A 72,089-nucleotide genomic window follows, 5' to 3' on the forward strand; every position below is an offset into this window, starting at 1 on the left:
ATACGAAGATTAAATATTTCGCCAGTCTTAAATTTTCTCTATTACTATGGTCTCATTAAAAAAAGGGCTTTTCAGTATTTAAATTGACCTTGGATAAATCACGTAAAGCCCTGGTTTCTTAGAAACGAAATCACCGAGCTTTGGCGTCGCTACTCGGTGACGCTGAAATCAAAGTCATGTGATTCCGGCGTGGCCACTCCGACGTCGATCTCGCTCGGGCGCGCATGCGCAGAAGAATCAACTTTTCCTCTCGGTGATAAGCGACGCCGAAGGTCAGCGATTCGCTCCTAGGAAACCAATGCTTAAGTGGAGGACGGCGGCAGATTTCAAATCTGCCTAGCGGCGGCATGAAGCTAAATTCGGCACTGATCAGAAGAACGAAAAAAGGCATGAAAATCCCTAAAACTTCTAGGAAATCTGAAGGAATTGCAATGCATTAAGCACAAAGAATTATGAATGAATATGTATTTTTAAGTGGTTATTTCAATTAGTTCTTTATTAAGTCCGGTTCTTCGATATATCAGACAGATTGAAATCTGAATATCGTTACCGCGGTAATAAATATGTATCGATATATTACAATGTATCGGAATATCGCCCAGCCCAAATCAATACACCCTATTTTCGGTGCCAGTAATTGATGTTTTTAAGCATTACCTCTTTGACATTGCGTGTATTTGTGAACATTCGCTCGATTTGCGACCGATATTTCTTCACAATATTGCTTTCTTTCTCTCTTTTCCATCAACTCCAATGGTCATTGTTTCATGAACATGGTCAATTTTTCGTTTTTAGTACACTCACTATAAAGTATTGCGTTTATCCCATACAAAACGAAACTGAGTGATTTTTTAGATTAATTATTGTTATTTATATGTTTGGGTGATTCATTTGTCTTCGCAATAGCTTTCAAGAGTTGATTTCATCTCCAGTACATTGTTTCTTTTTTTCTTTATATTCATATTTCCTTTCAACAGATGACGCTACCTTGCACTTCATGTTCGTCCAACGGATTCTTTGTTTTAAATATTCAAAACTAATGTTTCATTTCTCAGTGATGCATATGAATAAATACCTCTTTAGAATGGCTTTCAAGAGTTGCTGACTTTTCCCAATTTATTATGCACTAGCAGCACCCGCACAGCGATGCCCGTGCTAAAAATGTAATGGAAGTCCGTTGAATAAAAAAAATTGACGCCCCTTCCCCCTCTGATGTGAAATGATCATTTTTCTTTGTACAAAATGTGTACACACCTTTTCAAAAAATAAATAAATGAAACGATTAAAGTTCCTTTGGAATTTAAAACTTTTCGTCAAATCATTAAATTAGATTTACAGTTGCTTTAAAGCTCTATTTAGCGAGTGAAGAGGTTTTTACTTCAATTTAAAATATTTCGTCAAATAAACAAAAAAAAAAAAAGACATCGAATAATATCTTTCAAATGTAAAAATAGTTCCGCAACTCTATTGTTTTCGCCAAACTCACCCAGCAACCACGCTATTATAATCTATCCGTCTAACGAAAAAAAAAAAAAAAAAAAAAAAAAAAAAACAATCAGTGGAACATTCAAAAATCATCGTCAGAAAAAAAGAAGAAAATGAATGTCGTACATTTCACTCGGATGTAAAACGAATCAAAAGTTTCTTTTCTTTCAAAACAAATCGCTGAAACAATGAATTACATTTACGGTTGCTTTAAAACAAGAATCCTTGACTTAACTGCTCAGCGCCTAACTCTCCAAGCGACCACGCTACCGGAACCCAGCCCTTTTGCGAGTAAAGCGGATGTTTTTTCTTTGGCTATAATAAATGTTTCACCAAACAAACAAAAAAGAAAAAAATCTCATCAACAGTTACTTTCAAATATTTATATATCAAGAGTTGCGATGCCCGGCTTCGCCCGGCCTAACTTGCGAATAAAAATTGTGTCAAGTGACATACATTCAACAATCAGGCTTAAATAAAAGAAAAAAAAAAAAAAAACACCACGCAAAATTACCCTTCCAAACAATGACGACAGCTTTAAAATACTTTTAAGAAATTAAAATGCGAAAAATGGATTTTAAAAGCGTAACCATGGAAACACGAAATAAAATAAGTTTAAGAAATTAAATGCAAAATAAGGAAAGAAACAATGGATTCAAAAAGCGTAACCGTGGAAACGCGAAAATAAAATGGTTGACAACCTGAATCAAAATGACATTTTTCGAATTTGACTTAAAAACGCTTGTAAATTTTTTTCCTTTGAAGAAAGAAGCTACATTTTTCGACCACAGGTCGAGAGAGATCTGGAGTAAAAAAATATCAGTTTTTCCTATGGTGTCAAAAAGAAAACTGTGGGACAATTCCTTCACTTTTTATTCATAGATATAATGAAGAAAGTAGTGCCTAAATTTCATTTAAGCTTACAAAAAGTCCGAGCTAAAAACGCAAATTACTTCCGCCGTAACTAAGTTAGAGCATTGAAAGAACTTGTTTAGAACGCGAAAAATTCTAAACTTTTTAACGATACATAATATTACTATGTGCAAGTAATTTTTCACTCCCATATTCGGGAATTTATGTGAAATTTGGGCCTAAATTGGTATAAAAAAAGAACTATTTATCGGATTTTTTTTCGAATTATAGCCCATGTTACTCAGTAAGAAAGCACCTTTCATATAGTGGAGGGAATTTTTCAAATAGGTGCAGTGTTTCCGGAGATTACCTCAAACGTATAAACGCACAAAAATCCGCCAATTTTAATTCTACTCTTTTGACTTAAAAACGTACTATCTGCAGCGCCATCTTTTGAAAAAAATTTGAACTAAAATTTGGAACCCGGAGGAGGGGGGATTAAGGTTCCCCCCCCCTCATATGAATTTTCTGCAAGAATTTGTTTTTAATCATTAACAGCTTTCCTGTTGCAAATTTTTGAAAACAGTCGGTCTATTTCAGGACATCCTGTAGATTTAGTATCACAAAACAGAAATTTTTAGTTTATCTTGTTCTTTTAGGATAAATGAAATAATTATTGATGTTTATTTCTGGTTTTTCGCTTGCTTAATAAAGTATTCCGCTCCATAAATTCCGGTAAAAAAAATTCTGCAAGTGGGCTTTTGCTTTGGAAAATTAAGCAAAAGTTTTGGGGCCACCCCGGAGAATTCGCAGTCCGGAATAACCGATTCCGGTTGATCGCGAGTCTACTGTGCAATTCGAATTCCTCGAAAAATGCAGGTGACAAAATTCAAGACTGGATGGAAAACACACATGGAGACGCCCCAACTATGTGACTAGTGGTGAGCATGTCTTTTGGGGAACTCGTAAAGGAACTAATTTTTAATTTCTAAAAAAAAATTATAAAGGTTATTTTTCAAAAAGATATATAGGATTCTTCCATACGACTGGAGCAACGGTTTGTCAAGCTTTTTTTGGATCCCGAACCGGTAACGTAAAGTAAAAACATTTAAAAAACCGCTGTTTTTTTTAAACTTTTTTTTTATATTTCTAATATTAAAAGAAAAATTTAAAAAAAGAAGAAGAAAAAAAAGACACCGAGGGAGTTAGCAGCAACGTTTGTCTATTCATTAATTTAAAAGTGCAATTATTTCTCTTTTTATCTATAAGTGAATAAACTTTTGAAAAAGAAATCACGGAATTGAACAATTACATCAAATAGACAAGCAAACTAGACAAGTTATTAAAAAAATGTGATAGGTGTGATACTTCAATGTTGTGAAACTTAAAATGCAAATTTATGGATTTCAGATCCAAAAGTATCGTATTAACGTCATGCAATTTCCTGTAGAAATTAAAAAAATTTATTTTTTCCTAAATCAAAAAATTATTTTTGAGCAGGCAGGTAAAATTCTAAGCATCGGTCTAAGTCTTCGTAGATCGGTGATCAGTTGTCGACAATCTTTTCAAAAAAGGGGGGGGAGGGCGGGGGTTGTGATCATAGAAGAATTTTTACGGGTGCTTTTTCTTTCAACTATGTACTGGGATTATTTATGATTTCATTTTTGGTTACTATGTTCAGTTTAGATTTACAAAAAACCAACTTATTTGGCGATACCAAACGCATTTAGGCCTTTTAAAGGAGTTTCTTTTATCATCAAAAGAGCAATAATGTTCCATTTCAATAAAAAATATAGTCAGCCAGCAAAGAAAAAAAAGGAACAAAATTTAAAAAAAAAATACATATATAAATGCTCTATTAATCCTCATATATATAACAGCCGATGATCGAGTAACGCGCGTGTTTCAACAATGAAACTCGCGCCACGGCAATTTAATTTGATAATATGTTTTGGCAATGTTTAACATGGAGGGAAATGCTTTATCGTGACAAGGCTTAACTCAATCCGGCAACTTGCCAGTTTTACTGTGTCATTTCAGGGGAATGAAGAAAGAATAAAAGGTCGACAATGAACTCTATTTACTGCAGTTTAGGGTTATTCCACCGGAGTTAGGGATACCATTTCAACTCTCAAAATTATCACCAAACATTTCCAACGATTCTTACCCAAATCCTTGCGGCAGGGTGTGCTAACAAGTATTTGAAGATTTGTCTTAGACACTCCATCGCGTGAACTTTATAAATATATTTAGTACCAGTAGTAAAAACATCTGGTGGAATCAAAACATGTTATAACAGCCTAACTTTATTTATTTTTTTTTTTTAACAATAATATAATTCCAAATAATTCCTCAAGTACCATATGATGCACGATTCTGTCATTGAAAATTTAAATATAGGATTCCAGAAGTAACAGTAATTCAACGTTGAAAGTTACAGGGTGTCCAGCAAAGGACTCCGTGGTTTCAAAATTAAATGTCTAGAAAACAAAGGACGATATTGGAATAAAATAAACGGTATGTTTATTGTGAAACCCATAAAAATCATATACAGGAACTTGCAAATTAGTTTTAAAAATTTCCAACAGGTGGCGCTGCACGCTGTAATTACAATAAAAGTCGCCATGAATGCTGCTGCGAAGAGGTTGGACGATAATTTGCAGCGTATATGTAAGCATATCTGAGAGACTAAACTGCTGCTGAAACAACTAACCTTCCTGCGAACAACCAGAATATCATGTCTCTTTCTCCCAGTGATCATTGATTTTGTGCATCGTAATATTATTTTATGTTGAAAAATAAAGATTTCTTAAAATACAGTAAAAGTTCAATTCTGTATGTAAGGAATGGTAATATATAGTTAAGAAATGGTTTGAAACCGATTGATAGGTGTTTACAAATACCAAAAATAACGAGATATGTTTACGAAAATTTCGTATACACACCCCTTTTCCACAACGCGGAATTTCGACTTACGCGAGGGGTCTTGGAACGGATCCCTCGCGTAAGTCGAGACTCGACTGTATCTAAACAATGAATACATATACTAAAAATTACTGCTTGTGCTAAATAATGTTTCATCAAAAGATATACAATGTAAAAAAAATAATTATGAAGTGAAACTTTTGACATTTTTGCTTTTTTAAAATAATTTCTAGTTTTAGTTTCTAAAAAAAAAAAAAAAAAAAACATCCCCCCCCCCCTCATCCCTGAATCGCCGCCACTGCTGGCAGGTGGCGGCTCTCGCAATACGAATACAATTTTGCACCTGTAATGACGAGGAATATCTTCATAAAAGAAAAAGGAGAAAAATTAACAGATATCATTAAATCTCGTTTTTCCCATCAATTAGTGCTTAGAAAAAGGGGGGGGGGGGTGGCTGTCATTGGCATTTGAACAGTATTACATTCAAAGATATTTTCCAGCTCGACATTGAATTCAGTTTTCCATTTCAGATAATACGCAACTGTTCAACCAGTTATTTTACACCTTAAACATAGTATAATAAGAATTTCATTTAAATCGATTCGTATACTTGGAATATAAGGCATTAACCTCGTGTCACCCAACTTCCTGCGGCTGAGGAGGTTGTGATAGCTGAATTTTGCTTAATTATTTTCTCATGTTTCTGCTTAAGAGGACTCAACGTACATTCTCCCGTTATTGTGCGGGAAGTACCGTAGTAATCGAGGGAGTTGCGAGAAAAAATAAAATTAAATAATTTTCACTGAACAAAGTGCCGATGGTAGTGTAACCCGTTCGCTCACTTACACTCAACAAGAGTTGTTAGGGTTAAATCTGTTTCCCATAAATAATTGTTCAAAAGAATAACTGCATGAAAATGCCTATGAAAACGCAATTTTTTATTCTATGTATGCACATTTTGACACATAATTGAGTTAGATACATATCAATTATGGGCATTGATTAATAATGAAGCATGTTTTACTTACTCAGTTTAAAATCAACAGCGTGAAATTAAAAATATATATATATATGTATATTAATTTGAATTTTTGGCATCTTGAATTCAAATTATGTTTTTCGCAACCACGAGCGTGTGTGTGTATGTAGGCGCATGTGTGTGGGTGTGTGTATGATGTATGTATGCATGTGTGTGATGTTGTGTATGCAGTGCTGTGCGTGTAGGAGTTTGTGTGTGTGTGTGTGTAGGCGTTTGTGTGTGTGTGTATGTAGGCATATGTGTTTGTGTCTCTGTGCAGGCATGAGTGTGTGTATGTGTGTAGGAGTGTGTGTATGTGTGTAGGAGTGTGTGTATGTGTAGGTGTGTGTGTGGTGGTGTGTGTGTGTGTGTGTAGGTGTGTGTATGTATGCGTGTGTGTGTAGGGGTAGGGGTGTGTGTGTATTTGTAGGTGTGTGCGTGTGTAGGTGTGTATGTGTATGCGTGTGTGTGTAGGATATGGATGCAACCTGGACACGGTTTTCGCAAGATGAGCAGCATCGTGAGGCGGCCGGTCGACGGTGATGCTGCAGAGGGTGTTGGCGGGAAAATAAAATCAGCGTAACGCCAAAAACAGTCAAATGAGAACAATAAGCAATTGTGATTGCTCAAAAAAAAGAATGTGTTTACTTCTGATTTGAGTTCGTCTTTGTTTTGGCGGATGGTTTAGTGATCCGACATGGATGCGAGAAGAAAACGCTTCACGCAAATATTAATATATGCCTGATTAACGCATGTCAATATTTGTTCATCTTAAGCAACTAGTCCCGTCATTTCTAGTTCTTAGGGGAGGGGATGGGGGCAAAGAGTACATGTGTCAGTGCGTATTATTTCTAAAACAACAAAAACCCCGCGCATATAAATGTTAATAATTTCTGAGAGATAGGAGGGTAGAGGTCCTCCCCCTTCCTTAAATTCCCGACCTGGGTATAACGTTGAAGCCTTGTCCATACTTGGAAAATACTGTTTGACCACGGATTGTATGTAATTTGGCAATCTGCCAAGTAAAGATGATTCCATCTGAATGAATCTAGCAGGGGAGAAGGGAAAATAACGATGGGATTTTGATGCATTTCATATTGCCACTAGTGCCTTAGTCATTTATTGCATTCTCAAAAATAAAATAAGGAGAAACAAAAATAGTTACCATGGAAACAACAAAAAGAAAAGAAAATATTTTCATTTCGTTCAGCAACGTAAAAGCAAAATCGTAAGCTCAAAAACTTTGTTGTGAATAAACAAATCAATTAGTTTTTACCGTGAGAATACAGATCGAATATGCTTTAGATTTAAAAAATGTTGCTGTGAGCAAATTTTCATGTTTACAAATCTAAGGCTAAATAATACAAAGGCAAAACTTAACATCAGAAACAAACCAACTAACATCCCTATAAACTAATAGATACGTCCATTTCCACCTATAAACCGGATATTAGCCTTTCCATGTAATCGATGGTCAGACAGTATCGCTATTTTGTAGTAAGTTACCGCCCTAAAGCCAGAGCAAAGGCAGAAATACTTAAAATACACCGTCAGCTCAGTTATTCCATCCGAGGATTGCAGTTTCGTGCTTTTTAGCACTCATCAGCCCGGAATTGGAATCACATGAGCTAGAGGCAAAAAAATCTCTTAAGGGAGCCAAGAGAGCACCATTGCTGCGGTCGCTCATCTGGTTTGCTAATTCTGCTTTAGCTCCCAGTTTGTTTGGCTCATGGTTTGGTAATTAGTATAGTTTGGTAATTCAGAAAGAAAAGAATATTGATAATAATAATAAACAAATAAGTTTTTCTCTCTCAGAAAAAATCGCTGTTTTAATTAGTGAATTTTTACTACGAAAATTGTATAAGAATGCAAACTCAATTTTTATTTAACACCCCCGCTAGTTAAAGTGCTACAAAAATGAGAAGAATACACGGCTAATTTAGATTTTATGGATATCTTGCTCAACCTCTTATATTTAAATTTAATTTATTTTTCATTGTTTATTTAATTACACTGACTCACGTAAACGATTACGAAACTCAACTTAGAACGAAAATAAGGCTTGTTTTCGTTTAATTTCACTTGTATACTACATTTTTGCATGAATCCTTGCATTACTTCTTGAGATATAGAGGTCACATAAAACGATAAAAATTATTCGGTGATTCATCCTTTTGGGATGATTGAAGCCAAAAATAAATGAGCAACTCGCCCTTTAAGATATACCTGTAGATCAAATTTTGTCTTAACCCTTGTACAGTAGACCCTCGTTTTACGCGGGGGTTATGTTCCACGGAAATGCTGCGTAAATCGAAACCGCGTAAATTGAGGCCTAATATTAGTGTCAAAATAGGGGTTAGGTTCCGTAGATAAAAAGATACTTCATTCTAGTGATGACTAATTGTATAATAAGTTTAATGTGTACTTATATCGATTTTTATGCATAATATGCATAAAGAAAACAAACTAACTTCGTGTTCTGTTTATGAAGAAGAGCTGGCTATGATAGTCTTTTGGTAGTCATTAAGAATTTTTCTCTAATTCTTTGCGGAGCATTAACTCATCCATGATCACTTGCGTCATTTCCTTGATAGAATCTTCCTTCACTAACAAATCAGAAAGATCATTTCTATTGTCTACGAATGGTTCAAAATTTTTAATGTGAGCGTTTTTGGTTGTGTGTCACCGGAGTCGGTATCCTCGTTGGTTTTGACCTCCTTTGTCACTCCTAAAAGCTCTTCTTCCAGTGAGTTCTGAACTGTGTGAGTTTAATCACTTTAGTTCTGGAAAAAGCTCTGGAACCAATCGCGTAAACTGTCTCCAAGGACCCAAGTTCGGTTATTAGCGCGCTAAAAGGCAGTTAGTTACGTGTAATCTGCAATCTTTAGGAGCATGGGTTTTGAAAGAGAGGAAAATGTTACCTGTTTGCATTGCCGCATCTGCGTAAAACCGAAGCTCATCCGCGTAAATTAAAATAAAGGTGTCAAATCTTCAACCACGTATAATCTAAACCGCGTAAAATAAACCCGCTTAAAACGAGAGTCTACTGTATTACTTTTTGAGATATGTCAGTCACAGATAATAAAAAAGAAAGGAAAAAAAAAACATTCGATTGCTCCACCGTCTGGTGTTATTGGCCCCAAATCTGTCCCCCTGCTGCTTCCTAACATTTTATTTGATTCCGTTCATCATTTTTTGAGCAATGACAGTCACGCATATCGATGAAAACGTTCAGTTACTCCACTATCTTGAACGAATTGACGGAAAAAAACACTCAGACCTAAATCATATATGGGTACTTGCGGGTATCTTTCGAATTCTTACGTAGGTTTTGACGTAGAATGGCCCCAAAAAATTGGTCACATACAAACGCACACTATTCTTGAAGAAAAGTTTAAATAATTTAGCGAACGTCAGAACTGAACGCTGTCAAACGCTTTACAGTTAGTAGATAGCGAGTCACAAGAAATAAGATAACGTAACGCTTGTATTCTATTTGTTTGATGAAAAACAGCCGAGAGTTGCGAATCAAAACGAAATAATTTTTTTAGAATTTATCAAGAAACTTAATTATTCCAGTCCCATTTTTAACGGAGACATTCATTAAAGGCAGTGATCATTTATTCGCAAATTTGGTGTTAAACAGAATTTTTGTACATTTGCACTTTTCTTACCAACTGATTGAGCGAATTTTGGATCTACGACATTTTGGACCGGCGACATTTTGGACCGGCGACATTTTGGACCGGCGACATTTTGGACAGGCGACATTTTGGCCAGGCGACATTTTGGACAGGCGACATTTTGGCCCGGCGACATTTTGGACAGGCGACATTTTGGACCGGCGACATTTCGGTGGCGACATTTTGACCCCAAACCCTTCACGTTGTATCAAGTTTCACAAACATGAGCGTTTACACGCATTACTTTAAGTGATCAATTAGAGTAAGGGTGCAGGTTTTTAGTATTTTAAGTCTCCTGTCAGAAGAATGCTTGAGTGCGTTGGCCATCATTTACGCTTTCGTTTGCTGAATATGTACTAAGAAATAAAACTTATTGAGTTAGGTGAAGGGTTGTATACTCAAAGCTTAATAATGTTCGTAATCAAAACATACAGGGCGTTCAGGAAAGGACTCCCTGATTTCAAAATTAAATATCTCGAAAACAAAGGCTGATATTGGAATAAAATAAACGGTTTTATTGTGAACCCATAAAAATGATGTTCAGAAACTTAGAAACTAACAACAAAAATAGGCAACAGGCGGCGCTGCACGCTGTAACTGCAATAGAAGTCCTCATAAATAGTGCTGCGAAGGGGTTAGGCGCTTCAGCAGTAGTTTTGCCTCTCAGAGATACTTACATGTATGCTAGAAATTATCGTCCAACTCTTCGCAGCACTATTTATGGGGACTTCTACTGCAATTACAGCAAGCAGCGTCCCACCCCCAAATACCGCAATATTCTCGCCAGAAGAGTGAGAACCCCTCAAAAAGAGAAAAATACTCCTGAGAACACGCCATCCTGTAAAAATTTCAATGGTTCAGTCTTCGGCATGCCCCCCCCCCTTTGTATGGGCACCCCTGAGAGTGTCCCAGTTTTTGAGATCAATTAATCAGTAATTTTAAAAAGCAATAAAATAGCCGAATTATTTTTAACATAACTTCAGGGGCGCCACCCCCTAACCTCCCATTTTTCATTCGACTCTCCCCCTTTTTTTGCTCTCCTCATCTCGTGACCGCCTCTGATACACACCAATAATCAGGGAGGCATACAGGGGGGAGGGTTATTACGCAAGTTGCGCCATCAAGATTGCGGGCGGGGGGGGGGGGGATTTTTAATTTTTTTATTTACACATTTATTTAAATTTATTAATTGCTAATTTTTTAATTTAAAGTATTTTATTTCATTTTATTTTAATTTCATTTATTAAATTATTTTGTGTGCATGTGTGTGTGTTTGCTATTGGTGTAGAACAGTTTTCTAACAAAAATAATAATAATTATTATTATAAATAAATAAATTAATTAATTAATTATTCAAAAACATTTTTTAAATGAATAAAATATAAAATAAGTTTAAAAATAAAAAGAAAGAAAATGGCAAACGGGTTGAGATTTTTTGGGGGGAGGGGGAATTGCTGTATGGGCCCTTGGGAAGGTGGGGGATGAGCGCCCCTGCCAATGGTAAAATTTTCAATCTTGAAAGAAATGCTTTACAAAATTATTACCAATGTTTAGCATAAAACCATAAAATACGCGTATATTGTACAGTAATCTTTTTTTGTTGGATTTTTTTTCTATCATCTACTCTCACTTTTTAGGTCTTCAAAAAAAAAAAAGATAGATGGATAGGGGGTGTTCATCCCCGCCCCCACTGAAAGTAAAAGAGGTCCCTTAAAACACACCCTATAACATTTTATGACCCAGTGCGTGTCATTAACCTCCCCCCCCCCATGAGGCGGCTCGTATGGGGGGACTCACTTTTCAAAATTAATGATTGATTGGAAAACAAAATGATTTCTTACACGGCGGATTAAATTTTTTTCAGATTAAAAATGCGAAAGAAAACAATTTTTTAAATCATTTCATAAAATGAAACTTTGAATTGTGAGGGAGTCCAGAGAGATGTCGCACCCCTCCCACTCCCACCCAAACAGCACGATAACTTCCCCCGAAGAATAAGAGCCCCCTAAAAAGGAGAAAAAACTGCTGAAAATAACCCCCTAAATATTTAAATGATGCAGTCTGCACCCCCTCCCGCCTCCGCCGTCGGGCTACTCGGCAACCCTGAGAGTGTCTACGGTCAGCATGCACCCCAATTTTTGAGGTAAATTAATCAGTACTGTAAAAGTCTTTACTAATAATAAAGCTGAAAGTATCTCTGTCTGGATCTGTGTGACGCACATAGCGCCTAGACCATTTGACTGATTTTCATGAAATTTGGCACAAAGTTAGTTTGTAGCATGAGGGTGTGCACCTCGAAGCGATTTTTCGAAAATTCGATTTTGTTCTTCTTCTATTCCAATTTTAAGAACATTTTCCCGAGCAAAATTATCATAAGATGGACGAGTAAATTACCAAGTTATCATAACGTGGAACCGTAACATGGAAAAGCCAATCGGCAAGAAATTCACCATACATTATTTGTAAATATACAGGCGAACCAAAAGATATTTTAATTTTTTACTAAGCTGTGCGGGTACCGCTAGTACAATAACATAGCACATATGTTTTTTAAAATAACCATTTCACATTGCCCCACATTCCCCTATTAAAATTTTCATTTTATTTTATAACAAAATGATGTTTGTTGTCGTCTAGTTTTGTTTCGTGATATAGCAAAATTTACATTTCATTTAATATATTTACAGTGGGTGACTTACCCTGAAGATGAAAATCACAGTCCGGGTCCAATACAGGCTGATTTTGCTACCGTTTTTCGATACTTTCACAAAAATCTTGTTTTAAAATCGGTACTTTATCGGTAATAAAATCAGTAGTTTCACAAAAAAATCGAAAATTTAACAAAAATTCGCATTTTAAAACATAAAATTTATTTCTCTATTTAAAACAAAATATACTCATAAAATAAAATTATAAGCAGATTTATATGAACAATCGCTTAAGTAGAAACCTTTTTGTGGTATTTTAAATAATTTTTAGCTGTTTCTCACCAAAGTGTATTTATGCAATATTATCGCAATTTTTAAACATCTGTTTTGAGGAACCGTTTTTCTCATAATTTCCTATATTGTACACAGTACATAGAGCATTAAGCTGAAATTACGATGTCATTCTTCGTACTTCTTGGGTTTTCAGCTCCCCCCCCCCCAAGAAAAAACGAAACCTGTTGAAAATAATACTATATGACACTTTTCAAACTAAAATTTCACAAAAACAATGCTGATAAAAAAAACTTTCACAAAAATAGAATGATGCAATACTTTCACAAAAATAGGTAGCGAGAAAAAATCCTGGATTGGCCCCTGATAGTGTTTCAGGATATTGTGACGTACAATTGTTATAAATTTTGGTGCCGGCGGGGGGGGGGGGGGGAATAGAGACACTACACGAAAATATCTTGACTTGCCATTCGTTACCTTGTGTTTGTCCGAAGCTGGAGACAATGAAAAAAAGCAGTGTTTACGAAAATGCGATATGACTGAAACTGAAGTCATTAATCTTATTATACAATAACATTGTACTAGTAAATGGGAAGTATTTGCTTCTAAAATGTAAGTTGCAAACAACATTTTTATTAATAGAGAATAAAAACTGAGCGCTTATTAATTACTTTGTTTGCGTGTTTTAAAAAAGCCCTATTTTTCCCCAAATGGAAAAATAATCGTAAGTTGTTAACTTATCGTTTTTATTTGTTTGTGGTCAGCAATCGACATTTCTTTTTTTTTAATCAAATTTGTGAAAGACAATATTTTTTTACGACCACGTTGTGCAAAAAGTGAAAACATGGAAGACTAATATAAACATTTCCACAGAAGGGCCCCTGAAACTTTTCTCCCCGCAATATCACCAGAGATCATCTAAAACTGTGTTCTAAAGACTAAAATTTCAAAATTTTCCCGGGGGAAGACCCCCGTAACCCCCTTATCTAATGAGGAAATTTTTAAGAGTACCTCCCCCCCCCCTCCAAAAAAAAAACATTCTATGGCTGCGCCACTGCCCCCTTCTCGCAAAATTTTCAAAGGTTGTCTTAATTTGCGTTTTTAGATCATCAAATTTCAGAAAAATTAGAGTATGAGAAGAAAAATTGTTTTTAATCTTTCTTTATTTCTTTTTTTTTTAAATAATCAGTCGAAGATGGTCCTGAAGTCCAACCCTTACTCTAACGTCAATAAACGTAAGAGCTATAATTTTGTTTTTAAGGCTTCAATTTCTACAAATTTCAGCTGAGCCCCCTATTCTCTACCTTTCAATGTTGCGTTTTAATGCAACAATTTAAAAAAATATCCGGGGGAACACCCCTGCCTTTCTATCAGATGGAAATTTATTTTCCAACGTGCCCCCCTCCAGAGTCAGAATCCCCCTGCCACCAGATTGAACGTTCGCAATTAACATTCTTCGAGTACTCTAACTCCTCACACTGAGCAAGGAACTGTGATTCAAATCCGTTTTGGTCATATATTACTGACCATAACAAAGTTGTAACGTTTTAGATATAAGTAAACTTGCACGGAGAAAAAAAAAACTGTTTACTTAAATTTAGACCGACTTTTTAGGTCTCCCAGTTAGTGCCATAACAAATTCGTTCAAAAAATATCAGTCAGATGAAGTTGATCACTTATTTAATGCATTCCGATGATTTTAGTGCTTTTCACGAAATTATTTTTTCCCCGATAATAGTTTCTGATATATTTGATAGATGGCAGGACAAACAGACCATGTTTAGAGACACTGCCTTCTTTACGAGAGTGTTTAGAGATCCTGCCATTGAGATGTATAGTAACCCTGGAGTGCGGATCGGGTCGAATCGGATTGGGGTAGAGTGTAACTTTCGAATCTCGCCAATGTTTCCCTCGTTAGGCCTAGGAAATGGTCTTAGCATTGGAGTCTACGAGGACGCTCGCAAGCTTTGAAAAATATTTAAAAATAACGCATTTGCTTTTTGTTATCAAATGACCGGTTTTTGACTACATCACGTTATTGGTCTGCTGAATATATTTATCATTAAACAGAATAATTCTTTACTTTTATTTAGTATAAGAATAAAAATTTGGCTACTTTTCGGCAGCCATTTTTGTCAAGACTCGGGGTGACGTAAGATGACGTAGAAGGAGAGGGAGGGATCTTCCATCGCTCGGAGATACGTTTTTCTTTCGCTTCGTTTTTTGTTTGTTTCGCTTAATAAGAGTAAGAATAAACAGATAATTTGTTGATTAAAATTTTAATTGTATAATTAAAAATGTTAGTATTTTTCATCGAGAACGTAGGATTATTTAATACAGTACTTCTTAAACAAATGCAGCTTTATTTCAACTGGTCCAGTGGTCGAAATTCGACCATATTCATAAATGAATATTTAAGAAAACTTGAATGAATTTAACTATTTCTAGCATTTTTATTTCTACTCTTACTCATGTTTACTGCATATATGAAAACATACAATTTTTATACGGACAAAAAATACCACAGTAATAATTTATTCCAATTTTGCTTTTTATCTGTTAATCTCAAAATAAATGGATGATAGGGGATATTTCGGTAATGGGGTCGTTTCCGAAATTTTCGAAGTATTTTTTACTGAAAAAGGATGCTTAAAAACGAAGGTTTTAACTATTTTTTTTAAATAATTTTAAAATTTTTAATATTTTTTAACAACTATTTTAATCGGTGCGCAGATTGAAATTAATTTTTTTGGCATCAAAAGCGATAAAATGCCACTCACTGATGCCATTAGAAAACAATGCAAATTATCATAACCCGAAAATGCTGTTGAGAGCAAACCGTAAATATTTAGCGCGGCAATGGAGTCGCGCGCCAAAGTACATCACTTGTAGCGTCATAAAGACCACGCCTTATTTCCAAAATCGGACATTCAAAAAAGTTCTTAAAAAACAACTTTTGAGAAAATAAAAGTTTTTTCTGGCTCAACATTTTTTTTTTCTTATTCTATCTATTTCAGCGTCTAAAAGTAGCACTTTTGATTGAAGGAAACAACCCCATTGAGAAATTGATGTGGTCGACAAATTGCTGGCTTGAATAATTTTATTTTGGATATCATGTTGCTTTGTGCGAACCCTATGCAAATAAATATTTCCCTACTCTTTGTTTACGTATGCAAAGGAAAAACATTTTTCGCCCTTGCATTGGAAAAAAACATGGCCTCAATGTATAAAAATCACCAATTATCCGATTTTCGAAATCTTCCGGAAGCGCAATTTTAATTCGCTTGTTCATTATCATTACGTGGAACCGCGGTACAAAGATGCGCAAAAAAAAGCATCATTTGTGACGTCATAAAGACCACGCCTTGTTTGAAGAACCGGACATTTAAAAAAAATGATTAAAACATAACTGTTGGGAAAATAAAAGTATTTGCTGAGTCCATGTTTTTTTGTTTTGCTAATTCTAGCAATTTCAGTGACAAAAAGTACTACTTTTGACTGAAGGAAACAACCCCATTGTCGAAATCTTCCCGAATGAAATGATCCTGCAAAACTCAGATAATACGTAAAACTTCTGCATGAACAATGCTTCTTTCAATAAGTGTAATACTATTGAGTAAGTTGCCTTGACCTCTGTCGTTAGAATTAGTAAATTCCAAACAGTCAAATGAACGAATCCTACTTGCTACATTAAAAATTGTCCATTCAAAAACACTGGACGTCGCAATAATAGCGTAATTTTTTAAAAAATCGTGTTTGTGATTTGTTTGCGGTTTAGGGGAAAATTGACAAATGAACTTTTAGAAAATTTTGATATTTTTCCCCTTTGTCGCAAAGTTTCACTATAACCCCTCGTCCTTTTGCCACGTATCACACTGTTTTTCATAAACGTTCTTATCAAAAAAAAAAAAAAAAAAGAAAAAGAAAGCTTGATGTCCCATTCTCCCCATTGTATGTTCCTCTTGTCATTTATTTCCTCCGCTTCGTCCCGAACGGTTACAATTTGATGAACCCCACCTTAAAGAGGAACTTCATTCGTAGTTAGTTCCTTGCAAATAGACATTTCGGTACTCGTTTTTTACAAATGCAAAAGAAAAATATTTCTCGTCCAGGCATGGCTTATCCATCGTGCCAAAATGGATAGAAAAAAAAAGTTTGCCAATTTCCATTATGGAAGTCGTTCTGAATGAAATAATGCCGCAAAACTCCCTTAATACTTAAAACTTCTGCACAAAGAATATTTTTTGTGAAAGTAGGCATGATCTTGCTGTTAAATATAAAATTTCCAATAGTCAAATGAAAGAACTTTACTCACGGCAACATGTAATTGTCCATGCGAAAGCACTGAACGTCGTAATAATACGCCAATTTTATCAAAAGTTTCACCTTGAGATCTGTTTGTGGTGATAGCAAATGCAGGTATTATTGGGAGATGGAACTGAAAGCCGTCCCTTACTGCGTAAAATAATTTATTTAAATATTAAAATCGCGAAAACATAATCAAAATGAAAATATTTTAAACGCCCGTAGTTACCCGAAAGCCGCAATAATAAAAACAAATGATAGTATTTCATTTCTTTATGCTCAAGCGAGAATTGGCAACACCACAATATTATCCAGCAATTTGTTCACGCTAACTATGTCGCGTGAAAAAGCAAATAAAAATGAATTGTAACTAACTTTTAACTGCTTCTAGCGCTTTTTCTAACGCTTCTAGCGGGTTGACGTTTGTGCTCGGTAAAACCGGGAGAAACGTGTTTCAAAGTATTTTTCACGAGCTTTCCAACCATACCAAGCTCGAAGCATTAAAATGCATTTTTCGTGTAGAAAAAGCGGTTTAAAAAATGAATTGAAACTTAATGTTTCACGCTTCCAACAATGAATTTCAACAATGGAAAAGAGATAAAATTAAACATTTTGAGTATCACTAACTAAAAAACGCTTATAACTTTTTTCTAGTGGATTTAGGTTGTTGGACCTTGGGCGCCCTGACAATTTTTTCGTTAGGAGTGTTTCTTAAATACCTTTCCAACCATATCAAATTCGAAAAAAATGGACCATCCGTTCGCGTAGAAAGAGCAATTTAGGACGAAAATGCGTTTTTTATTAATATCTCCGTTAAGTAGCGTTCGATTTCAAAATTTTTTATTGATGACACTAAAACTCGACAATAGCTACCGAACAAAAAAAGAATGAAGGAAATCGGTTGACAAACAGAGGAGAAATCGGTACCGAAAGAAAACGGCTTGCCTATTAATATATAAAGATTTATTAACTATTTACCTACTGTAAAAACACTTACACGAATCGTAATTTTTGAGAAAATGAACGTATTGGTGACTTTGCGAGATAAAAAATTTAGTGAATTGTATGTGAATAGAATATAAAGTTTAATTATTGCGTGTGGCTTAAATTTTTGCGATAATAATGAGCTCGCGAAAATTAAAGTAAAACGAAAACAAGTGTTTTTACATTCACAGTATTGTTTTTGTATGTTTCTCTCTTTATCTCTTTTCTACAAGGAAGTTTTAGGTTTTCTTTCTCAAGTATTTTTAGCACATTTTTTTTTTTTTTTTTTTTTTTTGTAAGTATTGTGTTATCGTCCTAAAATTTATTTAAAAAAACGAAAATTTTCAGAAACATTTAAAAGAAAAAAAAAGGCTTTTAGATAAAATTATGAGGTATACACTAATTTTTGAATCACAGATTTTTTTTTTCGATCGTCAGAAAAGAGTTTATTGAAGAAAAAAACTTATCAATTTTTCTTTTACACAATTCCGAGTTTTTTTTTTTTACAGATTTGTGACATATCGCATTATATTTTCATCTTTTTGGGAACTATTTCTTTTGCAATGTAAAGAAATAGTTGGAAAAAATTAAAAGAAATTATGTTTAAACTCCCAACTTATTTCAAAATCATAAACACTTAGAAAGTTTAACAACAAAGTTATCTAAGAATAACAAAAATCTAAAATTTTTTATTCTCATAAAAGATTAGCACTTTCTTCTTCATTTTCTTCTGCTTTATTCTATACAGAATTGGCATTTAAAGGCTGTGGAAACTAAACTTTTTAAAACTAACAGGAATTTAGAAATTAAGAAGTACTTTCAAAAAGCAGTCGTATAGCCTAAAGTCACAATGTGACGGTACTTTCCAATATGGAATATCTACGTATTTTTCTTAGATTCATTAGACATCTACAAAGAATGTCGGAACTATATAGGGCCGGATCTGCCACATATACCACATTGATCAATCTAACAGTTTTTGAAAACCATGGAAATGTAGTGCATGGTATAACATAAGATAAATAAATATCTTTGTGCTGAAAAGTAAAGTAAGAAGTAACAACGTCAGAAAGCACAAATTGAAGATTACTGCAGACACGTGTTTCGGCGTTACAAGAATGCAAAAAAAAAATGATCATCAATGCAAAAAAAATGATCTTATGGATGAAAAGACATCCGACAAAAGCTTTTCTCTGACGTCTTTTCATCCATAAGCCTTATCATCCATTTTAATCCTAAGTTTTTATTCATGCATGCGATTCGTGACGAGGGAAAGATCACTGATTTAAAAATTTTATCTGTTGCCAGTTTCTGTTAAATAAACAAAATACTTCTTATTTATTTCAGCAAGAAAGACTTTGAAAAAGATTTAAAATTTTCCCTTGATCCTACTTTTGGGGGTATCAATACTTGGTAGTTTATTGTAAAAAAGCAGTCGAAAACTTTGTACTATGGAATGAGTAAAAATGACAACAACGTGCATAAAGTACAAATAAAGTAGCAAAATAGAGTTATAAACTCGGAAAACAGCTGTTTCGGGGCTGTCATATACAAGCCCCTTCATCAGTGCAAAAAAGAAGAACGAAAAGTCCACACAATGTAGACCGAACGATAAATGAACAAGAAATGGAGGGAAGCAAAGTAAATAGACATGGAAACCGGAAACACATGCGTCACAGAACAGCAACTACACTGTAAAAAAAAATGTAAATTTTGAAGAAGTTATCCGTATTTTTTACAGAAAAAAACTGTTCGTAATAAAATACAGGATTTCTCTGTTTTTTTAAATCTGTAACCGGTTATACTTTGTTTTTCTTCGAATCTTCGAAATTTGGCCCGCGTGTTTGGATTTTGGTTATCGTGCTCGAGTTTTTGATCTTATATTTATTTAAAGCGAGTAAGTTTAAATCGTTTGCAACTTCCATTTCATTGCATCCTAATCAATATTATACTATTATGTTTTTTTGTCATCTGTTACAGAGGCATATTCGGAAATTTACCTTTGTATACATGTATTTCGTAGTAGTATAGTAAATATTGAAATGGATTTATGAAAGTATAGTTTCATTTTTTAATCTTCATAAAATAATAAATCAGCTTGAATAAATAATAAAAATACGGAAGATTTCTGTAATATAAACGGAAGAAAACTGGCGTCCTGGCTGACAGTTTTTTTCTGTAAATTTTACGGATTTTTTTTACAGTGTACACATATAGTGCGGAAAAACGTCACAAACAGAAAAAAGTTTTTTAAAGATTTCCAAACACTGGGGAAAGGGGAAGTACTCGACAAATCATTAACTATTGAAGCAGAATTTTTCCAAATGCAATAGGATTCCCAAAAATCTAAATCATAAATCGAGGAACACCAATAAATAACCTTGGCAGAAGAAAAATCGGAAATAAGATTGAAAGACCAACAGTGTGGTGCAATCGAGGAACGTTTTAAATCTTGCTTCTTGATCTTGAAAATTATGTCAAAAAAAAAAAAGTCCTGAAAAAAATATAAATTAAATCAAACCGCACATGATTTGTAATTATGAAGGCGAAAATTTCGCTCTTAAATAAGTGCTAAAAACAACCATCGTCATGGTAATCTTAAAAATCAGAACGACATCAAACTTGGGAAATAAGTGACGATAGTACGCAATTCGTCATTGCTCAAAAAAAAAATGTATTTTATTTTACATGTGTTCGGACTGACCCATTGATAGCAATTGAAAGAACACATTTTTCCTGCTTACAAAAAAATTCGTTTGGGACTTTTGATTCATATTGAACTGAAGGTATAAATAACCTTTCTGAAGTAAGTTTTAAGAACAATTCTAAGCCTTTATTTACGCGATCGGTAACGATTTCAATATTGGCACACAATAGTAGAAAGCTTAATCATTTAATAAGAATTTTAAATGATTAATTACTGTGTTATACACTTATGTTATAGATAAACATAGTAGATAAGTGTTATACACTTATCTACTGTGAATTTCTTTGAATAAACACAAAAAACACTTGTAATTGATTTTAGTAAGGGATTTTCAATTTTCTCTCATGATTCTGCTTTTACGACCAGCAAAACTCAGTAGTTGTGATTATCTTTCTTTTTGATTGTTTTCTCATTTCTTGTAAAAAATATTTATATTTGAGTTTAATGCGCGCTTTCTCCCTCGAGATTCATCTGAAAATGAGCTGAGGCAATCAAGGTCGCGATTATTTTAATTTTTTAATTTAATATAAGTTTTTGTACTACTAACTACTGTAATATATTTCACGTAAATTATAAGTGTTCAAGTCCACCCTTTATGCTTTTACAACAGGATACGGTACACAACACAACAATACTTCATTTCAGTTTCAATTGCATCAATTATTTCCTTTCAAGAGAAAAGCAAAACTGCCAGTCCCCCCAAAAAGCGCAGCTATTGCATCACTTGTTGTATCCAATGAGATCAGCGATCGCATCCTCGTTAACACGCCCTCCAGTGCATCAGCAAGAACAGTAACGCCAGCGAAACAAGGATAATCTTACAAATCTAGTCTTCCGCTCAACCCCGTTCTCCTGCCAAGCGAGCTCAAGTTTCCACTACACTGGTGTGCAAAAATTAAGGACGAGACGGTTTTTTCAATATAACTTTGTACAAAAGCTTTCCAAATCAACACATTTAATACCGTAAGATCCCCAATACGTAAGGACATGTGTAATGTAAGCAACACTTACTAAAAGAGAAATCAGAGGGATAAAAAGAAGCTTTATTGAAAAAGTAGCATGGAGCACAATGCGACTCAAGGCCGAAACATCCCTGTGATGGGTGTCCAGCAAGAAACATCCGGTCTTTAGTAGGGGATATGATCTCCCCCGACTGCTAGGCAGGTTTCACAGCGTCTGCCCATGCCGAGAATGAGGGTGCCAATGAGTTGTTGAGGCATTGCTGCCCATTCGTTTTGCAGCGCCAACCGAAGCTCCCGAATCGTTACTGGTGATAAGGTACGAGCTGCCAAGCAGCTGCCTAGAAAATCCCATACATGCTCGATGGGATTGAGATTCGGAGATCGTGCCGGCCATTCCATACGTTCAATATCCTCACTCTCTAAGAGCTGTTCGGCAGCTAGTGTGCGATGACATGTTGCATTGTCGTCCATGGAAAGGAACTGCGGACCCATAGCGCCTCTAAAAAGACGCACATATGGAAGAAGAATCTCGTTACAATGACGGGTCCCGTTGACTGAACCTGCGTCGAAGATGTGAAGGTCTGTACGACTACCAAGCATGATGCCTCCCCAAACCAGAACACCGCGACCTCCATACCTGTCCCTTTCAATGATGTTTGAGGGATGATTGCGGCTTCCCCGCTCTCTCCAGATGAGTATGCAATGAGAATCGCTACTCAGACTGAATCTGCTCTCATCAGTAAAGAGTACTCGTCCCCATTCATTGTCTCTCCAATTCCGTTGTTCCTGGCACCACAGAGAACGCCTTCTCCGATGGGCAGGCGTTTTAGGTACACACCGTATAGGGCATCGTGCAAACAGACCACCACCGTGCAGTCTTCTGGCCACGGTAAAACACGATATCGGTCGTTCAGTCGCCTGTGTCGTGTGTCTAGCGATTTCTCCCGCCTGTTTCTTCTGGCCTGTAAGACAATATACCGGTCATCTGCGGGTGTGGTTCCTCGTGGACGACCACTACTGAACCCCCGGATAGCTGTTCCTGTAGTTTGAAATTGTCTCCAAAGTCGTGAAACGATGCTGTGAGCAATTTCGAACTCTGCAGCAACACTTGTCACACTGCGACCTTCCTCCAACTTCCCAATGATTCGACCTCGGGTAAAAACATCCAGATGTCGTCTAACAGATTGATTATTCACCATTTCTCGCTGAGGCAGCAACTCGGTGTGATTTTAACTGCTATACGGCTATGCCAGAAATACTGATCTTACACCGACAACATGCTTTATACTACTCAGACACTCCCCCATTACATCTGCCTGCATATCTGCGCATGTGCTACCGTACATCGCCTTACTTAATCTCCTGATTGGTCTTTCTGTCCGCTCTGCCTCTTCGTTCAGCTGATATGCTAATGTTTCGACTTCGTCCTTAATTTTTGCACACCAGTGTATTGTAGCTTCTCTCCAGAATACTATAAAGAGCTCAATGGATCCTGCATACGGAGAGATTGGACAACGGCTCGCCACTCTCCGCTATGTTGTGTCCACGCGTTTTCAGCTCGAAATGCTGCGCTGTGTGAATTTCTAGCCTTCCCACGGAATATAGGAGATGAAATCATTGAAGATCAGACTGATTTTTTTTCTCCTCGTATTTTTATTAAATGGAGTGAGCACCAAGTCTGGCAATCCGTCGCCAATCGTTTCGCATCGTCAAAGCGCTTGCAAAGAATTTTTTTTTTTTTTTTTTCAAAAATTCGATCACAAAGACAGAAAACAAACAGATATTTGTGTCATTATTCGTTTCATAATATCATAACTAGCTTCCAATTTTTCGATACAATGTAGAGTGATATTTGGGGCAGAAGATGCATTACGGTGCTACGATAGTCCATTTCATGACATAAGATCACCGCCGTTCCGAATTTGTCCAATCTCTCCGTATTTAGGATATCTAAGCATGTTGACTGCCGTTGTGCTGTAAGCTTAGCAACAACAATGCCATAAGTAATTAAGTACACTCTGTGATAAAACATGCCTAAAAAATGCTTCTGACATAATTCCTGCTGAATCTTTTGTAAAACACTCCCTGGATCAAAATATGACCACTACCGTTTTTCACCACTATTTGGAAATGGCGCCCACAAGTTTTTTTTTTCTTTTTTTTTAAGTTTTCATCTGTTTCATAGCCATTATATTTATTTGGAGCGGGAAGGTAGCGCTATACAGTGGACGCCGGTTAATTGAATCAGTGGTTTTGAATCAACCACGTTAATGAATCAAATTGTCAAAAACAGAACAGAATCCAGCTTTATTGAATTATACGCTTTATTGAATCAACCACTATATGGAATCAAAGCTGTTTAGAACAAACGCGATTAATATAAGCGGCAACCACTGTATGTACCGTGAACTCACTTCTGAAGAGCTAAACTGGTGCAAAGTTCAAATGCCTGAACATTTAGATTCAGTCGGGAGACTTATTGAGGTATTCCCCCTATAATTTTTAAAAAATCACCAAAACCATTTCTTTTTTTTTTTCTGGCAGTTTGTTTTAGAAATTTTTCACTCATTTTTCGGCATAATACCACAATAAAAAACTCCTATGATCTCCATGTGTGAAACAAAATTTTCCGCATGCTTTAGCATGATATTTCCCTCGTTGAAACCGATTTCAGTTCTCCTTAGAGTTACTTATGGTTGACATTTTTAATAACTTATTCATCAATAGCTGGAGATGAAGTGTTTTTACATTTTTGCAAAGAAAAAAGTACTAAAGACAAGGAAGTTCTATTTTCTAAGGGGGGCGGGATTTGAGCTCCCTATTTGCCCCCTATATGAGCGCCCATGATTTTCTTCTCCGTTATGTTTATGTCATTAAAAAAAATCGGCGCTTTCTTCCAGCAGATGGAGCTGTTTTACATTTTGAGCCTATATGAGTTCTTTGGTTTCATTACCAAAATTATTATTTCCAAAAAAAAAAAAAAAAAGTTTCAACGCATCCGGTCTTTATTTTCTCCTCTCATTTACTGTCAAGAATGTTGTTTTTGTTTCGCCCAACATACTTGCGATGCATTTTCAACTTCTACTATACTATTCTTCCTTCACAGGTAGCGTCACCTTAAAAATTAAACTCGACACCTTTAAGAGATATTTTGGTATTATTTAATATTCACAGTACGCACACGGCTTCGCCCGTAGTAGAAAAGAGAAAGGTCATTTGGTTCGCCTGTATATTTACAAATTATACATGGTGAATTTCTCGCCAATTTTCTATGTTCATTTGCTCGCCCATGTCATGGTAATATGCTCTCCCACGTTATGGTAATTTGTTAGTCCACGCTATGGTAATTTGTTCGTCCACGGAATAATAATTTGCAAGGTAAAATGTTCTTAAAACTGGAATAGAAAAGGAAAAATAATTGAAGTTCCGAAAAATCGCTTCGAGGTGCTCACTTTTGCGCTACGAACTAATTTTGGGCCAAATTTCATGAAAATAGGCTAACAGTCTAGACGCTATGAGCGAAACAGACATCCAGAGATCTAGAGCCTTATCCCTGGCTATAGGTTGATACCTTACGGAGCATACCATAGGGAGAGTTCTCAAACTCTATCTCCGCGAAGACTCAGTAAAATTAGTGTCTCCCCAGTTTCACCGACATTTTCAAGTAAGAACCTGGGTCCCCTCTATAACAGAATCCTGACTAAGCAACTCCAAACTGGTGACAAAAAAACAGGGGTTCCAGGCCAAAAGTGATCATTAAAAAGGATTCCACAAATAAAAGAAATTAAGAAACGCTGTTCTAAACAATTGGCAGCACAGTGGTCAACAGTTACAGGTGTTTCATTGTGTGCTTCATCAATTCGAAGACGTCTACTGCAGCGTGGGCTGCGCGCAAGGATTCCTTTATACAGGATTCCTCTCACGCAAAACCATCGCCGCCTGCGGCTACTATGGGCATGTGCATGGGAGCTGGCGTGCTGATTGGCAGCAGGTCATCTTTTCTGACGAATCCCGCTTCAATTTGTGGCACCATGATGGCCGAATTCGTGTCAGGCGCTATACCGGTGAACGCAATCTCTATAACTGCCGGAGTGCTTGATGCTTGCACTGCGTATTCTAAACGGTATATCTTGTTGGCGTTATGATTTTGCAGTTGCGTATGTATTTTTTACTTTTTGCTCGCACTTTATAAAAGTGTAATCGTTGTTTCATTTATTTTTTTTAAATCCTTTCTCCCATTTTTAATCATACATGTATTTACATTTCAGTTCGGTTAAAAAAAAAAAAAAAAACTACTTCGTCATTTTGCATCTCATTTTCCGTTTTTATAAGAGAAGACATTCTTTTTTGAAGAAATTAAACCAAACAGTAGTGTTTTGCGTCAGTTCAAAGAGTAAAATAAATGTCTTTACGCAGAGGCGTAACCCGAATTTCGGGGGGGGGGGGGGTTACGTCTTTTATATATATATATATATATATATATATATATATATATATATATATATATATATATATATATATATATATATATATATATATATATATATGTGTGTGTGTGTGTGTGCGTGTGTGTGTGTGTGTGTGTTTGTGTGTGTAAACTTTTTTTAGTATTAAAAAAACAAGATGGAGGTGAATCTTACATACTTTGGAATGGAGTGCCCAAAGTCCGATACTTGTGTCAAACAAAACAAAAGTAAAGATTTTTTTTTTTTTAATTTTTTTTAATGTTATGGAAAATTCAACTTTTTTTCTTTTCCCTCCATTTAATTTAAAGTGAAATTTTTTAGCAACGTCTTGTCAAAACCAGTCTATACAAATCAGGGAGAAATCAAATATCTGATGATCGTGTTCCGTTCATTTCAGTGCGACTGCTTAATTTAGAGGCTAACAAACAAAACTTGACATCTACAAAAGCTGGCATCCCTGAAAACTAATAGATACTTCCATATCCGCCTGTAAACTGGATGTTTGGCTTTCAATCTCATCGGTGGTCAGATTATAAAGACTATTTTTACTGGCTTTCAATCTCATCGGTGGTCAGACTATAAAGACTATTTTTACTAACTTTGTTTGCACTAAAAGTATGATTCATACTTTCATAATGAAATAAAATAAAAAAAGACTTCTTGAATTATAACCCAAAAAAAAAAAAAATGAAATTGCTTTTCATATCGTTATATTTATATGTTCGTTTTTATGTATTTACATTTGTGCTAATCCTAAAGTAGTTAATAAAATTTGAATTAAAAAAAATTCGGGAAGAAATATAGACGGTAGAACGTGATTCGCTAAAAGCTGCGTACCATCTGTTCTCCTTTCAAGTTTTTATTTTTAATTTTATTAGCTGCTTTAGAATTTACATAAATATCTATTTGAGAGAGCAACAGCAATTTTCGAGTGTTATAAACAGAAGTCTTTTTTATTTTCTGTTTTTTAATGCGAACCAAGCTAACAGAAATAATCTAGATTCATTTCGTCATTTCGTTTTTAAACATTTTATTCATGTAATGCTATGCAGTTTTTCTTTTGAATTAAAATAAAATTACCTTTAGAAGGGTCCGATAGGACTAATGCTGCTTTGCAGACTGTAAATCATTTTCTTCAGACGACGTTAACTTTCTCTTTTTAGAGCAATCCTTTTCGTCATTTTCATTTTTTTCTTTGGGTTTAAAAAAGCTTGTTATCGGTTTTGCTCACTTCATTATGCAGCAACTTTCACTTAGAATGTACTATTCTAAACAGACTGTATGTTTCCAAAAGAATATGCAGTTAATACTGGTTGAAAAATCAATGTGATTGCAATGGATACTCTGGTTAGCAAAGGTAGTTTTGACTATGCCCTATGACACACACGAAACCAGACCAACAAAAACCTCTATCGTCTCGAATTCCGGTTATGCTATCATTTTCAGGTTCGAAGCCCAGTGATCTTTAAAGCAGCATACAAAAACATTTTCTTCAATCCAGAAACAGAGGAATTGTCTTCAAGAGCTGAGGAGGCAGTGGAAAAAACTGAGAAATGCGTTCCATGAATAGGCCTTCTAAGAAGATTAAGAAAAGGACAGTCGTTTCGCGCACTTTCTTGGAAGAAGAGTAAAGGGGTGAAATTCAGAGGTTTGACTTGTAAGATGAACTTTTCAAGTTCATGGTTAAACGTCATTCAAGTTAAAAGCCATTTCGCTGTTATCTGGATTAGTACTGTTCTTTGGTTGCTCTCTTTCTTAAAATTGTGATTTCTTAGAAAATCGAAATGTTAAGAGTGAAAAGAAAGTATAAGTTTTTTTCAAGTGATGAAAAAAGGAAAATCGTAGAATATCAGCCAAGTTAGATTTGCAGCAGTTGCCAACCTCAAGAGGATAAATAATGAAACAAAAAAAAAAAAAAATCAGGGACCAAAAACCAATAAAAGACTTTTTCTTGAAAAAGATATGCTTAAAGTTTCTTTTACTGTCAAAATGATTCCTTAAACTCGCAATAAAGCACTTAATAATGTAATAAAGGAATAAATACCTAACAAAACTAATACAGAGGAATTTTAATCAAGAGCCCATATTGTCTTTAGTATCGGTTTCAAATTTTCACCATCATATTCCAAATTTCTATAAAGTTTCTTAAAGAGGTTTGGAGATACGGGGGCTTTATCTCGATTTTTTTTCTTTCGTGTGAAATTCAAACTATACAGATTCGACTGTATGCAATATTCCCACTGCGCCGCTCATAAAATTAAACAAATTTAACAATTTGCAGAATCTATGACAAAGAAAGGCTGCATATACGTGGATGTAACAAATCAATCTCATTTCTAAAGCGAAGGGTCAAATTTCACTCAATTATCAGAAAATTGTCGCAGCAGAGGGAGGCGTCTTTATACTTGAGGGTCACTCATAGAGCAGATTTTCAATGGCATTGGGGGGGGGGGGGGGAGCGAAGTGAATTTTTGACATTTGTTACTCAGAAAAAAGTCGTTTTGATTTTTTTCTTCTTTTTTTTTTCTTCTCTTTTCTTTCTCTCTCTCTTTTTTTTCCTTTTTTTTTTGAGACAAACGTTTCGGGGGGGGGGGGTTTGTCCCCAAACCCCCCCCTTAGCTACACCCCTGTTTTTACGCAATGATCATCCTAACTTCCGTTTTAAATCTTTATATTACAATTCGAAGGAAAAATTTGGGGAAATTCTGAGACATCTGACAGGTTCGAGCTCAATTTTTATAATTGAATTAAAAATATTATATTCTTGCAATGATCGGTTCTTTCAATGTTTTTCATCATAATAGCTAAAATTTAAATTTAAAAAAAAAAATTGATGGAGTTTATGCTTCGATTTTTCAAAATTAATTTTGAACTACAATACAACGTACACGGCAAGTTGCAAGTTACGGACATTGTGAATGCAAGTTGCATTCACAATGTCCAATATAATTTCAATATTTCTAAGTTTTTTTTTTTTATAAAAATAGCATGAATTTTACGATTTCAAAAAAGAAAGAAAAAAGATCTTCAAGAACGACACCTCTGCTTTTCGACAGAATGAAACGTAACTCAAATCACTAAAAATCTGTTCATGGACAAGTACATTCAGAATATATCTTATCACGTAGAAAAAGCATCATATCGACTACCCTTACAAATATCTCTTGAACTGCAAAAAGACCACTAAAGGGAATTTTGCGGAACTGGTTCATTGCTTAAATGGTAACCCTCACATATATAATAGCCGATGATCAAGTAACCCGCGTGCTTCAACAATGAAACTCGCGCCACGGCATGATAATTTGATAATATGTTTTAGTAACGTTTGACATGCAAGGAAACGCTTTATTGTGGCTTGGCTGAACTCGATCCGTTAACTTAATTGTTTTACTGGTAAGACAGTACTGGTAAGTCATTTCAGGGGAATGGGGAGTCAAAAAAGTAGTTGAAAATTAACGCTATCCACTGGAGTTGAGGTTAATCCACTGGAGTTAGGGTTAAAATTTCAAATATCAAAATATCACCAAACAGGCAATGGCTTCGTTCAAATTTTGAAGCAATTTCCACCCTTCATACCTTGACGGGTGACTTTCTAGTAATAATGATAATAAAGGCAATAAAAAAGTTACAGTAACATCGTCCTCCAGTGGACATCAAACAGTGATCGAAACGGGTAGACCGGGTGATGTATACACACTTAAGAATTAGATAGCAATCTACGGTAAAACCAACCCTTCTTCGGTAATAGTTTCTTACGTATGCGAAAGATGGCAGAAATGTATTTTTCAAATGCCGGGTCGATTGAGCATTAGGTCATTAAGTCACGGGCTCTCCAATATCTCTCCGCAACACAAGTAAAGTTAGTTAGTGAGGAGCAATCGTCCAGATGAGCAGCGTCCATGACTTGCCCAGTTACAAGAAGTCAAGAAGTACAGGTTGGAGAATCCATCAGGTAGACACGGTACAAATGGGCATTGAGACAATCGTGTACCGTTAAAGGTCTGAAAACGGATGCAAGAGCAGTTCGAGGGAACTTCGAGATAAAGTGGGACGTCTCGCACAGTGTTCTCCAGGGTTTACCCTCAGTAGCCTGACGAAGGCATTTCTGTAAATTTCGATTTCGATTCCGAGTCACAACTGACTACAACTGTATTTATGTCGAGGACTGCATACTAAATGCCTTGCCTCCATTATTTTTTACGCCGATAGATGGCAGCACCATCACCGGATCGAACAGTTAATGAGAATTTAGAACTAGACCAGGACCTGAATAGCTACCTGGTGCTAGCACCCCCAGAGGTATCGTTTCACTTGGAGGACATTGAGACCACGAACATATTTAACGTCGCCCAGTCCCCTTTAATGACGACTGTGGGTCTTCGACCATAGAGGTTCGAACTCCGGACCCGAATCCGACACTCTATCGATCGGGCTACCACGGCCCATTTCTGTAAACACTTTTGAACTCCAATTTAGCAGAGCGGAGTGGCGAGGCTGCACGTCACCTTTGGGGAATACTAGTTCCTTTTATGACCAAGAAGTGAGCCTTTTCATTTCCTGGCAGACCACCGTGGGATGCTACCCAGTGGAAAGCTACCATTTTCCCAATACCCTTCAGGAGTTTTTTGCCCCTCTGAATACGAGAATCCTTATTTTCTTGGTAATTACAAGACAGAGGCCGTAAAGCAGAGGTCGAGTCTGAAAGCATTACTGCTTTTTGGAAGGGGTGCAGATCAGAAGCAAGTTGTTGTAAGGCCACATGAATGGTTTTGAGTTCCTCATCGAAATGGGTTGTGAAAGGTCCAACATGTTGATAAAACGGAAAATAGTCAAAAAATATTCCAGCGCCGGCACCCCGGGAAAAACCCAACAGGGTTATAGATTTGAAGCCATTCGTCATTAGGGAAGCGAGTGTTGTTTCCCAGGCAGTGGTTGCAGAATTCAGTAGCATTTTGTTGTGTTTTTTTTTTTTTTTTTTGAGAAATCACGATTGCTTATTGTTCTCACTTGACTGTTTTGATGTGCTATCATTTTATTTTCCCGCCAGCACCATATGCAGCATCACCGTCGACCGGCTCCGCACGATGCTGCTCCTACAGCGAAAATCGTCTCCTGGTTTCGTCAATATCCTACACTTACACGCATACATACACGCACCTACACAGGCACACGTACACATATATACACCTACACAAACACATAAACACACATACATACACCTACACACATACACAAACACACACAACTACCCACACACTCATGCCTGCACACACACATGCCTACACACACATACCCCCTACACATAAAAACACATACGCCCTCTCACACACACGCCTACATACACATACACTCACTCGTGATTGCGAAAAACATAATTTGAATTCAAAAGGTCAAAATTCAAATTAGTTTTTTTTTTTTTTCTTTTTTTTTACGTCCACAACGAAGTCCACTCTGACCTCGAGTTCCGAAAAACTTCACCGGATACGAGAAAGGGGAGTACAAACAGGCAGGGCACATTTTCTTCACATACCATGTTGACGGTCCGTCATGTCTGTTGAAAGATGAGGAAGGAGGGGAGGTGGACTTTTTTTATATGAATAAAACAATTATAACAAACGCAGTGTATTTAAATTTATTTAGAAAGCAGAAATATTTCGAATGTATTGAGGTTGACAATGAACAACAAAACTATAGCTATTTACAGAAAATTATGCTTCATATGTTTCAAAGCATTTCTGTCAAACATGTCATTAAAGTGCACACTGTAGTTAAACGATTTATCAAATAATGTTTTAAGACAGAAGAAAGCAAGAAATTAAAACTAAGCACCTAATTTCCGTTTGACACTAATTTTTGACGTTTGATGTTCGGCTCTATGCTGGAAAGAGCTAACGAAATTCTTGATCCAGGCTCTTTAGAGATGATCTCTTACTGTTTTTTTTCTATAAGTGCGAGGGCTGAGAGGTTGCGTTTGCAAATATATGTGGTTGAAAATGGTAGCAACACATCAATAGCAAGGCAAGAGATAGTGGGATACTCATTTTTAACCAGCAACCAAAACTCGTCCAGAGGCACTTCGCTCAACTTAAGTTAAGAGTACGGTCGCTCTTGAGGTCCATAAATTCTTCTCGTGCCTTCAGAGAAAGGTCTTTAAGTGATGCATCCGCAGATAAAGAGAATGGATCGCGAGTCCAGTCATACTGTTCCATGTTACGTTTTTTGAAATAGTGCTTAATTGTGTCCTGAAGTATGACTAAATGTTCTGACACCCCATTCAGCAGCTTTTCTTCCATGCCATTTTCTTCACATACCATGCTGACGGTCCGTTTGAACATGTCCAATGAGCCACGAACTACTTCTCTCCACAGCTGAATTTTTGATTTGAATCTGTTTGGACTTGTCCATACATTTAACCACAATTCTCTCCTTGTACTACGATTTCCGATTTAATTTGTTAAGGTTTTCAAAAATTTCAGCCATGTGCGCTAGTTTTGTCAGCCAATATTTGTCTTGCAACAAACTGGCGTACTACATTTCGTTTTTTAAAATCAAAAACTCGTACCTCTTCCCTCAATTCAAAAATTTTTGATATTAACTCACCACTTTAAATCCAGCGAATCTCTACATGAAAAAGTTGAACTGCCCCCATTTCCTTACTAAGTATGGAGAAAATTCGAGAATTACGCGGCCTCAATTTTATGAAATTCACCACTTAGGCCAAAGTTGACTTCAGCTCATCTGGTAAGTCTTACCATGAGAGCTTCACGATGGAGGAAACAGTGCATGGTTTTAATTTCTATTTTACTAAGTTTTAGAACCGAGCTCTGAGAAACTACGATAAAATTAAATTAATATCGGAACTCGAAAAGAGGAAAACGAAAGCTAAAGCTGGGGCTAAAATTCCTGGAGGAGGGAACGATACTCCCGTTTGCGAAAGATTTAGAAAAATTCTATATTATTAGTTGATTTCGTGTAAATTTAAATCCGTTTTCAAAAACAGAAAGTAATAGGATCACTTCAAACCCGAGGGTCTCCTGTTCCTATCACAGTTGTGACTTGCACAAGAAGATTAAAAGAGGTGGGGCAGTAAATTCCGCCTCTCCCCTTGTCGGTATGTCTTATTGCACATAATCAAAAGGGTCAGTTGAGAAGTTACTGAACGATACAAACGCTATTCGGTCGTAACTTAAAAATAAAACACGTCAAGGCTCTTTCTTTTTCAATAATTACGAAAATACAGCGGCACACCGGGTTCGTTATCGCGGCGCACCAGTGTGCCGCGGCACACCGGTTGCGAAGCCCTGTTCTAGAACAAGAAATCTTTTTGAAATCAATATTCGAATTAAATCGGATATTAGCTCATCGGGAACGGCAATGTCGTTCAATAGCTTCACTAGAAACACGGCCACTCGTAAAAAGATCTACTGCTGCCAGCTGTCGAATATTTGCTCAACTAAAAACTAATAATTTCCGATATAGTTATTCAACTCTTATGATAACTTTTACTATTAAATTACTGTTATCATTTCAAATCCTATCTTCTAGTTCAAAAGAAATAAAAGTGAAAAATATGAAATTTAAGAAATTAAGATAGTGTTTAAAATATTTTTAATATATGCCAATGCTACTGCTTTTTTTTTCCAGCAGGTTTTTTTGCTACTCATGACAAATATATATGTAAAGCATTGTAAACTCGTGCGTTTGCAATTGAAAAACTCAAACATCATGACAGTTTCCCTGCTACACTGCAAGCAGTTGGGGAGCTTATATTAAACTCCTTGAGCTCATGGCCGTACGGCAACGCCTTGGACGAGGTAAGGTAAGCGATTTTTTTTTATTTTATAACATGAGCATATGGGGAGGAACGTCCTGAGCCAAAAGCTCCTCTATTCCTCATCTCATCTCATTAAATTTTGATCAGGACTGGGACTAAGTCCCATTTACCTGACTTCGTTGGAGTTGTTTGGTGCAGAAACAAAAGGCCATAAGGCCTACCTGTTGGAAAAAAGAGGGGGGGGGAGAGAGAGAAAAGCTATGGTCCCGTTGGGGTGACGAGACCGCTTATGAGATCTTGAAGTTGGTTCAGCTGTTGCTGCTGGGCGTGGAGTTCGTCGAGGGCCTGCTTGAGAATCCTCATGATCTGGGCGTTGTCCGGCCTTGGCTGGGTGGCGAGTTGATGGAGGGCTACGGGCCTTGAAGTAAAGTCCAGAGGGTCCTTCGTCTTTGTGATGAGGGGTCGAGTCCAGGCGTTAGTCTTGGCAAATGGAAAGGTCCGTTCGGGTCTTGGCTGGCGGGGCTTGGGTCGTTGAGGGCAAATCGGTGCGTTGGCAGGGTGGCTGCCGCCACAGAGTGCGCAGCATGCTGGTGTCTCTTTATCTTTCTTGCACTCGAAGGAGCGGTGGTCTTGGGAGCATTTCAGGCATCGGGGGTTTTGGAAGCACTTGGATGCAGCGTGTTCATATCTTTGACAGTTGAAACACTGTACTGGGATGAACTTGGGCTTGAGGTGCTCCACGGAGATGCGGAGATATCCCATGCTGGTCAAGTCGAAGATCTGGTCAGCATCGGATGACTTGTGAAGTAGGACGATGAACAGGGGAAGGGGACGCTTCTCGGGCCCGGTCTTCATTTGAACCACCTTGATTGGGTTGAAGTTGCGTTCTTTCAATTCCTGAAGAATTTCTGCAGCGGGGAATGTCAGCGGCAACCCGCGGATGACGACTTTGAGGGGGCGTTCCTTGGGCATCAGTCGGCTATGGAAGTAAAACTTATGCTCCTTCAGGTAGTGTTCGACTTGATCCAAGTCCTCTTCCATGGATATAAAAATTTGCAGGTCCTCTCCGGAGATTTTACCTTGGACTGTACCGGCACAAATTTCTGAGAGTTCCTATAGCAATGTGACTTGGTCTGGCACGCCGGACACCGTGATGGAGGGTGGTGAGCGCTCACTAGCGGTGGTTTTGGCAGGAGCCTCTTCACCTGTACTAGGATTGGCATCTGTCATTTCTGGTTCCTTCGGGGTGAGCGGGGTGAACTTGTTTTTGATGGGGACGTTGATTTGGACGGAAGAGATGGATTCACAGTCCGTGGAGGTCTCCATATCATCCTTGTTTCCACCGTTGATGGCACGCAGTTTGCTGTTGACTATCCTGATTAGATGACTAACGTGCTAATGAGGGGGTCGATCCAAGGAGGGCCAGTCGGGAGGTGGGATGTTGACAATTTCCTTGGAAATAGACTCAAGGTAATCAAGAGTTCCAGTAAGCGTCGGGGAGTCCACATCTTGCACGACTTTCTTGATAGTCTTCCTGACCATGTCGAAATCAAATTCATATTTTGAAAAGACGTCGTCGATGGAAATCTGGGCTGGAAATAACCTGCGTCCAGAAGAATCACTCCGAGAGGAGATCGTAGAGATGGTCGAGAAGGACGGTGAAGGAGGTTGATGAGCGGCCGACGCCTGGGGAACAGTTTCGATGACGGAGTTTCCTCCGCCGGCCCTGACAAGGGCCTCTACGCTGTTATCCCCGGCGTGGTGCGCTACCTTCCTCGGTGGAAATTTTGGCATCGCAGAGGAGAAAAATACGTCCGACGAAGTCGGACGCTCGGCGTGGAATCCAAATGATCCTCAATTCCCTGTATAGCTCTTAAAAGTTATAAAAAATGTTTTAGTTAGAATCCATGTCAATTCAACAAGGGCTGTTACATGATGGTCACGGATTTATTTTTATTTTTTTTTCGCCCAAAAAAATTTCTGGGCCGAGATACAGGCCGCCAAAGATGGCGGTCCTGTCATGATTTCTCCAAGGAGAATAGAAGAAAGGGGAGACTCCCAAAGCCGTAAACTTGATGCGAGCACTTGAAGCCGTGGACAGAGCGGGTAAGGGAGAGGGGATGGGAAAACTCTACCCAAGAAAGCAATGGTATTCAATGTAGAGTAATAGGGAAAACGTTCAGAAAGAGAAATAAATGTGCGGCACTTTTATATCTTTTATTGTCGGAGCAAAAAAAAAAAAAAATGCTTTATTTATCACATACAACAATGAAAAAAGCTATTTCTTTTAGATTACTTATTTTGATTCATTTTTGTTGTTAGTGAATGCATTTTTGGAATGTAGAATAGTTATTTATTTCCTCCGATTACCACACAATTTCAGAAGCTTAAATGCACTTAATTTATGGAAAAGTATGTCTAAAACTGTGCTTAATTAGAATTAGAGTATAAACACATAAGAAATAAATTATACTAAAAATGTAGATGCCTTCAATCTTAAATTTTGAACATTGTTTGAAAGAACTACAGAATGTACTAAGTACAGAAAATGTCTTTATTATACACAACAAATATTGACACATTGAAAGCAAAATACAAATGTATGACAAAAAATTTAAATTTCTTAAAATATACCCTTAAAATAGCCAGAAATTTAAATAACTTTTTTTATTACATTTTCTTTGTCAAGAACTCTCTTCAATAAGTTTAGTTTTAAATAAAATCTGCCTTGTAGTTCAAAATTTATGTATTGCTTGAGCCATTTGCACAAATGAGAAATTTTTACGCACTGTATTTCTGGAACATTAAACTTGTTTTTAATTGTGACAGTTAAAATATGATGAATCATCATTATATATTATAATATGATGTAGCAAATTTATAGTTTTCTTGCATTAAAAAAAATATGCGCCGTATCCTCTTTTTTCTATGGTTCTAGTAGAGATATTTCGAACAAGAAATGAGTTATTCAAATTGTGTTGCCAGGGCTGGCAAGTATTTCGCCACGGGTGGAAAAAACCACGGTTTTCCCCTTAAAGCAAAAATAGATCTTTTTCCAGCATTCAAAAGGAAACAAAAAATGGAATTTTTACAGACAACTTATGAAGTTTTTTTATTTTGCCCTCAGTAAATTAATAAAAGATATTAAACATGCTTTAATTAAATTCTAGTTTTGGTTTTCTTTGACATCTAGCTTAAAATAAATGTAGTATTAAACTTTCTTAAACGAATGCTTCCAAAGATTGTTTTTTTAAAATAAAAATTGAATTCACAATTTGTATTTGAAACAGGAAAATAAATGCAAGGATGATTGTCTAAAAGGACTAGACATTGCCAGTTCTCAACTACTTTTCCTCGGGTATCAATTTCTCCAGTCAGGAGAAAAAAACGTATTATTTCTTTAGAGAAAAAAGATAATTTTCTATATTCTTTGACTATTTTCTGTTAAAATTAAATAGCTTGAAAATCTAAATGAAATCTGGAAAAAGAATAACAGTTTAAATTTTTGATGAGGTTGGTCATCCTGCCAGCAAGGGTTATTTTTTCCAGGATAGTAACAAAAACTGGGAAAACAAGTACAACATTTGTACAATTTGAATAATCCAATTGAAACTTAAATTAAAGCATATCAAGACTAGGTTCTTCATTGATATAAATGTATAATTAAAACAATTTAAAGTAAACTAGGGGAAATAGATAATGGTTTAAAACTTGCATATTGCGATGCAATGTTAAAAAAAAATATCCTGATATACTGGATCCAACTGAATTTGAATGAGCTTTGACTATTTTTAGGAGTATTTGTCAATAATAAAATTTCATTTAGTAAGAATTATACATTTTTATCACATTTATATTTCACACTGTATAACCATAGTTGACCTCTTATAGTTTTTATTACTTGTTGGCATTGCAAAATTTGCACTACTTCCCTGCTAAAAATTAAAAGATGAGAATTTCTTATTTAATAGTTAGGACAGTGTAATATTTTATACCAAAGTCAGTGAGTTGATTTTTATTGTTTTTTATTCTCCACTTTCTTTCTGTATTCATAAAATAAAAAAGAAAAGCATTTGACTAAAACAATGGATTACTGTTCCACTGATGTAATTTAATATTTTAGGCACAAAAACATGAAAATTATTAGAATGCAGTTAAAATTACTATGATATTAAACACGTTATATCCAATCCCCATAAAGGAAGCAGATCTAGTTTTGCCACTTTGGCAAATATGGGCAAAAAATAGTTTTGCCAGGACACTTTTAGTATATTTTTTTTCCTACCTTTGGCAGAAATGTGCCAAACCTAATTTTTTAAAAAAAAATTACTTATCTAAAATTTTATGTTTAAAAGAATTAGGCTCATAGAAAAATTTTACTCCATTTTATTACAACATGTTTTGGTGGAGGTTTAAAAGGATTACTTTTGTTACTAAACGCAGATTTTGCAAATTATAAATAAACATAATAAATAATAAAATTGATAGCTAAAAAATTTCATTCCTATATCTTTGTTAACAGAACAGTGTCCTGGCATAAATGACTTCTTGCCTGCAAAATGTCTAACCCTTTGTGTTGCCCACTATTGCCCTTTAAAGTGCAATAATTTTGAATATAAGTGTCTAAGTGAATTGCATTTTTTTTCAGCATTTTTCCCCATTACCTAAATCTTACATTTAAATTTTCTTTTATAGTGGCAAAAAAGATATCCCTGGAATCTTGTTTCCCGGTCTGTTTGTACACCCGTACGCAACACAAGTGGGTATTTTAGTTAAATCGACAGAAAATATTCACTATTAAACACAGCATTCTCGGTAAAATTAGCGCTGATAAAGCCCTTTAAAGACGAATGTTTTCGGTAGACTTTTCCCCGCGTCAGTTAAAACCGGTTACGGTTATAGCTTCAGGTTTTGTTGCGTTGAGCGTCTCCCCTTTCTTCTATCCTCCTTGGATTTCTCACATGGGATTTTCGTCAAAATCTTTAAAGTACATTATCTCAGGAACGGTAGAACATATTTTCTTGCGATTTGTTTTATTTAAAAGGATACTTTTTCTTGTTTAAAAACATATGCTACATTTTGAAATATGTGCTTTAATTTTTTTTCCAGTCTTTTGAAAAAAAAGTTTAAAATAATGTTTTTGATTTTTCTCAAACACGTTAATTTCAAAAATTTTCATTTTCTTACAGTTTATTAGTACCACTGAGCACTACATTTCTGAAAAGGAGGGCTTCCACTTTTTCGTTTAACAGATTTTAAAGGCATTTGAAAAAATGAGTGTTTTTAACGAACTCTTTACATAATTGCAGACCTGAAAATTCAAAAAAAATAAATAAATAAATAAATAAAATCCACAATAAGTGGCCAGAAAGCAATTTTAATTATTTTATATAGCGAAATTTTCATTTTTAGTCTCTACTTTATCCTGGAGTTTTATTTTTAATGAAAACTAGAACTCTGTCTCCAGCCAATTTCACCATGCAACCTTTCAGCCTAGCGCCGAAAGAATCGTTAAGCTAAATGTTCTCACTGAATTTTATATCCTGAATAAAATGGCGGCTCAGAATGAAAATTTCGCTATATAACTTTTTTAAAAGTGTTTTCTGGCCACTTGTTGCGAATTTTTTTTTTTTTTTTTTTTGAATTTACAGGTCTGCAATAACGTAAAGAGTTCCTTAAAAACCCTCATTATTTTCAAATGCCTCTACAATCTGTTAAACGAAAAAGTTGAAGCTCTCCTTTTCAGGGAACGTAGAGCTCAGTAGTACTAATAAAATGTAAAAAAAAAATGAAAATTTCTAAAATTGACATATTTGAGAAAAATCAAGAACATTAAACTCTGTTTTTTTTTTTTTTTTTTTTCAAAATACTGCGGGGAAAAAAAAACTACAACACATGTTTCAAAATGTAGCATATTTTTTTAAACAAGAAAAAATATCCTTTTAAATAAAACAAATCGCAAGAAAATATGTTCTACCGTTTCTGAGATAATGTATTTTAAAGATTTTGACGAAAATCCCAAGTGAGAAATCGTGACAGGACCGCCATCTTTGGCGGCCTGTATCTCGCCATAGAAACTTTTTTGGGCAAAACAAAAAAAAAAAAAAAAAAAAAAAATTAATTTGAATTTTTACATTTTGAATACAAATTATGCTTTTCGCAATCACGAGTGTGTGTATGTAGGCGTGTGTGTTTGTGTGTAGGGGGTATGTGTGTTTGCGTGCAGAAGGTATGTGTAAGTGTGTAGGGGATATGTGTATGTGTGTGTAGGTATGTGTGTTTGTGTCTTTGTGCTGGCATAAGTGTGTGGGTACTTGTGTGTATGTATGTATGTGTGTGTGTGGGGGGGGGGTATGTGTATGGGAGTGTAGGCATATGTGTTTGTGTCTGTGTGCAGGCATGAATGTGCGGGTAGTTGTGTGTATGTGTGTATGCGTGTGTATGTGTTTGTGTATGTGTGTAGGTGTATGTGTGTGTATGTATTTGTGTGTGCGTGCGTGTAGTTGTGTATGTATGCGCGCGTGTGTAGCATATGGATGCAACGTGGAGACGGCTTTCGCTCTAGGAGCAGCATCGTGAAGAGCCGGTCGAAGGTGATGGTGCGGAGGGTGGCGGTGGGAAAATAAAATGATAGCACGCCAAAAACAGTCAAGTGAAAGCAATAAGCAATCGTGATTGCTCAAAAAAAATCTATTTCTTAATTTTTTTATGAATTTTAACATATGTTAAATTCAAAAAAATCCGAGACTATCATGTTGCAGCCCTTGTTGAATGGACATGGATTCTACCTTAATGATAAGACGGTTAATAAATTTTGAAAAGGTGGAAAAAATAATAGGATGTGAGTAGAGAAGCCATTGGCTCGTCGCACACTGGCGGCGAAATTTTGAGTTAGTATTATTTGGATAATTTAACCGGAAGTGAATAAACTGGGGAGGAAAAGGGAGGACATAAATGTTTCCTCCTAATTAGATTTGGCAACATTTGTTCCTTTTTTTTAAGAGGAAATTCTGAAAATTTACGATGCGATGTTTTCCATACACATTTAAGCGATTGTCACAGGAGTTTCTTTTAGTACTATAATTTATATACTGTAATTTTTAAGAACTAAACGAGCCTGCTTTCCCGTATACCAAAATCGATTTTCTATTTTCTAATTGATATTCTCTAAACTAGCTGAAACTGCAAATTGTATCAAATATGCATTTTTAACATTGTATACTGATTTCTAGAAATAACTCCTCGTTCATTAATATTGTACCTAATTATATTGGAATTGAATCGGAGATTAGCTCGCTCGCCGTACAACAAATAGCTCAATTGCCTCACGAGATATGCGACCACTAAAATAAGGATCCACTGCTGCGATCTATCGAATATTTATGCAACTAAAATTTCACTCCTTCCGATACAGCCATACAACAACTTTAATAACTTTCAATATTAAATTACTGTTACCCGTTCAAACTCTGTATCTCAGTTTCAGAAGAAAAAATAGCGGAAAAAAATGAATTTAAGAAATTAAGATAGTGTTTAAAATATTTTTAATACATACCGTTGCTATTGCTTTTTTGCCACCAGTTGTTTTTGCTTCATTTAGCAAATAAATATATGTAAAGCAATATCTCGTTGATACACATAATTGTGAAAAATCAAGTCAAGAAAGTTACCCGTTCAAACTCTGTATCTCAGTTTCAGAAGAAAAAATAGCGGAAAAAAATGAATTTAAGAAATTAAGATAGTGTTAGAGATGGAAGTTTTAGTTCCTTTTGAGGAACTAGTTCGTTTAGTTCATCTCAACCTTGTGAACTAGTTCAATGAACTAGTTCAAATGAACTATTCAGAGCTTTTTGGCGGGAAAATATAGTCACATGTTGCCAGATAGGTAGTTCTCCCTTTTTAAAAACCGGGGGGGGGGGGGGGATAAATTTTGCAATTTGCCGGGCTGTGGAAATTTGGGCTGATTGAATTTTCGCGTATTTATGTTTATTTTTCGACGAATTTCCGCGTATTTATTCATATTTTTTGATTTAATTATCAAACCTAATATTTTTTAACAGTCAGGGGTTCCAACCTGGAGGAGGGGGGGGGGGTCATGGCACAGGCTGCGCCATTGAAATTTTTAGGGGGAGGGGTAGTAGGGGTATTTTTTCTTTTTTTTCGGAGGAGGCTTTGGGGGGATTCGTGATTTTTAGAGGGTTGCGCCTTTGCTCAGAGGGGGGGGGGGACCCCTTGAGCAATACATTAGTGCATATATACATCTTTACAAGTATTTTCAACTCATTTTCTTTTACCATTAAGTATTTATGTTGATTTTTAATTTTTTGCGTCACACTTCATGTTCTGTGTTAAAGTTTCGTCATTTTAGAGATTCGTTGGTCTTGTTACCAAAATTAATGTTTCTGAGTTATTCATTTTTGTTTTCATCCTCACATTTACTGTCAAGAGTATTTTTTAATTCTCAATCGATAGCGTACACAGACTTAGTGCGCCCCCCCTTATAGAATAGAAAGTGTGCCGGTTGCAAAAGTTACAATTAAATAATAATAATAATAAATTTTAACATAGTACTATTTCAGAACGTGCGGTCTCCTACCTCTTGCCCCCCCCCCCTCGCGCCCAGGATTTTCATTAACAACTCAAGTTAAAAAAAATTCAAATATTGCTATACATTTAATTTCTTCATGGAAGAGATATTCTCCCCCCCCCCCTTCCCTTCATTTCGCCACTAATTCGCTAAGAATATTTTCTGGTTCTGCTCTGCAAACAATTCATGGCGACAGAGCTGTATTGACGGAAATGTTTTACTGTATTGGTTTTTAATTCAATGTATTTAATGATATGATTGAGATGCTCTTTCATTTTCTTTTGAATATTTTAAGCTTTCAAATATTTTGTTGAAATATTTTGCCCTGAAAGCGACTGTAAGAATTCGGGGGAACAAACTGACGCCCTCTTGCTTCAGGCGGCATTTTTTTAAGGGCGCCCTCATTTGTGTTTTTCTCGTTGAAACTCCTTATAAAAACTCAAAAAAAAAAATTTAGTCAAGGCACCAGTTTCAAAAGATATACAACGACTAGGAAAGATTGTAGAGCCAGCACTGAAAAATGATAATTTACTTAACACAACCAAAACGATACAGTGGCTCCCAAAAGTCTTCGTACACCTACGACTTTCAACGTAATAGGCCCCAATCCATTGGTTAGAATTAATATTTCGGAATGGGTACTTAATTATAAGATCTATGACCAATTTTCAACGAAACTACATGAAAAGTTTTCAAAAAATATTAAAACTTATTTTTTTAAAAATCAAAAACCAAAAAGTGCCGGAAATTTTATTTCACAAAAGTCTTCGTACACTTTATAAAATGTCTATATATTATTGAATAATCTAACTTTTGATTAAGTTATTAATTAGTAGAATATCATACAGTATTCATAACACCTTTTAAACGTCTGTGAATAGATTTCATTCTTTTTCTTTCTTTTTTTTTTTTTTTTTTTTTTGCGTGATTTCCGAGTAAGTGTTCAACCACACTTTGAGTCTTACTGTTTCTAGCTCTATTTTCGTTTCAAAGCCCTATTTTCGTTTGAAAGCCCTATTTTCGTAATCTAACCTCCAGATATCTCTAAATACGTAACATTAAGTTAAAATCTGGAGATTGAGCGGGTATTTTTTAAACTTTAGGACAATTTTCGAGGCACTAGACGCAAACATTGAAAACCGTGAGCTTCTTATCGTTATCTTAATGAAAAACAAAGTAGCTTCCAATAACCAAATTTTTGGCTAAGAGTTCAAAAAAAATTACAAACTACCAAGTCCTGATGCTGATATGCACCTTCAAACTGGAAAATCTCCACCGTCCTGATTAACTGATCCAAATAAGTTCTTAAGATTAAGTTCCTAATTTTTTCTTCTAATTAGTTATACAACAATTTAGCCAAAAATGTTGAATTTATTTTTATCTGTAAGTAAGACGTGATTCTGTGATTCTAAAACTTTTTAGCTTATTTATCATTGATTTTGCGACAAAAAGCGTAAGCTTTCTGTTTTTCGCACGAAAAAGAAATTTTTTGTGGGAAGAGGTCCCATTTAATACAGCTAATCAGAGAAATTGACGAACAATTTTAGGTGAAAATTAAATGTAAAATGTTTCATTTAACTCTGCAGAAACTTTTACAGCACTCAAATGTGTATTTTTCATAAATTTTTTAACTTCAAATCTCCGATCACGTTTTGTCAACTTTGCCGGTTGACCTTTTCTTACCTTGTTTTCGGTCCTATTCCTTTCTTTAAAGCATTTTATCAAGCACTTTACTATACAAACAAATAAATTAACTAATTTAGAGCCATTTCAAACCAATTACCACTACTGTGGGGAAAAAATTCAAATTATGAATGATGTTTGCGGTTTTTTACGAATACCAGCCATTTTACAGTAATAAGCACAATATTAAGGAATAAATAAACAAAAAATTAAAGCCAAATGACTTATAAGGGTCAACACAATGCAACAATATTAATAAAATGGCATATGATAATTTTAATCATGAATTTATTCGAAAATATTTGAGTGTACGATGACTTTTGTGGCGTGTTATTTCTCCGTCTCTTCGTTTTCTGACCCTTTTCAAAAAAAAAAGATCCGTCAATATTTTGAAAAAACCAATGGGTTGTATTTAGAATGACATAGGAATGATGTGAAAAAATATTGAATTTTATATTCGAATTCAGTTTCGAGTTATATTGGTTTTTCTAAAAAATTTCAAAGTGTACGAACACTTTTGGGAGCCACTGTACATGTTAAAAAAAGAAAAAAAAACTTATGGAGATTAATTCAAAAACTATAAAAAAAATTACTTAAGGGGTCAACAAACTTGACTAGTTGCGAAGTTTTCAAAACACATTGAGCAAATGATATTGTACTCATTTTATGAAATATTGTATTTTTATTGTATTTGAAAACAATGATTTTTACGTTGTTGCGTGCGTAACACGTACAAATCAATATTTGCATACTACACAAATTGTTTTTAGAAAGTGGATGCTTCGTTTATGATACATAAGGGTTCCTTTTATTCGAATATACCACAATAAAATGCCTAAAATTCCAGGGGAAAACTGAAAATTTATGCTCAAAAATCTCACACCCATGCAAATGGATTAAGAAAAATATGAGTTTTAAGAAAGGCAGAACATTTTTATTAAAAAGCACAAAAAAGTCTGCTCCTAATTTCTTTTGCACTGTCGAAAGTGAAAAAAAATTCTTTACAAAGCCTTTTTTTTTTCTTTTCATTTTAAAGTCTATTGGTGCAATGGAAATAATATGAAGTTTAAATTAAAAAACAAAATAATAATCTGTCAATTTAATTCTGAAATAAGCGCACCCAATGCATGTGACGAGGCGCACATACTCCGCCTATTTCACTAATCACGCCACATCCACCGTGCATCGCGATTGAATTGAAAGGAAAGTCAAGAATCTTGCCGAACTTTCCCCCACCCGCCAATGCTAAACAATAGCTCCATTGAATCTTGTATGACTGAACGAAAAGCAGATGTACTGCGAGAGACACGCAGGAAAACTGGTCGAACTAGATGAAATCGAACTAGATGCAATACTGAACTAAACAGTCAGCTTTTAGTTCAGGGAACTAAATTTCTAGTTCAGTGAACTAGATGAGGAAAAGAACTACTGAACTAGATGCCAAATCGAACTAAAGAAATCGAACTAAGAACTAAACGAACGAACTAGTTGCCAAATCGAACGAGAGAAAGAGAACTAAACGAAATCGAACTAAGAACTAAATGAACGAAGAACTAATAAACGAACTAAGAACTAAACGAACTAGTGAACTAGATTGTTTTCTACTGAACTAAAAGCTGAACTAGTTCGATTGAAAGACCCGTTCACTGTGACCGGGTCCGAACTAAACGTTCCATCCCTAGATAGTGTTTAAAATATTTTTAATACATACCGTTGCTATTGCTTTTTTGCCACCAGTTGTTTTTGCTTCATTTAGCAAATAAATATATGTAAAGCAATATCTCGTTGATACACATAATTGTGAAAAATCAAGTCAAGAAAGTGACCCTGCCGCAAGGAACTGGGGAGCTTCATTAAAAATGCTTGAATGCTTGGAAGCCCTGTGTTAGTAGTACCTAAGCATTTCCACCTGCGGTGAGGTGGAGGAAAACACAAACTGTTCGCTCCTCTAACCTTGATTTGGCTCATTTGATCTGCGGTAATGCGGGCAAGAAAAGTTATTTAGAATATATAGCAACGGTGGTAATGAAATTCTGAAAACTTACTGCTTGATGTTTTGCATGCACTTTTAAGCGATTGTCACTAGTTTCTCTTCTAGTACTAAAATATATATTCTGTTATTTTTAAGAACTAAACGAGCCTATACATTCCCGAATCCAAAAATCGACTTTCTATTATCTATTTAATACAGTAGGCGCCGCTTAATGTGATCACGGTTAATGTTATCATTCGCTTAATGTTATCAGAATCACGAAGTCCCGGAACACTTGTATGTTAACACACGTTAAAAAAGTCGGATATTGTAATCAGCGTCTTCGTTTATTGTTATCACTTTTTCATAAATTTTCAATTTTTTCCCCGTTTTTGTTCCTCAATTAACAGAAATACGTAGGCAAACCCTGACGAGACTAACTTTCTGTGTAGCATTTTGTGATTTTCAATAGCAGTTCAAAATTTTTCTAGGAATGAAGCTACAGAAAGTTCGCCCCCAATGACCACAGACTCCCCCTAAGAAAACTTTCTTTTGCACTAAAAAAAATTCAGTCGCAAGACATGGCATTGATGTAGGACCTCCATTGTTGCCATTACTTTGTAAACTATTAAAGAGTTGTGTCGAGATTGAAAGCAAAGCGAAGTGAAATTAAAATTTATACAACAAGCAAAACCATGCTGGAAAAGATAGAAAAGCTGAATGTGCTTTGAAACTGGTTTACGAATGTCAAGGAAAACGGTCATATTTTACTTTCACCTATTACTATGGGATTAAAAATTGCATAATTTAGCTTTAACTTTTTATAATTCAGATATTTCCGTTCTGTTAATTTAATAATTTATAATTTGAAACTGCGTTTAGTTGAGTCATTGTGATTTTAAATTGAGGTTGACAAAACAAATGCACCTTAATTGGAAAAAAAATCATTTTTTTGTGCCTCCTGGATTTTTTTTTTTTTGGTTATTGTTATCCGTCGGTTATTGTTATCAAATTATATTTGTCCCAAAGTGATCACATTAAGCGACGCCTACTGAATTCTCTAAACTGACTGCAAATTATATCAAATACTAGCTGCGTCGCCCGGCTTTGCACGGTCTACCTCGAAAATAAAAATTATGTCAAGTGATGTGTGCTCAACAACCAGGCTTTAACAAAAAAAAAAAAAAAAAAATCAGTAAAATTTTGCGGTAGATTACGGAAAAATAACAAAAAATGAAACATTTTAAATTTCCCGATTTCAGGAAAAGCCTCAAAACAAAAGTCAAAATTGTATTTGTTCATATTCGAGAAAAAAATGGCAACAGATATTATTTCTCGATGATTTTTTTCACGCTACAGATTTTAAAGAAAGCACTAGTTGCGAACCTCGGCTTTGTGTGGTCTACCTCAAAAATAAAAGTTATGTCAAGTGATGTGTGTTCAACAACCAGGCTTTAACAAAAAAAAAAAAAAAATCAGTAAAATTTTGCGGTAGATTACGGAAAAATAACCAAAAATGAAACATTTTAAATTTCCCGATTTCAGGAAGAGCCTTAAAACAAAAGTCAAAACTGTACTTGTTCATGTTCGAGAAGAAAATGGCAACAGATATTATTTCTCGATGATTTTCTTCACGCTACAGATTTTAAAGAAAGCACTAGTTGCGAACCCCGGCTTTGCACGGTCTACCTCAAAAATAAAAGTTATGTCAAGTGATGTATGTTCAACAACCAGGCTTTAACAAAAAAAAAAAAAAAAAAAAAAAAATCTGTAAAATTTTGCGGTAGATTACGGAACAATAACCAAAAGTGAAACATTTTAAATTTTCCGATTTCACCTCAAAACAAAAGTCAAAATTGTACTTGTTCATGTTCGAGAAAAAAATGGCAACAGATATTATTTCTCGATGATTTTCTTCACGCTACAGATTTTAATGAAAGCACTAGCTGTGTAGCCCGTCTTTGCTTGGTCTACCTCGAAAATAAAAGTTATGTCAAGTGGTGAGTGTTCAACAATCAGGCTTGAACATAGGCGGATACACAGGGGTGCGCCGCACTCCAAAATTTTTGGTTGGGTTTTGAAAAAAATTAGTTTAGTATATTTCACTCAGAAACGCAGTTGGGGCGGGGGGGGGGGGATTTATAGCTGCTATACTAGTAAATTTATTTTTTTGAGTGTATCACCACACGTCCGCTAGTGCAAGAAAAACATAACTGTACTCATATTAAGAATTAAAGTAACTTTATTCATTTGGAAAAAAAAAACTAATGAATAATTTTATGCAAATAAAGTAACTTCTCAAACAATTTATTGTTCAGTGCTGTGTTATTGTATAGAATAATTGCATGTTCTGTAATTGGGTATTTGTTCATATATCAATACCAATTCTTCTGTTTTAAAACAACTATAGCTGATCAAGTCCAAAAAAAAAAAAAAAAACTTTATCAATAACATTTACTCCGAAATCAACTAAAAACCAACATTTTTAAGGTAAATTTTCAAAAATTTTTGAAGGAGGGCTCCCGGACATTTTGCAGCAGTGGGGGGGGGGGGGGCACAAGACTGGTGACCCTCCCCACAAAATGCTGAGTAGATGTTTTTAAAAAAATATTCTTTATTATTGAAGAGAAGAAAAGATCTCATTTTGGGAAAACGCAGTTATTTTACGAAGAAAAAAAAAAGAATGTTGAGGAAAAAAATCTTAATTTCTTTCAAAAAGAAATATTGACATTTTAATTTTTCAACAGTTTCAGATTATTGGCGGCGAATTGTGTGCCACCCCCCCCCCCCTCCTCGCACAATCCTCTTTCTTTCATATCTCCCCCCACCTTTTTTTTTTTTTCATTTTTAAAGATTTCGTTTTCATTTTTTCTACCTCAAATTTCGTTTCTTAAGCTTCACTTTCGCAAAATTTCCAAGGAAGCTCTTCTAATCACCTAAATACATCAAAAATAGTTTAAAATTGCGTTTTTGAAGCTTCAGTTTTGAAAAACTGCCGTGTCCCTAACGTTACCAAATATGGTCCTACACTCATGTGTTTAAGACTGTAATTTTGGAAAATATTCAAACAAGGGCCTCCGGCCCCCTTTCTCTAATATCATCAAAGAGAATATTTTGGTTTTGAAAACTACTATTTCGAAATATTTGGGAGAATCCTTTTTTTTTTTTATTTCATGGAGTATTGCAGAAAAACTTCATTTTTAGGACTTCAATTTCGAAAATTTTCCAGGGGAGAGCTCCAGAATACCTCGTTCGGAAACAGCATCAAAAACTGTCCTCCGTAGTATTTTTGGAACTTCAATTCTGAAAAGTTAAAGAAGTAGCGTGGGGAAGGGGAGGGGGTACGTATTTCTATCTGCTTTTCAAAATATCGATTGGAGACAGTCTATGAGTCTCATTCCTAACCCAAACTATAACTATAAATATGGACTATAATCACATTTATAAGACTAAAATTTCCAAAAATAGCCTTGGATCCACATGTACCTTTCTTGCCCCTAAAATATCACCAAGAACTGTAAAACTGCGTTTTCAAAACTACTATTTCAAATTTTTTTCTGGGGCGTGAATCCCATTCCAAACCAGTAGCTGGATTCACCCAGTGCTTCCAATATCGACTTTCGTTTAAGACTTTTTCTGCAGTTTGAAATGTTAAGAATTGCCCATCCCCTAATCTTACTAAAAATGGTTTACATCGCGTTTTTTAGGCTTAAAAGTGTGTCCCGGCCTAAAATCATTTTCTGATTTCGCCACTGCCTTGTTATTCCGGAAATGCCTCCCCTCTCCCCTCCCCAGATCCCTGTTATTGTTGCACCCCCCAAATATTTCGGCATAAATCCGCCTATGGGCTTGAACAAAACAAAAAATCACTAAAATTTTGCGGCAGATTGCGGAAAAATTACCAAAAAGGAAGCATTTTAAATCCCCCGATTACAGGAAAAACCTTTAAAACAAAAGAAGAAATTTTACTTGTTCATATTCCAGGGGAAAAATGGCAACAGATCTTTTATTTCAATAAGTTTCTTCATGCAATAAATTTTAATAAAAGCACTGTTGCGAAAATTTGAGATGAAGCACTGAATAGTAATTTGAACGGAGGAAAGCCTTCGAAAACTAGGGATTTTATGTCGAAATCTAAGAGTCCTAATTAATAGTTTTTAATTGATATCTCCGCTAATTATTATCGAAAGATTATGTTAAATAACCAAACATAAAGACGGGAAGATTACGAATCCATTGATACCTGGTTCGATGGTCAGGTCACTCTCGTTCGGGAGAAGAAACTTGGACATCATATATAATTGCATACATAGGTACATACGCTCAGTTTTTAATTATATAAGGTGCCTTTTAAACATTGCATGCTGATTTCTCGAAATAAAACATGCCTTGTTCATCTTTAGAAATACATACGTAAAATATAAATAAACGAACCAACAAGTAATTGTATTACAAAGTTTAAACAAAGCAGCAAATTATTTTCTTTCCATTAGAAAAGTTTTTTATCGCTTTGAAATTAAAAAAAAGAATAAAAAATCATAATTTTAAGAAAATAAGCACTTACATAAAAAAAATGAAAAAAATGAAAATGCATTAAATTCTTGCATTTGTAATATTTCTGGAATCTGGGGGGAAAGGGACAATCGTTCTCAATCTAGGCCTCATTCCCCGCTCCCCTCCCCGCCCCCTCCAAGAAAACGTGACTGCGTTCTTCCACGGGAGACGTTTCGCCAGAGCTGCAATAAATCTCCTAGAGATTTGAATGGTCGTCGAATTAAATTTTTTACCTTCTGCCTGAAATGTTTTGGGACGGTTTTTTTTTTTTTTTTGAGCAATCACGATTGTTTATTGTTCTTTTTTGACTATTTTGAATTCCTATCATTTTATTTTCCTACCAGCACCCTCTGCCAGCACCACCGTCGCGTCGACCGTCCTCACGATGCTGCTCCTCTTGCGAAAACCGTCTCCAGGTTGCGTCCATATCCTACACACACACGCATGCACACACTCACGCCTGCGTACAGACACAAACACACACTCCTACACACACACATACACACACTCATGCCTGCACACAGACACAGACATATATGCCTACATACACACACACACACACGCGAAGGCCTACACACATACGCGCCCACACACACATGCGCCTATACAAACATACGTGAATTCATACACACACACGCCCGTGATTGCGAAAAACATAATTTGAATTCAAGATGCCAAAAATTCTAATAAATATAATTTTTTTTATTTGTCACCCTCAAGCGCATAGTCTACTGATTCATTGATCAGTGTTTTTTTTTTTTGAGCAATAACGATTGCTTATTGCTTTCATTTCACTGTTTTTGGCGTCCTATCATTTTATTTTCCCACCGCCACCCTCCGCACCATCACCGTCAACCGGCTAATAACGATGCTGCTCCTATAGCGAAAACCGTCTATAGGTTGCATCCACGTCCTACACACACGTGCATACATACACAACTACACACACACAGAAACGCATACACACATATACACATACACACACGCATACATATAGACACCTAAACATACACACATACAAAAACGTACAAGCACAACTACCCACACATTCATGCCTGCACACAGACACAAACACATATGCCTAAACACACATACACATACCCCCCCCCCCACACACATTCATACACACAACTACCCACACACTTATGCCAGCAAACAGACACAAACACACATGCCTACACACACATACACATACCGCCTACACACGAACACACATACCCCCACACACAAACACACACGCCTACATACACACACTCGTGATTGATTGTGAAAAACATAATTTGAATTCAAGATGTCAAAATTCAAATTAATTTTTCTTTTTTCTTCGTCAATTTCTACAGTATGTTGTTGAGTTATACCGATTTAAAAACAGTTCTAAAAGTTGCGCTCTCGTAGCACAGCGACAAAGGAAGAATGCGCCGAAATCCAAAGGACCGGTGACCAAATCACGTGGTACAAGACAACGAATTATATATATATTGATCTTCTCAAAAAAAAATTTAAAATTTAAAAGATAAAAAATATTACAACCAAGAAAGCCAAATTACTAGTGGCCCTGAAGACGCTCCTTTTTTTGTATACATTTTAAATTTTAGTACATCATTTCATCGACCGCCCTGCTGGCGCACTTGACGGCACCCTGCGTGCCCCCCCCCCCCCCTTTCTTTGCTCTCTCCTCTCTTCTTCGCACCAATCCATGTCATTCATTGTTCCATTCCTATTTCGTATGAATATCAGGTAAAGTGGGTACGCCCCGGCACCTGTACAAAATTATTTCCAGTTCCAGTTCCAGCCACTCCCGTCATGAAACTTGTCGCCTTTACAACTGCTTCAGCGAACTGAATGGAATAGCTTGTGTTTATGTATATCTCAATGGTCTAAGACTGCGGCAAAGGCAAGGTTATGTGACATTAATATTTCAAGGTCATGCATATCATTATTTAACCTTGAATATTTTAGAAAGTTAATTTTTTTTTTTTTTTTTTTTTTGTGAAAAAAGTATACAATTTGCGTACTAATGTGTTCTATACGTGGTAAAAATTTCAAAATGGGACAGCAGTAGGATCATACTGAAATTGAATTATGAAGTATTTCGATTCCGCAGAATAATGCAATTCTGAAAACGTGCGGTTGCTAAGTGAAAAGGAATACTAAATTTTCAAATAGAAACTGTGAAAAATTAACTTTTTTAACCGTCGAAATATCACGTTTGCCTCTTTTCGAGTACTTTGGGAGGTCTCACGAAAAAGAAAAGAGCAATTGATTAAAAAAAATCTATACTTTTCGATCATCACGTTGGTAGACTCAAACCAGAAAAATTTTTAGAAATCGACGATGGGTCCTTTTCAGAGGTTCGTTGATTTGGCAATAGTAATTGCGACATCGCTTCCATGATCTCTTGTCTCCATCGTTGTAACTAGTTATTTTTACAGAGAACATCCTCATAGAGATAGTAGCCGCTCCACTGATCAAGTAACACTCCTTAAGTCCCCAAAAATGAAACTCGCGCCACGGTATGATGATTTGATAATACTTTTTGGTAGTGTTTGACATGCTGGGAAATGCATTATTTTGATAAGGCCGAACTGGATCTGATAACTGAACAGTTTGGCTGGTAACACTGATTTTAGGAGAATGAAGAAACGAAAACAATGAACGCTACCTACTGGCGTTTAGGGTCAATCCACTGGAGTAAGGGTTAAAATTTCAACTATCTCAACATCATCAAACAGGCAACTGCTTCGTTCAAATTTGGAATTAATTTTCATCCGTCATACTTGGACGGGCAATATTCTAGTAAATAAATATTAAAAGAAAACTGAAAAAGCACCTGTTCAATTGAATAACTTTAAAACTATCACAAAAGGTACAATCAGTAACTCTCAGTTCCACTCATCCATACCCTAATGTCAATTACGTACCAAGATGTTTATTGAAAAAGAAGTTCGTATTTAAAAATGAACCAGAAATTGGTTTCTATTCTAGTGTCAAAACACCGCGAATTTGCTTTAGTAGTGCCATCTAGGAGAAGAAAGTAAAAACAAACAACTAAGAGTTTTCTCCGCCTGTCTTAATTGTTATCAAAACCTGCGTTAAACATTAAAACGTAAACCCCTCCCTTTTCAATATTTTCCAAATAATATTTAAAATGATAACACAAATTGAATAAATGGATGTGCACGTGGTCGTACCGAAATTTAAATTCAAAAAGGCATAATGTATTTCAAGGGTGAAGAAAAAAAATATATTTTCTTTATTTTTATTTATAATAACTCTAAATGTATCCTTTAACTCTAAATGTATGGTTACAGAAGATGTTTCAATTTGAATGAAAATTCCTAGAATCACGTTAGCCTTAAATTTATTTAAACGGAATTATTAAAGAGTAGTTCCCGAATGAGTTCCTTGAAAACAGCGGATTTCACTTCCGATGTAAAAGGAAGACGGTCTTATCTGCAGCAAACTATCACTTTGATCACATGTGAACAACTACGAATCAGAACACGCAATCTCTGTAACTGCCGGAGCGTTTTCTGCTCATGAGGTTAGTGTCTGCATTGTAGCGTATCCTAAACTGTATAAATGTTTTAATAGCTCTTGTGTTGACGTTGTGCATAACATGCGTAATTTTGACGCACTTGTGTATGTAATTTTTTACTTCTAACTCGCACTTAATTGTTGTTTTATTCATTTATTTTCATTGTTTGTATCCACTGACACATTTTTAATCATATAGTCACTTAAATTTCAGTTCGGTTAAAAAATAGCAACTTTGTTCCTTTGTTTTTCGTTTTCCGTTTTTATAAAAGAAGACATTCTTTCTTGAAGAAATCAAATCAGACAGCAGTGTTTTGCGCCCCTTCAAAAAGAAAAAGGAAAAAAAAATTGAATTTTTACATCTCGAATTCAAATTATTTTTTTCGCAGTCACGAGTGTGTGTGTGTGTATGTAGGCATGTGTGTTTGTGTCCAGGCATGAGTGTATGGGTAGTTGTGTGCATGTGTGTTTGTATGTGTGTGGGGGGGGGGGGTATCTGGGGGAGGGGGTGTATGTGTTTGTGTGTGTGTAGGTGTATGTATGTATATATGTGCGTGTATGTATGCGTGTGCGTGTAGGATATGGACGCAACCACGAGACGGCTTTCGCTAGAGGAGCAGCATCGTGAGGAGCCGGTCGACGGTGATGCTGCAGAGGGTGCTGGCGGGAAAATAAAATCATAGGAACGCCAAAAACAGTCAAATAAAAGCAATAAGCAATCGTGATTGCTCAAAAAAAAAAAAAAAAAGAAATGCTTATAATTTGTTTTTCACAGTGATAATCCTGTCCTAAATTTTTGTATTACAATACATTGGCTTATTTTAGGGGTAATTCAGAGACTTCTGACGATCTCGAGCTGAATTTTCATTATTGAATTAAAAACATTATACTCTTCCCATGATCGGTTCTTTCAATGTTTTTCAACATAATAGCTAAAAATTAAAAGAATAAGGGATGGAGTTTAAGCTTAGATTTTTCAAAATTGATTTTAAACTGCAATAAATATGACACGGAAAGTAATATTTGCAATGTCCGAATTTTCAATATTTCTAAGTTTTTATTTTTGTAAAATAACGTGAATTTCAATATTTCAGAAAAGAGAGGGGGGGGGGGGGGAGCACACCTCTGGTTTCGCTTTGCTTAAAGCTAACGCAGATCACTGAAAATCAGTTCTGGAACTTTCGCATCCAGCCGTGAGGGGGGGCCCGCTACGCGGACCCCCCGGGTGGAGGAACCTAAGGCTTACAGCTAAGTGGTGGGGTGTGTGCGGAGAAAAGTACATTCGGACTGGGAACCACGGCATACCAACGAGGTACGGGGAGACATTCCGTATCTCATGGTGAGCAAGGTTCAAACATTAAGGGGTAAACTCCCAGGTGGGCTGACGCCCAGCACGGGGACCTTCCCCGGCGCAATAAGTACCAAGCGCGTCCGTAGCACGTCACGACTATCGACCGCCGCACCCAGTCGTGCGGGGGGCCCGCTACGCGGACGGTAAAACCTAAGGCTTACAGCTAAGTGGTGGGGGTGTGTGCGGAGAAAAGTACATTCAGACTATATCTTGCCTATATAGCAAGTATCATAGTGGCGACCATCACAAATGTCTCTTGAACTGCTGAAACCTTCCTCCAGTTTGAAATTTTCGAGACTGTTTCATTTCTTAAATAATATCAATAATAATTCTGAAGGCAGTAAAAAGTAACCGTAACAACCTTATCCAGCCTTTAAACTTGGAATAAGTAAATGGAGGGAGCAGGTGCAATCTCTTTGGCTTAGCAAAAGCTGGTCCAAAGACCCAAAATCACGTGACTCAACAATCACGAATAGTTGGCACGTTCTGCGTGAAACTAGCGAAAGAAACCTGATTTCTTTCAATGCTTTGCTATAAATTCTATCACGTGACTTGGGGGTCTGTGGTTCAAGAGAGAAAGTCTTCACTCTCTCCATTTTATCCCTTTTCAATGCATCCAGCGGCCATGAATCCGTGATCCAAATAGATCTCCAAACGGATGTCTGGGAGAGCGGCTATATACACACTTAACATTTGGATAGCAATCTACGGCAAAACCAACGCTTCTACGATAATAGTTTCTTCCGTATGCGACAGATGGCAGTATCTAGGCTCTTTTGACCGTCGCTTCCTATGTCCATTGTATGAATTAAAGCGTATGAATATTTTCCTAGTCTCTTGTTCTAAGGGGCCATTCACAGCCATCTTAACACAAGGCCTGCGCGCTCATTCAACATGGCCGCCCTTGAAGGCGGTTTGTTTACATCTCATAATAGCTCTACCGTGAATAAAAATTTAAGATTTCTTTAAATCCATTGAGAAAGTCAATGGTTTTCACATGAAGTACTCTGATACATCTCTCAATTAAAATTTTATATCGTTTAAGATTTAATATCGACACAAATAGTTCTTAAATAGTAAATTAAATTAAACTATGCATATGACACATTAAATATTGTATTACGCAACATATACAGATAAGAAAGGAAAATGAAAATTTATTTGTATGAATATGAAGAAAATACTCTTGAAATTTAAATCCTAACGTCAAAGAAAGTACGAAATAAATTTTTCTTACTGTAAATTGTAAAATGAGTGAAGATAAACGGGAAGTGCATATTTGTTATTCATAATCTAACAATCATTTTTCCCGCGAAATGATTAGCAGTAGTGGTGATTTTCATTGATATAAATGTAAACAAATGAAACAATAATATAAATTGGAATTAAAAAAACCTATATTTAGACATTTTTCTAACTGTTAAAAATAAAAAAAACAACATACATTTTTGAGAAATGAATCGCTATAATACCCAATAATAATTACAAAACATCTAAACAAATGAAACAAACCAAACAGTTGATATATAATGACAATACTGATGCATACATTTCAGAGCAAATAATGTATAGATTTGTCATAAATTTTTACCGAGAATCTATTTATTGTGAGTTAACTTCTTTATTTTTCTTTTATCTACTTTTTCATTACTACTTCTCATTCTTTTTTTTTTTAAAGTTATTCAACAGTGTGGTGTTCCCTAAGGGTATACTCGATACGCCGTATACTTTCAAACATTTTTTAGACATATAGCGTATACCCTCAAGCTTCATAAATTTTCATATTATGACATACTATGCATTTGATCACATACACAAATTGTGCGTAATGTATTACTGGGAGTAAACCCTCAGAAAAATTGATGGGAACATCACTGTACAACAGTATTTTATAAATCGTTTGCATTACATTTCGCAAAATCAAGAAAATGTTGTGAGACCAAAGCTTGTAATTATCATGTACCAGATTTATAATGCATTGCTCGCCAATATTTGTTAAAAGCTTTAATTAATTTTTATTTGATACGAATTCCTCCTGAAAATTTTCCACAACATTTTGAAATATATTTATACAAATAGAAGTTGCTTTAAAAGTTGAAACAGTTGGTCGTTTTAAAGAGCCGTTGTCTAATGCACCTATTAAACTGCACTTTTCAGATAATTTATGTAAAAAGTTCCTTGAAACATGAGTTACAAAAAAATATACATTGCTTAAATTGAAAGCAAAAAAGCTTCGTCACTAAAATCGAAACTAATAAAAATATATAGCATGAAAAAAAAAAACATTCATAAAAATGTGTACCTTACAGTAATGGAATGCAGTACCTTACAGTAATAGAAGTTGCTTTAAAATATAAAACAGTCGGTCCTTTTAAAATGCCGCTATCTATTGCATTTACTAAACCGCACTCTTCAGACAATTCATGCTAAAAAGTTCCTTGAAACAATATTTACAAAATATAATTATTACCCAAAGTGGGGGCAAAAAAACCTTCGTCACTAAAATCGAAAGTAATGAAAATGTATAGCACGAAAAAACCACACATAAAAATTTGTTCCTTACAGGGAAAAAATCATTAAAAAATTATTTAACAAGTATTTATTTTTTATCATCGATTCTAATTTAAAAAAAAATAAGCATTGATAATCAGACTTACCTTTTTAAAAACATGTTTTGGTCAAAAAATGTAGCTTCTAAACATATTCGGAAATGTTAAACATTTAATACGTTAAATTTTCATTACTAAAGCATCCCAACGGCTTCTGCAGCGTTAAGCACAACAATACAAAGAAAGAAAAAAAGAACATCATTCCAAGTCTCCATTAAGAGACTGCTGATTATGTAAACTGAACATTCACACATACTTTTCAAATAATTATTACTTTGCTAACAAATACCAGAGTTGTTTTGCAACGATCATCTAGTTCACGAACGCTGTTCGAACTAAAGGGAATTTCCCGCCGGCCGCCTCTGGGAAGTCACGTGACATCGATTGCGCAATACAGCGCGTAGGCCTGATATATAGAAGGCTGTGGGCCATTCATGAATTATGTAAAGGCCCTGAGAGAGGGGGGGGGGGGTTGGAAAAATCTCTACATTCCTTACTTTGGGAGGAAGGGTGTCAAACCCATACATACGTAATATTTTCCAAGGCGATATTTTATATTAAAAATCGCTCGGTCAGTGGTCTGTCATGGATCATACTTCATTTGCGTCTGTAAAATAAAACACCTATTAAAATGAGTTGTTTTTACTTGTTTTACAGAGAATGAATACTGTAAAATATAATAAAAGAATCGCACTATGTATGACATGCTTTGTTTTTAATTAGTATCGCATCATAAAAAAGGAAAAAAATGTCTAAAAAATATTCAGTCTAGATTTCGACTTTTCAGCAAAAAATTTTTTACACAAAAAGGTTTTTTAAATTACGTTAATGACAATGAATTTAAAAACGGTTCCAGTGATGTAAGATTTGTATATATGAGGCAAAGAACTGTATTAAAACGTTTGATTATGTTGGTATGCGCGGCGTATTTAACTACGCCGCGCGCAATATTTTATTATTTTGAAAAGCCAATTGGAATGTTAGGTAAGATTAGGAGGGGGGGGGGGGGAGGGCTTGGAAAATCTTATATTCCTGCGCATGTGAGCGGGGGGGGGGGGGGGGTCATAAATTGCCGGAAACCATCCTTACGTAATTAATCAATGGCGCTTAAATGGCGAGAACTATCAACACAGTAGCTTACTCTTGTCTTCTGGAATATAAAATCGGATTGAAATTCACATTGGAATCGAAGATCAACTCGCCGTTGTTGCTCAATTGCTTCACAAGTTACGCAACCACCCATATAAAATATTACTGCTGCTATCTGTTGAATACTATCTAAACTAAATTTTGATGATTTCCGACAAAATTACTATGATAACGTAACATTCAATATTTAATTACTGTCACCTTTTTAAAGGTTTTACTCAAGCTTTAAAAGAAGCAATAAAGGAACAATTTGGAATTTAAAAAATTAGGATAGTATTAAAAATATTTTTTACTTTGCCATTATTGATGATTTTTTTCCACCAGTTTAATTTGCCATTAATATATAAATATATGGAAAAAACTCTTTGGTCATAACATCTTTTCTTTAATTTCTGATTCCGCCAATCATGTCAGTGACCCTTCCGCAAGGACATGGGAAACTGAAATTAAGAATTAGGGAGAATGTAGCAGGGCAGCCAAGTCGGAAGAAAAAGTGCCGACTTCGACTCCTGGATTTTGAAACCTCCGATTCCGGCTTTTTTTTATTTTTTCAAATGTAACCAGAGTCATGGGAAGAGCGGAAATCCCCTAGTAGAGATTGAAATATTATATCCTTTTTTTTAAATTTTCGAGTTGTATCTGTTAGAAGTTCAATTTGAAAATCAAATTATCCAATATAGTTCAGTCATTTTATACAAAAAAAAAAAAAGAAAGAAAGAATTTGAAATTTGACATCTGGAATTCAAATTATGTTTTTCGTAATCACGAGCGTGTGTTTGTGTAGGCGCATGTGTGTGGGTGCGTGTGTGAGTGTATGTATGCATGTGTGTGAGTGAGTGTTGTGTACACTCGTGTGCGTGTAGCATTAGCGTAGCTAAAGTGTTTGCCGCCCGGGGCGGTTCTTCAATTTGCCGCCCTTTCTTTGTTGTAAGTGTTAGGTGAAGGAGGGGCACTGAATAAGGGTATCTTTGGTGATTTACTGGAATGGGGAAGGCTTGGCTTCTTTCTTTGAAATTTGTTCAGCAACAAAGTCTCTTAAGGCTGTTGTTCCAAGAGATTGGCGCCAAGGGAAAATCAATCTACTCCCGTAATCAAAATCAACAGCAATTAGCCTCCCGATCTTTGTTGCATACGACGTGATTTTCAGTCTAGAATGGATTGAGATAATATAGTAGAAAAATTTTGCGTTTTTTCAATTTAAATAAAGTTTAAATGAAAATCTCGCTTGGCGACGGTTTTAGAATAGCAATCATACAGGCACTAAAAACTGAGCAACTTTGCGTCCTACTACAAATCCCGTAATAATATTGGGAAAAAAACAGTTATCGATGATTCATAAGACTTTGAGGGTCTTAATGATTATTTTTAAATTTCATTTTCATCAATTTTTATATTTTAAAGTGTGGATGTTTTAAAAACTTGTTCAATTTACGGACATTTAGTTCCAATCTTCTCATGCAGGTGTCGCTAAAGTAAGAAATCTGAAAAATACCAGTCTCTCCCACTTTTCCTAATTAACTCTGCCATAAATCACTTTAGCTTTCTCCCCTTTTTCCCAACGCGAGCCACTTGCGAGCTCCTCCTTTCTTCTAAGTCTGATAACGATGTTTCCCGGGGGCCCAGGGAATCGACCCCCCATCGAGAAGTGGTTGAATGCGTTCCTTTTGCTAATTTCAGCTTTTCACATTTCGCAATTTTTAATTTTGTCGGTCTGTATTTTGTTGTTGTGAATGCCATTCTTTAATAAAATGAAAAAATAATAAATAAATAAATAAATAAATAAAAGTGATTTTTTGGTTATTTTGAAACGAAAAACGTTTTTTTATTATTATTATTATTTATGAGATAAATGAAAAATCATAGTGTATTCGACTATGTGTGAGCAAAAATTTTTAATTTACCTAAATTTGTCACAGATGCTGTAATTGCATAGTTTGGTTTGAAGTTACCGGTTTACTAACGACTGCTTCGGTTTAGTCACTTAATAAGGAGGATTTCTTCTCTGGAAAAAGCAGGCTCCATCAAATATCTGTTGTTCGATCGACACTCAGAATAATTTCTGAAATTTCAACTTTTCATCATAGTTTTCCTAAACATTCTTGACTTAATATCTCAATAAGAAATAGTATATAATTTACACAAACACAAGCATCGTATATGGGCAATGAAAGAGAAAAACGAAAGGTGAAAAAACGTGCAGACCAACTCCAAGAAGCTTTCCTGTTTTGAAAGTTTTAGGGTTGTGACTATTTTTCAAGAAAATGAGAAATCTCCTTTCAATAATGGTTTGGAAAAGGATTTGATATCGATACTGTTAAATTTAATCTTGTCTCCCTTTTCATTTTCTTTTTGATTTTTCCTCATGCAAATTGATCACTAACTTAATTTCTTCTAAATATTTAATATTTATGACTCCTTTTTGTTCAGTATTTCCGTAATACATACCTACTCAGCACATAACTGTAAATTTTAGTTCTTGCATTTCAAATCCAGTGCAGATTTTCGTGGATGATATTCTTATTTATATACTAAATCTACATGGGCATTGGCGGATTCAGGGGTGGGGCAAGGGACTAAAACCTTCTACCTCCTCACACGTAAACCAGATCTGAATTTGTACCAGGTAATATATGATGGTTTGTATATGGTGGGGGGGGGGGGGGAGCTTCTCGTATGTAGTGAAAACTTACAAGAGACTAAACAGTCATCTGCAATGGTACAGAAAGGCTTGGAGGAAGTAATTTATTTCTGCGATCGAGGTAATTTTATCTCAAGTTATTACCTTCAATAAAAATTAAATATATCAATGAAATATAGATTAGTTTGTTCCCAGGATGAGGGGGCAATATCCCCCACGCCACTCCCGCCACCATTTAAGAGGTCAGAACTTACACAAGATTAGACTGAAATTCTGGAGATTCTAATTACTGCAATACTTTTACGAATTTAAGTCTCTACTCAGAGAAATATATAAATATATACGCTATGTATAGCGACATATTAATGTTGGAGGGGTAGAGGTTAGAGGGATGTAGCCCCTTATCCAACTTGATAAAATTTAAAACAGATTCAGTTGTGATCTGAAATGACACGGAAAAGATGAGTTTACCACTTTTATCGGCTGACTTTTCATCCTAAAGTTCACACATTGAAACTAGAAATGGGATTCCTTCGAACCATGCACTACGTAAGTTAGTTCTTTTTAGAATTGCTTCTAAGGGATTGCACACAATGCATTGTGTAGTTTATGCAGTAAATATGCATCACACCGTGTGATGCATCTTTTCACACCTCTCAAGATAAATCTATACATATCATACAAAGGGGAAATGTTACATTTAACCAGAAAATGAAACAAAATATTACACGAGATTTATTCACTTCAATAAAAAAACGGTTCATCAGATACAAAGTAAATAGAAAAATATCATAATTATGAAATGGACTTACTTAATATTGGCAATTGTTTCACATACAATTTGAAGAGCAGAAAATATTTCACTAAACTGGAATTGATAATTAAATGTTGCTGGTAATTCATTCACTTCAATAAAAAAACGGTTCAACGGATATAAAATAAATATAAAATCAGAAACATAACTAACTTATTATTGACAATTTTTTACATGCAATTTGATGACTAATGGTGATGAAAAATTTTACGGTGACTATAAATAAACATTCACACTCGAAATAAACGGCTACATTTTGTTTATGAGCGCCTGAGAGGGATTGTACGCGAGGAACTGCAGTTTATGCAGTCAATATGCATCACAGCTCAGAAGATGAATATACACATTAGGGCGGAGTGAAAAAAACGAAATTGAGAAATATGTTTAGTCTGTATGTGGAAAAGTTGCCTCTTATCAAGCCTATTTATCATGCCAAATTTCAGCCAAATCAAATATTTTTAGCTGCCCATTTGAGGCTCTATTTTAAGTATTTGCCCCATTTTACACCAAACTCGCGAAAATGAGCGGATAAAATATAATTATTTCCCATTTGAATCTACGAATGGTTGAAATTAAACTCTGGAGAATAAAATACTTAATGAATAGTTTGAAGTTGAATATAGTTGAATGACCTATGTAATTGTGAAATGGCTTTCAAATATGCATCTAAGAGCGCACATCGCATATTCTGCCTCAGCTCTGATTTGTCGTTTCATTGCGTTCACCGCTATTGACTGGGTTCTTTGTTCTAGTTTGTTGTCTTTTGTTTTTAAAATGTTCCATTTAGTTTGATATATTTCAAGCTATTAAGTTATAACTTCAAATGTAAATGAAAAGGCTTTTTTGACATATAAACAATTTGAAAAAAAAAAAAAAAACACACACACACGCACACAATTACAAGTCAAGACTTTTTTTCACCAAAGTAAATGAGATAAGCGTCAATTTTTATAAGTGCAGCTGACTTCCATTGAAATTTATTGAAGTAATCTTGAATTCTTAAACATAGTTTTCTAGTTTAGCCATTTTCCCCCTTTAGAGCTCTTGAGGGCTCAGCTCTCTCACGCGTTTGCGATTGTTGGCCGGCATTGACCAATATAATGTTTTCTCGACGTTATTCTATTCTATTCTATACGTTATTCTATTACACTGTAAAAGTATTCACTTTCAATAATACACGATGAATTACGGTTAATATATAATAGAGTATACTCTAATGACATTCCGTTGAAACTTTCACGTTTCCGGTCGGCATTTTTTTTAAATCTATAAACGAAAAGATCTATTAGCTGTCGTTATAGTCTTCTGCAATGACTGTATTCTTTCTTAACTCTGTATTATTACTTCAAATGTAAACGAAGACATTGTTTTTACATGTAAACAACTTGAAAGGAAAAAAAAAGATTTCAGTAATTTTTTCCATTTATTATTTTTTAAATTCTGTACCTGAAATATTTCTTCTTTTTATAGCTTATGAGATTAATTAGTAACGTTTGTGCCCTACTAAGTGCCTTATTTCTGGCCGATTTGAAGCTTTTCATTGACACCCAAGCAGTTTCAGAATTTGTTTGCATCCAAGACCATAGGTTCGTGTGTGGGGGGGGGGGGGGTTCAATTTTCATCATGAATCCCTTTCCCTAATGAGGTGGTCTGTGTCTGCTCCTGTGCCATAGATCAGCCTCAATTGTTATAAATGCTGCTTTAAAAGCTGCTCAAAATGAAGAAATTGGATATTTGTTCTGAAAATTACGGTTCATAAAGAAAGGACAATATATTTTATAACAAAACTAGCATTGGAACATTTTTTTTTTGGCAATAATTTTGTACCTCCTGAAAAGGGTGGAAATTTTTCCCTTCCTTTTTTCATGCGGCAAAGTGAGAAACAAAATCTTTTTATAATGAAATATTTTCTATTCGTTTTTGAGACATATTTTTTATCAGATAAATGAGTAAACAAAAGAATGATTGAATAAATAAAAAGGAAATGAAACAATAAACTAATAGATAAATAAATTAATTAATGTGTGAGAAAAGACAAATGAGTGAATAAAATAATGAAAGAATAAGAAAATAAGTAAAAAAAATAATAAGTAAGGGAATTAATAAATCGTCTCCTCCAAGCAGCAGTAGGATATCTTGGTGTTGTTCTTAGCGCTGAGGCGACGAAACGAAGGTTTGCGAATGAAATAACTAATAAATGAGTATGTAAGTGAATTGATTAAAGAATGAATTAGTAAATGAAATGAACTATTTCACTTCGCCCCATCCACTTTGCCTGGCATGCACTTGACTACCAGTACGAAGCATTTAAAATGCAAATAAGTTTATCTTAAACAAATAAATACTGCACTGAGTATTACAGTGTCTCATTTAATATTTAAAATTTTAATATCAAGCATTTTATCATTTAATAATAATAAAAATCATTTTTGACTTACATCAAAATATTAGAAAATGAGCATCAATTTTTGAAAATTGCTTTATTATATTCTTTGATTTTCAGAGGTAATTTTTTCTGTAGTGGAAAATAGACTATACTCAAGGTGCACGTTGTAAAATTTGGGAAGGCAAGGCGGGTCAACAATCTAACAATATTGTTGTAAGGCAGCGGTTCCCAACCTTTTCCCCTACGCGAATCCCTTCCGAACTCCGAAAGAAGTTAGCGAACCCCTTGGGTACTAAGTTAATAAGTAACAAGCAAAAAAAAAAAAAAAAACGCGTGCACGCACGCACATAGACAATAAAATTCGGGAGATTTTTTTTTTAGTTTTATGCTGCTCCATAAGTTTATAACAAGAACGAAAACATAATTATAAAATATAGAATTACAAATATTTTTACGAACTAAAATGATCGCTAAAAATGAATGCAAAACAAATTCACCAAAAAATAAACGCAGTAATTGTTCTACGTCGAGCTTCAATCAACTTTTTAAAAAGAACTTGAAAGTGGGATATTTGTGGAACAAAGAGGCCAAAACTTGGCTGAAATTTTTTTCTGACACAGGGGTACTTTCATCTCTATTATCACTAAATCAGAAATCAAATAAAGAATGATCTTCAAAATACCTTTCAGGGGACCGTCTCGGATTAAGTAAATGATTTTTTTTCTTACAGCAAAATGAGAAAGATCTGAATGTTTAAGTCTTCTTGAAAGGGACTACGAACCTAGCTGATTGATAAAGATATATTACGTGCATCAGTCGTTTGATTGCTGAAGAGTTTTCTTGTAATTAGGGCATAAATGAGGAGTAAAATGCGTATATTGAAAAATAATAGAAGCATCTATGCTCAAAAAGCGCATTTACTTTAATTTTTTGCCCAAATAAGGTAATTTTTAACAAAAGAAATATTTTTTTGCTCACTTACCTCAAAAGACACTTTCTTCACAAATTTCAAATTCCTCATTTACGTGGAGTGCAGATTAAGTTGCATGATTAAATTCTGCTGATTTTTTTTTTTTTTTATACTGCGTAAACAGTACAGAAAGTTTTGCAATGTAAAACAGAAAGTTTTACATTGCAAAACTTTTTATAGTAAGTAATTTTTTATACTTCCTGTGGTGTTTTTGGGTTGCTAGCCATTCTTTCCCTTTTTTCGACGATAAAGCTCGAAGTAAATTGTAGAATATGTAGTGTGAAAGTTATAGCAACATACAAATAACAGAGTGATCTCACTTCTATGCATTTTTGGCTCAACACAACATCAGAGAAATAGCTCTTCCTCGGACTCAAATTAATGGTCAAGAAACTTAACATCAAAATATTTTAGGCACTCGCATATGCTCTATGTAATGTTTTCCTCACGTTTAATCAATCTTTCCGATCAAAAGTTTTTGAGGAAACGAACGCTTTCAAATTTTTTTCATCTGAAGACTGCAAAATTTGCTTGAAATCGCTTGAACCATGAGACTTCATCAGAAACAGGCATATTTAAACTCCGCCATTACAATATTTTTTTCCCGAACCCCCTGAAAACCTCTCGCGAACCCCCAGGGGTTCGCGAACCACCGGTTGGGAAACGCTGTTGTAAGGAAAGGTTGGCTTACCTTTTCTTATCTCGATAGGCAGCGGTGTGATAGTTGAGTTTTCTGAACGCATGAAGAACAGTCAATAGACGAGTAGACGAACAACACGTAAAGATTTAATTAGGAATGACTAAAAACTAAATGTACACATGTTATAAAATATATTCCATACGGCACCAAACAGATACACACACACTATATCTAGAGAACAAAGAAAGCAAACTATTGAAGGGGGAAGAAGGGAATTGTGGGAAGGATAAGTATGACGTCAGAGTGACCTTGGCCTTTTGAGATTGTATCGCTCTGCAGAAATGATTTATCTATTTGAATATATGATTAGAGTACAACATTTCCCCCCCTTAATCGTATAATCAAATTACAAAACTTAAACTAAATTTAACTTATTTCTAAAGTTAATAAACTTTGGCTTAGGCAAAGGTTTAGTAAAAATATCTGCAATCATACAGTTAGTGTTACAATAGGTTATCTTAATTATTTTATTTTCTTCCATTTCCCTCAAAAAGAAATATTTCACATTAAGATGCTTTAACCTAGTATTCAATTTCCCATGTTGAATTAAAGAAATTGTTGATTTGTTATCCTCAAACATTTTAACAGGCAATTTTTGAATTAGGCCAAAATCTTTAAGTAGATCTAATACCCATTTCAGCTCTTGAGCAGCAGTGGCTGCAGAAATGAGCTCAGACTCGGTTGAAGATAATGAAACACAATTTTGTCTCTTAGTGGACCAAAATATAGGACTGTACCCTAAGAAAAATACAGTACCCCCTGTTGATTTTCTAGTGGCAAGATCAGATGCGAAATCAGCATCTGTGTAACAGGTAAGAGTTGGTGGGCTGCTAGAGTCAATTTGTAAATAAATGTCCTTCGTTGAGTTCAAATATTCAATGACTCTTAGAACTGCTTTCCAATCCTTTTCAGTGGGAGATTCATTCTTCCTACTTAAAATGTTCACAGTGAAGGTAATGACCGCTCTGGTTACCGTAGCTATATAAAGTAAAGCTCCAATTGCTTGCCTGTATTGCGTGTTATCAACTTGTGGGAGAGAGGAATCCTCTTCTTTTGGATAAGATGTGTCCATTGGTGTATAAGAAGGCTTTTTGATATCTGGACTAAATTTCTTTTTCAATTTTTCGATTTTTGATTTTTGGTTTGGTAGAAATTTGTCCCCATCTCTTTCAATGTTGATTCCCAAGTAATTTCTTACTTCTCCTAAATCTTTCAGTTCGAAGAATTTGTTCAGTTGTTTGATTAATTTCGCAATTTTATCTTCATTTTTACATGCTATAAGTATATCGTCGACGTAGATTATGATCATTATTCTGTCGTTTCCATCATTTTTTAGAAATAGGCATGGATCTGCAATACTTTGAGAAAAATCTTCATTCTTTAGAATTTCCTTAATTCTTTTATTCCAAGCTCTAGCTGCTTGTTTCAATACATATATTGCTTTCTTCAATTTGCAAACCTTATCCTTATGCTTTGGATCGACATAACCTTCCGGTTGTTTCATGTACAAGTCTTCTTCTAAATTGCCATGAAGGAATGCAGTGGTAACGTCAGCGTGTCTCACTTGCATTTTTTCGTATGCTGCGACTGCTAGAAAGGTTCTGATTGTTGTATATTTCACTTTTTGGGGCAAAAGTGTGTTCATAATCGATTCCAAATTTTTCACTATAACCTTTTACAACAAGGCGTGCTTTGCAACGTGTTGCTGTACCGTTTTCATTCTTCTTCAGCTTAAATACCCATCGATTTCCAATGGCTTTCTTTCCAGGTGGAAGATCAACCAACTCCCAAGTTTTATTCCGGGACAAGGATTCGATTTCTTCATTTATTGCTTGAAGGCAATTTTCTTTTTCTGCTGGATTCATTTTAACTACATCTTCGAAATTTTCAGGAACATTTTTAATTTCATCGGCAAGAAATCCTAAGCGATCTGGTGGTTTCCCTTTGGTTTTTCTTTTTGATCGTCTAGGCTTCTCTTCGGGTATTTGCTCTTCTTCAGCTGTCATTTCAGATTCATCCACAGATTTATCATCATATTCTTCATCTTCGAGTGAATCTTCGACTGGTGAAGGAGATGAAGTTTCAACGCTATCAGTTATCGAGCAGTCTTCGATAAATTTTACGCTTCTACTGACAATTATACGATTTCCACTGGTGTATATTCTGTATCCTTTAGAACGTTGATCATAACCAACGAAAGTTCCTTCAATTGCTTTCTCGTCCAACTTTCCTCTGTTTTCCTTATGTACGTAAGCATAGGCTGTGCAACCGAATTGTTTCATGTGAGCTAAATTAGGCCTTCTTCCGCTCCAAAGTTCATATGGCGTCTTCTCGCAAGCTCTAGTTGGAAGTCTGTTCTGAATGTAATTTGCAGTAATAATAGCTTCACCCCAAAATTGATTTGGTAGTTTGCACTGGGACAGCAAGTATCTAGTCATTTCTGTAAGACTTCTGTTCTTTCGCGGACTTACTCCGTTTTGAGCCGGTGAAAACGGAACGCTGAGTTGATGTTTGATACCGTTACTAGATAAAAAATCTTCCATTTCACTATTTATGTATTCACCGCCGTTATCAGTTCGGAGAGTTTGTATAGTTCTTCCAAATTTATTTTTTGTCATGCCTACATAGTCTTTTAATTTACAAAGAACTTCACTCTTTTTAGCAAGTAAATATATAACGGTGTATCTAGTATAATCATCGATAAATGTGACAAAATGATGCTTTCCACCAATACTGGGAGTGGGCATAGTGCAAACGTCACTGTGTATGAGTTCCAGTGCTTTACTTGCGCGCGCATCAGAAACTTTTGGATATGGAAGTTGCTGCATTTTATTTTTAATACATTCTGGACAATTGTTACTATGACAACAATTATCCAACTTAATTCCATCAGCAAGATGTTCGCGTACGAGTTGCTTGATAGCGTCGTAACTCCTATGACCTAATCTTGAATGCCATATTCGGATACAGTTTCGATTTTTACATTCAACTGCAATATTAGCGTTTTCTGAGTGTCTATTTAAAACAATTTTGTATAAACTGTCATTATCGGAATGTGCATGCATAATTATCTCATTATTCTTTTTCACGAAACAATGTTCTTTTTCGAAAAGTACAGAGAATCCCTTGCTTGTTATCTTCTTCACGCATATTAAATTACTTTTTAATTCTGGAACAAAATAAACATTGGTCAAACTGATATTTTGCAGACCGTATTCATCATTCAAATCGAGATTTACAGTTCCAATGGCCTTTGACTTCAAAATTCTTCCATCCGCTAAAACTATATCAGCTAAGGATTTGTTATAATTTAATTCCGAAAATAACACCTCATCAGAAAACAAATGGGAGCTAGAACCAGAGTTTATATAAAGTACTATTTCATTTGTTTTTTGTTCGGAATAATGAATCGGATTCGCAATAAAGTTTCTTTCGGTTAACCTTGAGACGTTTTGATCTACTGGCACCGCGGAAGGGGAGGAAAGATCTTCGTGTGATTTACGAGATTTTGTAGAGTCGGCGATCATGCAATGTCGAGCAGGTTTTCCGCCATTTTTTGGTTCCATGAAATTCCGATTTCTTATTATTGGAATCGGCTTTATTTTTGTTTTGCAATTTAAAACATCGATCGCGTGTGTGACCGTACCGCTTGCAAAAGCTACATAATGTATTCGAATTCTTATAATTTCTTGCATTAATTGCAGTTTTAAAAGCAGTTGAAGCGTTAGGATTTCTATCCGCTTGTTGCTCTATTCCAGCGGTTCCCAACCCATGGGCCGCGGCCCACAAGTGGGCCTCGAACAGCGTGTTACTGGGCCGTGGACACTGGTCGAGAATTTGAACCAAGATAAATCTTAGGGTATTAATTACTATTTTTTAGCGAAAATTTACTTGTTAGATATACCGTCACAACTCTCGCTGGCTCATCGCCAATAAGAAACTATAGGATTCAGATTTTTCATATTTCTTACGAACTTTCCCTTATAATTGAAGATGAAATCTAATGAATCAGAAAATTTCCACAATTTGCAAGTTAAAAATGTTCCTCCTTCACTGAACTGGCACGACTAACTAGTGAATTGAGGCACTTGAGGGGCTTTTCGACAACCTACCTATTTGAATGAGACTTTTCATTGCAGTTTTAAAAAAAAATATTGAAATGCATTGAATGCTGCGAATTATTTGGGACTAAAACTATTCAGTTTCAGTCCAGATATTAACTCCCTCGGAGAGGAAAAACAACGCCAAAAATCCCATGGAGCTTTGATGAATTGTTCTTGAGTTTCCTTACAACTATGCCAGCTAAGTGAATGCAATAAAATTATTTTCTTCCTTAAAAATTGTTTTGAAAATTGTTCTTGTACAAAATATTTATATCTGTGGTGCAACATAAGGGGAGAAAGATATTAACATCACCAGAACTCTTTTTTTTAGTCCTAGTACGGTAATATTTACACTTAAGACCAGTTACGAACAGGAATCCCCCTCCCTCACCACCCCCTCAGAAAATAAATTTTGGCTGTGAAAGTAATGTATTCGTTTGTGGGCCTCAATCGTGTTTTCTACAAAACTGGTGGGCCGCACAATCAAATAGGTTGGGAACCGCTGCTCTATTCTTCGATTATATTCATCTGTTAGTTTCGTTTTTACTAAATCCGATGTTATAAGTGCTTCATCTCTTGCTCTAAAGCAGTGATGAGATTGTTGTAAGATTCGGGAATCGAAACTAATAAAAGAGCTGCTACATGTTGATCTGGGATATTTTCACCGATAGCTTTTAGTCTTTGAGTTATGTGTCCGATCATATCAGCATGTTCAGGCATCTTTATAGAATATAATTTTCGCAACAAATATAGTTTACTGCTTAAATTGGATCGTTCGTGTATCGTTTTTAATTTTTGGCATGTGCCGGCAGTTGTTGTTTCATCTTTTACGTGAATAATTTGTGAATCGTCTATACATAAATTAATTATAGCTCGCGCTTGTTTATCTTTCTTTAAAAATTCAGCATTAGGTTAAGCGGGCGGGGGCGTATCAAG

Source organism: Uloborus diversus, chromosome 9 (assembly GCF_026930045.1).
Source record: "Uloborus diversus isolate 005 chromosome 9, Udiv.v.3.1, whole genome shotgun sequence".
Taxonomy (NCBI): Eukaryota; Metazoa; Arthropoda; class Arachnida; order Araneae; family Uloboridae; genus Uloborus; species Uloborus diversus.